The 65746-nt window shown below is 40.4% G+C and overlaps 1 protein-coding gene across 1 annotated transcript; it reads right to left on the reverse strand.

Moving 5' to 3' along the window:
* Positions 1 to 34336: 34336 nt before the first annotated feature.
* Positions 34337 to 47992, reverse strand: ABRACL (ABRA C-terminal like). The gene is made up of 4 exons (XM_082475045.1): positions 47614 to 47992; positions 43000 to 43132; positions 42590 to 42656; positions 34337 to 34928 (listed from the first exon to the last, which is right to left on the reverse strand). Exons 2-4 carry the CDS (start codon positions 43000 to 43002, stop codon positions 34744 to 34746), a joined length of 255 nt encoding a protein of 84 aa, XP_082331171.1. The 5' UTR covers positions 43003 to 43132; positions 47614 to 47992; the 3' UTR covers positions 34337 to 34743.
* Positions 47993 to 65746: the final 17754 nt, after the last annotated feature.

The raw sequence follows: 65746 nt of genomic DNA on the forward strand, positions 1-65746 counted from the left end.
GTTTTATCTTGTTCTTTCATCTGGTACATAGCCTTCTGCCTTTTCATTTTGTCTATCTTTCTGTGAATGTGGTTTTCGTTCCACAAGCTGCAGGACTGTAGTTTTTCTTGCTGCTGCTGTCTGCCCTGTGGTGGATGAGGCTATCTAAGAGGTTTGTGCAAGCTTCCTGATGTGGAGGACTGGTGGTGGGTAGAGCTGGGTGTTGCTCTGGTGAGCAGAGCTCAGTAAAACTTTAATCATCTTGTCTACTGATGGGTGGGGCTGGGTTCCCTCCCTGTTGGTTTTTTGGCCTGAAGCAAACTAACACCAGAGCCTACAGGGTCTCTGGTGGGGCTAATGGCCAACTCCAGGAGGGCTCATGCCAAGGAGTACTTCCCAGAACTTCTGCTGCCAGTGTCCTTGTCCCTGTCGTGAGCCACCCCCTGCCTCTGCAGGAGACCCTCCAACACTAGCAGGTATGTCCGGTTCAGTCTCCCATGGGGTCACCACTCCCTCCCCTGTGTCCTGATGCGCACACTACTTTGTTCGTTCCCTGCAAGAGTGGAGTCTCCACTTCCTGCAGTCCTGTTGAAATCTCATAATCAAATTCTGCCAGACTTCAAAGTCTGATTCTCCAGGAATTCCTCCTCCTGTTGCCAGACCTCAAGGTTGGGAAGCCTGACATGGGGCTCAGAACCTTCACTCCAGTGGGTGGACCCCTGTGGTATAAGTGTTCTCCAGTTTGCGAGTCACCAACCCAGCGACCATGGGATTTGATTTTATTGTGATTGCACCCCTCCTACCATCTCATTGTGGCTTCTCCTCTGTCCTTGAACGTCGGGCATCTTTTTTGGTGAGTTCCAGTGTCCTCCTTTCGATGATTGTTCAGCAGTTAGTTGTGATTCTGGTGCTCTCGCAAGAAGGAGTGAGAGCACGTCCTTCTACACTGCCATGTTGATCAATCATGAAATTTCTGACCTTAAATTTTTTTAATTCCAAAAACATATTAGAAAACAGAAGAATGAAAATCATATGGCGTCAGATTTATCAGCTGCTAGACAGGGTGTTAAGTAATAAACCACTTTCCACAAACTTTTAAGGATAACAGATTTTATGGCTATACCATAGCTTTATATTCAAACTATATGATTCAAAGGGGAAAATGATACACATCCATATAATCAAAAAGCTTGCCTTCCACATACAAGTTTTGAAAAAAAATTCTTAAAGATTTTTATCCAGAGAAAATTTAAAATAAATAATAATAGAAGGGTGTTATTACTTAAATCTATTTTGTTTACAAGTAACAGGAATCTATGAGAACTAGCTTAGGCAAAAGGGGAAGTTATTATAAGAATGCAAAACTATTTTTCAAAATCTATCTTAGACTGAGTCCCCTAGAAACCAAAGCCTGATGCAAAAGCTTATGCGCTTCTATTTAATTAGAGCATGCAAGCCTGGGAGGAGTGAAGGGAAAGGAAGCCATAAGGGAAGGAAGGAGAGCCAAACGAGGGTACGTTACTAAGCTGGTCGTCTCTTGGTGTCTAAAGAGTGATCTAGCAGGAGTATCTATTTTCCAGGAGGCTATGTGGATGATTGAATATCAGAACAGTCTATTCAACAGCTCCTGACTCCATTGGACGATGGTTTGCCCCGCAAGGAGGTGACTTCTCTGCACTTCCGGGTGGTACCGTCATAAATGGGCACGACACAGATCCTGAAATTTCCCATGCTGCAGGTCCAAAAGGGAAGCCCCGGGAAGGAGGTAAGAGGAAGAAAGTGAGAGTCAAGCAGTGCAGACATGCAGCAGGCCCTGTCTGGTTGTGCCTAAGTGAAGTTAGAGCTCACCCAGAGCTACTTGCTTATTGGTATAAACAATTGTTCAAAGACTCCAGAGACAGGCGGGGCTGAAAGGATCTGAAGTGCACTTTAGAGGTTGTCTGATACAGAGTCCAGCAGTAGGGATGTAGTTGGACCTCTGCAACAGACTAGAAACAGTGCCTGGGACCCGGGAGGAGCATCACTGCCCCTGTTACCATCTCTCTTTTTCTTCTCTCTGTAGGTCAGCTTTATTCTCTTTGGCTACAAATGGACTTTCTCAGAAATCAAGGGCAATTGAAAATACATGAGAGAATAGCCTTGAACAAACCAAAGATGATGAGAAGTATGTTTAAGTCAACTCTCTGAACCTAAGTTTCCAAAAAATGAAACAAGCAAATAAATAACTAAAAGGGACACATCTTATAACTAGGTAGGAAGGCACTTATTATAAAGTATCAATAATTCTAAATTAATGTATAAAATTTATTGCCATCCCAATCTCCATGGTAATGGAATTTGGAGTAGAATCTTAAAATGATTCTGATTTTTAGCTAGAGAAAGAGTTTAACTTTTAAAAATGAAAATCAATGGTAATATGAAGAAATTAGACTTTCCAGCTATTAAAATATGTCTAATTATACTTGCTTCATCACAAGAATAAATAGACCATGAGAGGTCAATGTACAAAATAATTTATCAAGAATGTCTCTGGTCATTAAGCAGATATTAAAATCCAAGTTATTAAGCTGATACTGAATCTGATAATACCTCAGTCTGGGGCTGTCATAGTTTTACCTTGTGCTTTTACTAATCTAAGTCTTTGGCATTTAGGAATTTCTCATTCTTCCTTGTAAACACAAGAAAGCATTAAAAATGTTATTTATCTGAATCCATTCTACATGGTGAGAAGTGAATTTATAACCTCTTCACTCAAGAGGGAAGACAACAGCCAAACTGAGTCTTGAACCTCCTAATTCAACTCTAACTTTCTCAGGGAATGGAGCTTATATCTCAATTTGGGTCAGAGGTCCACCAGAGGTCCACAATCAACTATAGCTTGAGTGACAAAGTCATGTATAAGAATATGGCTGCTCCCACTGTGACCTTGTGGATTGAGCAAGTAAAGAGGAGATATCCCCAGAAAAGCAAGAAGTAAAACTGGGTGCAGAGAAATTTGTAAAACTTAGAGTTAAGTTGAAATGATTGTCGACAATGTGACTTCAAAGTTCAAAGCAATTACTAAGAAAGAATTTCTAAGATAATAGAAGCATAATAATGATCATCAGGAAACAGAAGTCCAGGTGTTTGCAATAAGAGATGGTTTATTTGTTTGGGAGGGAAGCTATGTATATTAATTACTTCTTAATAGAAAATTATGAGCTAAATCCCCTGTATTTCATGCATACTTTATAGTAAGCAATCATTACATTTGCAATTTTTAAAAAATAATGAGGATAAAAATGTTCATATTCTATGATCCAGTTACTTTACTGGTAGGAATCTATCGTGAGAAATAATTTGAAATGCAAACAGACATGCACAGGATGTTATTATAGTGTTATTTATTTGTAAGCATAAAAATTGAAAATAACTTAAATGTCCAAATTATGGAGAAATTATTTTAAATAACTATTGATATATTCATAGAACATATGCTACTAAATCATTACAATGATGTTCCCAAGAGTTGTTAATAATGAAAAAAGTTTTTAGACTAAGCTAAAAAAAACTAAATATGAAATTGTATAAACTCAAATAAGTGGGGAAAAAATGAATTTTGTGATGCCAGAAAACATACCAAAATCCTAGTTGGAGAGTCAGGACAACAAATGATGTCAGCAGTTCTTGGGGCTTATGGGAGTCTTTCTCTAGAGGAAGAAATGAGAGAGAAGTTATCCCTTACCAAATGACAGATCCATGCACAAAACAGATAGCCAAGGATATCTTTGGCCTTATGTAGACTTTAAAATTCACATTCCTAAGCCAATACTGAATCTGAGGTCCACCAGCTGGATGCATGAAGATCACACCTTCAGAACTGGAACACTCATTTTCCTAGTGGCTTGGAATATTGGCAGCTGGTGGCTCTCAGATGAGTTGCTCTCCATGAGTTGCCATCAGCCAGACAGAGCCACCTGACCCAATGACTGAATAATGGGTCAAACGAAAGAACCGTGAAGGGTTTTCCAGTTCCAGAGCTCCCCACAGAATCAGCTGTCTCCCTCTGCCCAAGCCTACTTTCTTCACTTTCCTCACACATGATACCAAGAGCACTCCCCAATAAACTTTCTGCATACAAGTATTTATCTCCAATGCATGACACTAACACAGAGGAAAGCATATAGGATCCTAGTATAGGATTATAGGATCCTGATTATCATGTTCAAGGCCATGGATCCAACCCTTGGACTTCTTGGTTATAAGAGCTAATAAATTTCCTGTTTACTTAAGCTCTTTGGTGTGGGGTTCCTGTCACTTTCACCAAAAGAGACTTGACTAATTATGGCACCTTGGATACAAGTCTCAGAAATAATCTAGTGTGATCAGCAGAGGAATGCTTATACATTCATTCAGCAAATATTATGGAGCCTCTCTCATCTACTTCTTGCCAGGTTCAGTTCTAGGCACTGGGAATACAGAAGTGTGTAATTCAATGTCCCTGTTCTCAGAAGGCTTACATTTAAGTGGGGAGAAGAGAAAATAAGCAAATAAGAAAATAAACATAGCGCAGAACTTTGAGAAAAGGCTACCCATCCACAGTTGGCCCTAAGGGATTAGAGTGCCACAGAGATTGGCTCTATTAAGTTGGCCATTCCCAGGTTCTGTACCTATGCCAACATGTCTCCCTGGAGAGCTACTGTGGCCTATTGAGAATCATCTACAGGAACTAGTAGTGGCCTTGCAATCAACATGCTACCCTCCAGTGCTCCTTTGACCAAGGCTTAACCAGGCAACTCTGGAGACTGCTACATCAGATCTTGACATTCTGGAAAATCTGTCTCTACGGACTTCACCTCAGTCTGCCTTTCTTAGATCATTCCAAGTGCCTTATGTGAATTATTTCATTTAGCACTCAAAACAACCCTGTGAGGTATGACCATCTTAATTGACATGTAAGAAATATAAGTCACAGAGAGAATAAGCAATTCCTCCACATTCATACCACTACTGAGTGGTTCTGGGCCCAGTCAGTCTGACTCCAGAGACCTTAGGGCCCCTTTGGAAGCCTGCACAACTTGGTAAATCTTGGCCCAGGGATCAACTTTCAGGGTGACTGTCAGAACTGTATCTGGGTCTGTGTTTCTTGGCAAGGTTAAAATCATGAGAAAAGGGATTAACATTTGCTGGGCACCTACCTTGTTCCAAATACTTTCCATGTGTAAGGTCATTTAATCTTATAAAACAAACCACCCTGCAAGGTTACCATCAGAGTCCCTATTTTTCTCATGAGGAATTAATGCCAGCACAGGTTAAAAATATGTCCACAGCTCTAAGTAGTGCTAGAGATGGGTTTCAGACCTGGATCTGGCTGACTCCAAAATATACGCTCTTATTATGATTACAATTGCACCATGGTACTTTCCAAGTCAACAGTCATCTGGATCCACTGAAGTTTAGTTGTTTACTTTGATTCAGCTTCCTCTGAATGCAACTGATGTTACTGAAACATCAGATGTTATTGAAACATCTGAACAGGATTCTTTATCTTGAGAATTGAGAACATACAGAGATTAATTGAGAGGAATCCAGGCTACACTATAGATGTGCCAAGTTTTTAACGTGGACATATATTTGTGTTCTGTTACCAATAAGGAGTAATACACAGGCATGGTTTCCATGTGATCACCACATACTTTCTCATCAAAGGACTGGTGAGTGTGTCCAGATACAGATAGATATGGACACAGCCTCAGTCCTAGTCAAGGTCCTCAGCCTTGCCCTCTCCTGTATTCTAGGCTTGACCTGGCCAGATTATTCTGTCTTTGGCAGTAGTCAGGACTTTGCAGGATTTTCCTCAAATATCCTTAGGCCTTTTGCCTTTTCTCAGGTGACCACGGTTACTTCAATGTTCTTATCTTGTACCTGCTATCACTGTGGAATTCATGTCCATTCACAACAATACCAAACCCATCCCTGAGAGCCAGACTCTCGGTGAGGTCCCAAAGCTAGGACTCCTGGTTTGATCTGTGATTCTTTATCCTTCGCTCTGCCTTCTCAAAACTGTGATTTCTCTCTGCTCACAAGCCCCCAAAGACAATCTCCCAAGAGGACATGTCTTGGCTGCAAGACCTCAAGATCAATAACCTCTTTCTGGCCCTCCTCACCCTCTGGTCCACTCTTCCCACCAGCCTCAGTAAGCCTTTGCTCTTTCCCTGGGTGCTGCTATGGCTCACTCGACTTCTCAGCTCCAAATGCTCCTGTGTCTTCCAGAATCTTGGGTCCCTGCTCACACCTTCCTGGGAAGAGCGACTTCTACCATCCCTGTCATTTCTGGTGGGGAGGATTAAGTTCCTTAGGAATAGATGACTCCTTTCTCTATAGTTGCTTCCTGGATCTCCTTTGAAAAGATCTCTCTTCTTCCACAGCTTCAGTGCAAGAAACAAAAAGATCTTTACTTAATATGCAGACCTTGCAACCAGCCCTCCAACCACCATCCCTGCGGAGAGCCCTTTTCCATGCTTAAAAAATTCTTTTACTTTTTCATGCTCTACCCCCTTGCATATGGGTTATACATTTTTATCACAACATTATAAACGAATGTATCTTTTAATATATTTAACATCATTACAGTGGACTAAAGGAGCTGCTGCTACTTCTTAAGAATTAAGGTTAACTGCCAAATGTAGGCTTGAACTTCAGAGCTGATAGTAAACACCATTTTCTTGTTATTTTACCATGAGATATTTATAAGTGCTCTGATAATAACATATCGGTATATGCTTATTCTTAATGCTATTTCCTCCAAAAATGAACCTTATAAAAATTTAAACATAATTCCTGTCCATTACAATTTCACAGTGTGGTCTGTAATTGTTCTCTGAGAATAAAAGAAATAGCTTCTACTTAATGAGAAGTTACTGTGTGCCATGCTTTGCACTAAGCATCTCACAGACGTTACCTCATTTAGTCCCTCAACAACACTCAGAGGCTGGGATGATCGTAATGATTCCCAATGAGTTAACTGAAGGTCAGACGAGTTAACTAGCTCTAGCAGAGTCCCAGAACTAGGCCACAGCGGAGCTTGACTGCAAAGTCCAAACTTAGCTATCGAGTGGCATTGTCTCCCAAAACCAGGTAAAGATAAAAAAGTGTGTTTCATGTGTCTGGATGTGAGAGAGAGACAGAGACAGAAATAGAGAACCAGGGGGCGGGGGGTAGGGGGGTTGAAGGGAGGTGGTAGGGAGAAATAGAGAAATATGTAGAGGAAGAAGTCCTTCTTCATCTCAGACCCTCCTACCCCATCACATTCCCCTACATAGATCCTCCACTGTGAACAATAATGGGACTACCGCTAAGACTTAGAACATTCCATTTAGTTATCATGATAACAGAAGGGACACCTTTCTTTTTTCTGACCACTGGAAGGAACTTGTCTTTTGTTCTCTCATGAAGCAATCTCCTCAAAACTTCCTCTACTCATAACCTGCATTTTCAAATCACAAATGTACTCAGATTCAAATCTACAGGTGGACCTCAATATATGAAAAGTAAGCATGATTTGTGCAATTTTGTTTGCTGGGACATCACAGGCTTAAAAACAAGCTGGCCTTTTTGTTATCTATAGCCTATCATTTATGTAGTTTTATCAGGTTACAAGAAAAATCCTTAAGATACAGTACTAATAATCAGATCTGTCTTGATTATTTAAATGTGGTCCATGAGAAACAAAAGAGCAAATGAGCCAGATAATCCTTTTCTTTTTTTCAGGTAATCCTTTAAATCCAAATCACATGTTCATGGTAAGGTACCCACAAAGTTGAATTCAGTTTTTCCACCTTGCAGCCTACAAAATTACCATTTGGTGTATTGCCACTTTAGAGTGACAATCAGGCAGCCACTTTGCCCAGATTTCATTGTAGAGAGGGTTGTAGTGTTAATAATAGCATCAATAGTGAGTCATCCTAGCGGCGGCAGCAGCAATAGCAATCTTGATATTATATTTGTTGCATGGAGATGCTATTATTAAGGCTATGAAACCAGAACATGGCACATCTATCTTGTCATCCTGCCATTTATCTGGGAAGAAGCAAATGACTCCTGTTCCATGCCAGAGTAGGTCCAAGGAGCCCTAATTTGTCCTTAGTCCAATGGTAAAATGATGGGAGCTCTTTAACCCCTCTCGCATTTCACGGATCCGGTGCTGGCCCTTGAGAACTGTGCGGGCTCAGTCTGTATGGCCTTATCTTGTCGGAGGTCTTGGGAGCACCTTCCACTGCACGCTGACATTCACAAAAATTCCTTTCCAGTGCATAAAAAGACTCTGGAATTTTCCAACACACACACACACCCCAAGTTATAGGGCTTAAGGACTTCTAACTGTGCAATGAGATCTCCTAAATTAACATCAGTGAGAGTCATAGTGAACTCCCTAATCTAAGTAAATGCACTCTGTTATAACCCTTGTGATGGATACTGTGGGTTGGTTAACTCAACATGCAACCCATCTCATTCTGGATGGAACGATCAGAAATCTAAGAATGATCTTTCCAAAACTCCCTTGCAGCTGGGGTTCTGGATATGAGTTGTATTCTGTCAAGTGCATACAATCTTGTGAGAAATAGGAGGCAGAAATGAGGCAGAGGCCATATTCCTGCCATGTTCTGGTCATTTTTTTACGCAGTAACGTTCAAGGGCCTGTTCTCAGCTTCCTAAGTGTCATGAACAGTTGGAGCAGCAAAGATGATGCCTTGATTCCAGTTTCCTGGCCACTGGAACACAGCGGAAAAGCTGCGGTCTTGAATTCATGACTCTAGTGGCAGTCTCAGGAAGAATACCTCCCCCGGGCGTCAGATCCATTATCATTCTTGGACCCTTAAAGCAACCCAGGCCTTCAATCCTGTACCCACAGATACAACTGTAAAAGCTGTCTGCCCCAGGGAAGGCACACTCTCCAGTGCCCCCCCTCAGATGCAGTCAGAGGGCTTAATGGACCAAGAGAGGAAAGCCAGAGACCATGAGGGGTGATGGACAGAGGTGCTCCTCAAAGAGAAGATCCAGGGTCTAATCAAGGACCTTACTTCATCACCCAAGTTTTCACAGCTCCCACCTAGCAAGAAGAATTTATAACTCCCGTTGACCAATGACCTCACCACGTGCTTCCTGTCCTCTTTTCCAAATGGTATTATTTATTGAAGTTACCTTGTTTCTACTTCTCCATTGTATTTTGAGCATAGGTGGAGGGAAGAACACTTTCTATATATTTATGGGCCAACAAACCAAATGCTCCATTGCCAGCCCAACTAAAGTACACGGCACATCACCCAGAGCTCTTGGACTTGGAGCTGGTTGTAATATCTGGAAGAGAGTTTGAATTGCCTACTTTAGGGGAGTGAAGGTGTTCAGTGTATGGGAAGAAGAATATGCATATGTGGAAGGCAACAGAGGAGAACCATGGCACAGACCTAATGTCCACCAAATCCATTTTTCCCTTTAATGCTAGAACTCCTAAGTTCTAGGGGCCATATGACTGCCAAGGCATCCAATATATCTCTCAGCAGCCCTTACAGTTTGGTGTCCTCATATTACTAAATTCTGGCCAATGGGAGGTGGATAAAAGTGATTTATGTCTCTTCAGAGCGGTGTCCCCCAAAAGCAAGGCATGTGTGCTCTCCTGCTCTGTCCCCCTTTCTGCTGTGTGGTAAATGAGGAGCTTTGGGAAGGAGAAGACGCTTACTGAGGATGACAGAGCCTCCCACTGACCTTGACCTGATTAATTCTGGACTGTTACGTGACAGATTTATACTGTTGTCTTATTCGAGCCACTGCTTTGTTATAAGAGCCCATCTTGTATCCTAATATTTGCAGTTTACTAGACTAATGCAGAAACAAATGCAAAACTTAATGACTAGTTGAACATGGCAAAATCTAGCCAGACTAGAAATTAGAACCACATATAATAATTACCAGTTGTTGGGACTTCCCTGGTGGTCCAGTGGTTAAGACTCCACACTTCCACTGCAGGGGGAACGGGTTTGATCCCTGGTCAGGGAACTAAGATCCCGCATGCCTGTGGCATGGCCCAAAAAAAAAAAAAAAAAAAAAAAATTACCAGTTGTTACCATTACTCCTGGGACCTTGCTTTTCTGTGACATCTGTGGTGATCCCTAAGGCATCTTTTTTTTTTTTTTTAACATCTTTATTGGAGTATAATTGCTTTACAATGTTGTGTTAGTTTCTGCTTTATAACAAAGTGAATCAGCTATATATATATATATATATATATATATCTCCCCATATCTCCTCCCTCATGCGTCTCCCTCCCACCTTCCCTATCCCACTCCTCTAGGTGGACACAAAGCACCGAGCTGATCTCCCTGTGCTATGCAGCTGCTTCCCACTAGCTATCTATTTTGCATTTGGTAGTGTATATATGTCCATGCCACTCTCTCACTTCGTCCCAGCTTACCCTTCCCCCTCCCCGTGTCCTCAAGTCCATTCCCTATGTCTGCGTCTTTATTCCTGTCCTGCCCCTAGGTTCTTCAGAACCTTTTTTTTTTTTTTTTTAGATTCCATATATATCTGTTAGCATATGGTATTTGTTTTTCTCTTTCTGACTTACTTCACTCTGTATGAAAGACTCTAGGTCCATCCACCTCACTACAAATAACTCAATTTCATTTCTTTTTATGGCTGAGTAGTATTCCATTGTATATATGTACCACATCTTCTTTATCCATTCATCTCTTGATGGACACTTAGGTTGCTTCCATGTCCTGGCTATTGTAAATAGAGCTGCAATGAACATGACTCTTTTTGAACTATGGTTTTCTCAGGGTATATGCCCAGTAGTGGGATTGCTGGGTAGTATGGTAGTTCTATTTCCTAAGGCATCTCCTCCTCTCCCTTTTCAGGTTCCGATGTCCTTGTGATCTCTCCACTGACCCTTTCTCTGAACCCATTAGTATGAAATAAGTAGGGAATAGACGACAACTCACATATATTGAGCACTTTCTCTATGCCTGACACTATACATGGTGTGAAGAAGACGGTATTATCCTCCTTACCTCTCAGATGAGAAAAGTGTGGTTCAGAGATATTTATTAACTTCTCCTAAAGTCACTTATCTATTGACTGGTGAGATCTGGCTGAAAATCTGTCCCTCTCACTTTAAAATATAAAGGTGTACAGTTATACCCAGCTCTTTAGTGTAGTTTCAGGTGTCTTTGAGTTGGGCAGAAGAGTGGATTTCCTATTTGTGTTCTCTGTGGAGCCATTGAATGAACCATGGCACAGAAATATCCACACACTTCTGGAAGCAAACTAAACTTTCAACTCCTTTGGGGACTTTTAATTAATGTAATAATGATACCATTATAATGCAAGTGACCATGGTGGCTTTCTTTCTTGCATTAATTATTAAACACTCCAGACATTTTCCAATATGTCAAGCACTCTCCTTTAGGAGTATCTAGTTCAGTGCTTGCCATCCTGTAGATTTACTGAAAAGAGCATGGCATCCTAATGAAATCAACATAATCATAGCCAACATTTAAACAAACTATAATAAGAGTATACAAAAAAATATCAGAGTGCATTGAAAATAATATAGGTGAGCATTATTTTGTGAAAACATAGATGGATAGATCAATAGATAGATAAATAGAGTTTCCTAGTGTAACAAAACACCACAAACCGGGTGGTATTGGCACAGCTATGTTCCCTCTGAAGCTTCCAGGGGAGAATTCCTCCTTGCCTCTTCCTAACTTCTGCTGGTTGCTGGCAATCCTTGGTCTTCCTCGACTTGTAGCTGTATATCTTCCAATCTCTGTCCCCACCTTCACATGGCCTTCTTCCTGTGTATGGGTCTCTGTGTCTTTTCTCTTCCTACAAGGACACCAGTCATATCACATTAAGGGCCCAGCCTAATGCAGTATGACCTCATCTTAACTTATTACATCTGCAACAATCCTATTTCCAAATCAGGTCACATTCTGAAATTCCAGGTGAACATGAATTTAGGGGGACACTATTCAACCCAGTAGGATACGTATGTATATATTTGTGTACTAATGTGTATGTGTGTGTGTACTGGGGTCAGTAAAAAATGTATTTCATATGGGTCATGACCACAAATACTAAATTCTCTGATTCTAGTTGAAGGGGGCATAACATTCCCTTGTGAAACCTGGCAAAATAGCACAACACATAGTGAACACACCAGTCCTAGGAGGGTGCAAAGTAGAGATGAGAACTGGGTTATATGTAGCTCAGAACAAACACTCAACATAACACCCACTCTCACTCTTAATTTGACAATAAAAATATCATTGTCTGGATTGGCGAGTGGAGCTTATCATAAAATTTTGGAATCAGACAATATTTTAAATTACTTTGATGATGGTTTTTACAGTGTCAGTGAACATCATGAATAGTAATTGTTCTGCAGCCACTCTAGTGATCTGAAGCTGGATTTGAACTAGTAACCTAGAAAGGAGTTTCTTGAGCACACTCATATTACTTCAAGGACTTCAAGGATCACCTAGTTATAGTGAGAAAACAGAAGAGTTCAATTAGATATTATTATGAATCCCACACAATCAAGGACTAGAAATTTACTGTAAAAAATGTTTCAAGGATACAAGGAGCAACCCACGTATTTCTTATTTAAAATCTATTTCACATCAAAGTATCAAGTTTTCCTAAGCTAAAAAACTCACACTATATTGCTGATAGAGTTAGAATTAATTGGGAAAAAGCTGAAGCAAATATAATAAAGTGGTAACATTTACTTTTGGTAAGTTGAATGTGGACTCTTCTCATAATATTCTTCATGTCTTCTTTTTTTTTTCTTCATATCTTCTTATACATTAAAAGCATTCCTTTCTCGACAAATACCATATGATATCACTTATATGTGGAGTCTAAAATACGACACAAATGAACTTATCTACAAAACAGAAACAGACACAGACATAGAGAACAGATTTGTGGTTGTCAAGGAGGTGGGGTGGTTGGGATGGATTGGGAGTCTGGGATTAGCAGATGCAAACTATGTATGTAGAATGGATAAACAAGTTCCTACTGTATAGCACAGGGAACTATACTCAATAACCTGTGATAAACCATAATGGAAAAGAATATGAAAAAGAATGAATATACATGTATAACTAAATCACTTTGCTGTACAGCAGAAATTAACACAACATTGTAAATCAACTATACTTCAATAAAATAAATTTTAGAATAAATACTGAAAAACCCATTTCTTTCTCTTTTTAAGAAATCAGTTATGCCAAACAGTGTTATTGTGCTTATTCAGACCTCAAAGACTCAAGAGGTGGCTGCCAGGGTCCATTCTCAGAGCCCCTGACTTCCTTCCGTGGCCACCTGTACATGCTCTTCCTTACCCGTTCTCTTGCTCTTGAACGTAACACGGACTTCAATTTCACCAGAAGACTTAGACCTCTAGACCTCATTTAGGTGTGGTGTCCAGGTCTATCCTGGCTTCTCTTCTTTGACCACTCTTTAGCCTCAGATTGCCTCCCAGGATCAGCTTTCAAGGAGCCCCAAAAGAGCTCATCACAATAATATCTCATCCTAGAAAAACTGGGCTCTGGAGGAGGGGTGGGGCACAGAAAACAGATGTGTGTTGTGCATGGCCAGCCTACACGGGGCCTGGAACCCAGGAGAATCTGAAGGACCAGCTTTCCATGAATGACAATAGGATATATTAGTGATCTTCAAATTGCAGTTTGCTCCACAACCTAAAAAGCTTATGTGTTGCATAAAGACTTTGCAAAACTGTGTACTTCTTCACATATTCTAAAACCTGATTCCATGAGTACTGGTTATCATAAGGTTTAATGGTTGCAAAGAATATCATTTCCAGTGTGCATTAAATATTGATGTATTATTACAACTGTTACCTCAGTCTTTTAAAAGTAGCCAATGGAATCTAAATATCCTAGCGATTTGATACCCACACATGTCTGTTTTTAAAAGAGCTGAACAAGAAATTCCATTTAGCAGTCAGAAATTTTACTTTGTTCCTTGCTAAGTCCATTCAACCTCTTCCACATAAATTTATCCAAATGTAATATTATTCTATGTTCAAGTCTTTTCTAGATCATCATATTATCTGCAAGGCAAATGTGTATATAAACTGAAATTTTTTTGCTTTATGTGCCCATGATGCTTTAAATGTTAAAATTTTCTATCATTACAATTACACAGTTGATCAAAAAAATCAATACACTGACACTTTAAGTAGATAATTATTAAACCTAAAAAATTTTTTGTTGGAACTGCATCTCTTAATGAGATGAATGAGGGTGTGTTTCTAAAGTTAGTTCATATATCCATCCATGAATATTATTATTACTAATATGATAAAGACTTGGCATTGTTTTTATCCTATTTTTGATTTTTATAAATGTAGGGACTAAGAAATCTTGTTGAGATAAATAAATATACTGGGAATAAAAAAGATTTTGCTGAAACACAGTCATTCAGTTCTTTGAACTCATTCTATGTCAAAAGCACCTAGTGATTTGTTATAAAATTCTTTTTTGTGTTCTATCAATGACAACTTGATTAGGTTTGCCTTCAATTTTTGTTAGAAGAAAAGAATTGGAAACCACCTGGCTTGTAACAGAATTTTTATCCAGTTATTAGGTCTTTCATCAGGAAAGCTTTGCCAAGACTTATCAAATGACTATTAATTATACATGCTACTTTTGACTTAGAGGTACTTTCTATCATAAGATATATTCAAAAGGAGTTGATAAAATAAAAATTCTTTAATATAACTTTGCACAGTCATAGTTTTTAATAAAATTATTTTTATCTCATCACATGTTTTAACTATATTTTTTTTGTCAAAACTTTGATGAGCTAAAACAACAGATTTAGGTCACTGAATTTGTGGAAAATGTTCACCATTTAACTGACTTTGTACAAACTGTCATATCAGAATTACTCTCTTCAGAATAATTCTGTCTTCAATTTTCAATTCAATCTATTAATACATATTTTAAGAAATATTATGAAAACTATTGAGAAATAAATTATGAAGCACATCTTATAAAACAGATTGCTAAGAGCAGTAAAGTCAAGATTTAAATTATGCAGAGGTAATAGAATTAACTTTTTTCATTTTTAACAATAAATCATGAAACAAGAAAATAATGGTATTTCTTATAATAAATCTGCAATTACGTGACGTAATATGAAATTCCAGCTGAGTGGAAGCATGTTTTTCCCTTCCAGGGGGGAAGAGGACTTCTGGGAAAGGGGATATCAGAATGAAGAACCTTCATAAACATGGCAGCCAGTTCTCAGGCTGATCAATTTCAAATAAGAGTATGTACGGGTATTGAGAACCTAGAAGTTGATTCCCTTAAAACCACGTATGCTCAGATGCCCCTTGGAAAGTCTTCTATGCCCAGGAGTACCCAGTTTGAAGACTACTGCTATTAGGAAACAAATAAACAATCTGCTTTGACACCTAAAGGAACCAGACATATAATTAGTAACAATTATTATTATGCTGAGAAAGGTCAGTTGCCATTTATAGGCTAAGGATTCCCAAAACTATCATCACGTGTGCTTTTTCATGATTTTCAGCTGCCAGGTGAATATCACACCTGATGACTCACAGTCCCTCAAGCACAGCACATCCATAACTGAACTCATTGTCTTTCCCCTCAGGCCTGCTACTCATCCTATATTTCCTGCCTCAGAGCATGAAACCAACGTCTACCTGATCACCTGTAGAAAATGCTTCTGTTGTTCACCCAAAATCCATTCTTCACTAACAGAACAACTATTTAGTTCAGAGAGGCAATATACACAGTTTAAAAACTTTCTTGCAACTAAGGGTGGCTATACAAACTAGGTCTGGCTAATGCATATTATAATGACAGGGATGGGACATCCAGGAAAACTCTTTTAAATGGGGCAGACTCAGCCTTTTCTCCTTGGGCAGTCTTCTCCATCCAGCCTGGACCACAGATGTGATAGCATATGCTTCTCACAATAGCAAGATGACAACACAAGGATAAAGGCCCACACTAAAGAAAGCTGAGCAGAAAGCTAGGAGGAGCCTATGACCCTGCCCACATCACAGTCTGCAGAACAGCAGTAGACTGCATTGCCAGCTTTCCTAGCCAAGCACAATCCTGGCACCTTAACCAACCCAGAAACTTGGATCATTCTCCAAGGTTCCTTTTCTCTCACTCCCCATGTCCACATGGTGCCGAAGCCCTAATTATTTTATCTCCCTAACATCTCTGTCATTTCCATTTTCTTCACCCCTACAATGACTGCCTTAGTTTGAGCCCTTGCCTTTTGGTTTGTCCATTTCTCTGTTAGCAATGTTTTCTTATTAGAGTCTCACCTTGCCACTGAAGCTTTAAATGGCCTTTGTTGGCTGTAGAATGAAGCACCAACATCTTCAAATGAAACATTAAGTCCTAGAATATGATCTGACACTTGCCTTGCTAGATTCATTTCTGACCATGCTTCTCCCATCCTGCACTCCAGACAAACTGAGCTACACTAAGTTGTCTGTTGTTTTTAGACCTTTTCTCTCTCTCATCTTTCCCCTAAAAAAACCTCCATCCCTCATGTCATCATAGCAGACATCTACTCTTCTTTTAACACTCAACTTGTATCCATCTTGAAGGCTTTCCTGATTCCACCCCTCCCTTACTGAAATACATAAAGAAAGAGCATTAGGGGATTCATGAAACTTGATTTAACATTTATTTTATCCTTTTCTGAGAAATGGAAATTTAAAATGCTACAATCTCTATGAGAATGTAGAAAATGCTTGGATATATATGTATTTTTATACAAATATAGGTAAAAATCCAATCCTGTTATAGCTGACGTAGCTTTAATGTAGTTAATATTTCCACAGAAACTAGTGGTAAAATGGAATGAGCCCAGTCATTTCTGAAAATGCCATGCCTATCAGACTAAGGTCATTATTTTATGTGTTGTCTTAGTATTATTGTTTACTTTGAATAGCCTGGGTGGTTACCTGTCTGATTAATTTGTTTTATGTAGAGTCTAATCACGGCTCCATCAATATGTCAGCATTTAATAAACATTTGGGGCTGCTAACTGAATACTAACAATGTGGATTGTCCATTTAATCACCATAATACAGGCGCCATCACGCAGCATGTGTTGATTACGTACTCACAGTTGAGAAGAGATAATGGTGCCCAGATTTATTTTGATTATATTAAAATAAACCCTGTGTTTGAAACATCTGGCCAGTCTTTGTTTCCCTGTAATATGCAGCGATTAGTAACTATTTTTAAAGGCCCTTTCTACAATGCTGGAAACCCTGGCACGATATGCACAGAAAGAAAGAAGATTGGACTTGAGAAACTCTTTCCTTAGCTTTGTTGAGCATTTATTTTTAATGATCATATAATCTACTTAATTGAAACACACCTGCACCGGGTGACAGGGCACAATGCTCCAGGAATGTGGGGTAAATACATAAAGTAAAGGCCTCTCCCTTTACCCCTCAGTGCACAGTGGGAAACTGAGTCTGGCGAAGTTGCTTCAGAAAGAGCTCTCCCTTCCAGGGTTACACAGAACGTCCCTTTCCGCCCTCTTCCTTCCAGATATGCCACAGCTCAGTGTGTGCCCTGGGCTGCTATTCATTCTCCACACCAAGCACAGCCCCCTGCTTTGAATCCGGACCAGGTGCCTGCCGGGGGCAGATGCTCAGGGCTGTTTGGAGCGGGAAGTAGACAGGAATGGCTAGATCAGGAGGAGAGGTCAGGAAGGAGTCAAAAGAGAGAAACTTCTCTGGCTAAAGCCTCCTTCCCAGTCACCTTTGAGAAGAGAAGTGGCTCCCAAAGAGAAGGGCTGGAAAAGGAGGGGAAAATGGTCCTGGCTCACCTCTTCCACCCACGGCCATCAGCCTGTAGCACCGGGGCCCCTGCTCTTAACTCAGACCCACAGCCCTGGCCCCAGCCTTGCTCTACCTAAACGGTGGCAACCCTGTCCCCACCCCGGTCCCAAGCATGAGACCCTCCCCAGCAGATGCAGGCAGGGAGGACCTGCGCTCATGGAGTTGTTGGGGAGAAAACTTGCTGCTAGGATGACAGTAAGGAGAGAGAGAGAGAAGGAGAGAGAGAGATTGAGAGAAAGAGAGAAAGGAGGGAAGGAGGGAGGACAAAGCAAAGGGGGAGAAGAAAGGCAGAAGGAAGAAATGGAGACAAGAGATAAAAGCAGGCAGATGGGTAAGGAAGGGAAGGAAGGCTAGAGAGCCTCCCCCTCTCAACTCTACCCACCCACCCAGCCCCCCCCCACCCCCCCAGGGTTTAAGGATTTAAGCCTCTTCCTCCAGATGTGGAGAAGCATTTGGGCAGCAGGTGTCCCACGGGACAGGGCTCCTAGCGCGGTGTATCTACTTGGCAGACAGGAGGTGAGAAATAGAGGTCATAAAGCCCAACTGACAGATGCTGGATCTGTGACAGAGCCCCCAGCAAGGGGTCACAGAGTGTCTCTAGGACAGAGGTCACAACTCAGATGCCTACAGGGCGGTGCTGGTTTCTTAGCAGTGAAGTCAGCCGGGGAGGACTCTGGTGACTGGTGAGCAGACGTCAGGGGCCACTGTTACTTTGTTCCCACCAATGTTTGCTGTGTCATAATCTTGACCTAGTATTATCAGATCTCCTGTTTTGTTTTATCTTTCAAGAGAATCCAGGAGTCTGGTTTTTTGAGAAATCTCCTGATTTTTAAATGTCAATAACTGCTTCTAATTGTTTTTAAACATATGGATCAAAATGAAATACTTCTGTGGGGCAGATGTAACCCCAAGGCCCATTTGTCAGTTAAACATTTTTTTCTGTTTGTTGAACTTCTCCGTGGACCTTTCTGGCAGGAGCACCTGATCACTCATTTCTGACACTTTCAGGAGGTCTGAGAAAGGTGAACTGGAAATTAATTGTGAAGCTAATTACCTAAAGGAATTGTTAAAATTACACAAATGGAGATACTATCTATCTAGGTTTTTCTGGGAGCCAGGGAGCATAATAGCCACCATTTATAACATTATTTTGGGGAAGAACATGTTTCAAGTTCCAACGACAACAGCAAAAAAGCAATAAGCTTTTGGAACTCCACCCCTTCATTGGTTGAAGGATGCCATTATATCCAGTATTTTAGTGAGAGAGGGTTTTCTATGATATGATCTGACAAGATTTTGGAGAATTCCTGAAGACTTAGCTAGCTATCTGATGTTCTTGCTGTAACATAGATATCTAATCTCCTATATAACTCAGATATCTCAGCCAAGATTAGCATCATTGCCTGTGGCCCGTGCAACATTAAACAACAAGATCATATATCACTTGGAATGGATATAAATATCTACAAGAAGATTAATGTGCTCTGACTAAATATTTAGTCAGGGACATTTAAGCAGAGTACATAACTGACTTTTAATTTTAAACAGGATTTATAGATGCTGTGATGGTTAATTTTATGTGTCACCTGGCTGGGCTATGGTACACAAACACTAGTGTAGATGTTGCTGTGGAGGTATTTTTTAGATGTGATAAACATTTCTAATCAGTTTCCTTTAAGTAAAGGAGATTATCCTCCATGATGTGGGTGGGCCTCATCCAGTCAGTTGAAGGCCTTAAAAGCAAAGACTGATTATCCAGAGAAGGAATTCTGTTTCAAGACTGCAACACAGAAAACCTGCCTGAGTTTCCAGACTGCTGGCCTGCCCTACAAATTTCAGACTTACCAGTCCCCACAATCACATAAGCCAATTCATTGAAATAAATCTCTCTATATGTGCATGGATATATATCATATTGATTCTGTTTTTCTAGAGCACGCTGACTGATAAGATACCCATCTATGAGTCTGGAAAGTACACTCCTTCCAGTCAGTCCCTCTCACCTGTTCATCAGTTCTACCCTAAAGCTTTTTTGTTTTTTTAGTAAAATGTAAATATGATAAAGTTAATACTTTGTAATGTGGATGTTTTCATGTTGCATCATAAGTTCTAATTCTTCCTTTAGCTGCACCTCTTAGTCTATGGGGAAATAAGAGCAAAAGAACTAATATTTACTGAGCAGACACTTTTAATACATCATTCAACAAACTTCTGAAGTAGGCATTATTTTTATTATAATCCTCATTTTTACAGAGAGGGAAAGTATCTGTAGAGTACATGTCATATATGTAGCCTGATGAATTTTCACAATCTGAGCACACCTGTGTAGCCAGCACCTAGATCAAGAAACAGAACTTGACCAGCACCCCAAAAGCACCCCAAGTATTATGTTGTATATGTATATATAAATATGTTTGCATGTATATGAATGTATATGTGCATGGGGGAGGGGTTGTAATCACTATCCAGATCAAGATATAAAACTTTTCTAGCACCCCAGAAGGCTCCCTTTGAGCCCTCTTCCAATCATTACTTCCTTTCAAAGGTAACCGCTATCCTGACTTCCAATGGCAAAGATACATTTTGCTTATTTTTATACTCTATAAAAATGGAATCATACAAATGTATACTCTTTGGGCTCCAGCTTCATTTCCTCAGCGTCTATCTCTGTAAGATTCATCCATGCCATTAATATATAGTTACAGTTTATTAATATGAGACTCAGAGATTGTAAACTATCACTTAAATCATATAAATTATTTGACCAAGAGCACACAGCTATAGAAAGCAGCAGAGCCGGGAGTCCAGCCCAGGAGTGTCTCATTCCAAAGCCCACGGCTTTTTTTCTGCTTTATCAGTGTTTTCCAAAATAACATATGTGAAATAATTTTAAGTGGCACATGGGTAAACAGTAATAATTATGTTATTAATATTTTATTGTATTATTAATATTAATATAAATATTTACTGTGCATTTGGAAAAAATAACTAGCTCTTCAAGCCCATAATAGAAGTTCCTTTTTATAAATATAGTTCAAAAGCTAGATAGATGCCTATTCTACGATCCAGTACTTTTATGTATATACCCACCAAAAGGTAAGTACAAGTTTTATTCTTAATAGTCAAAATGTAAACAGCCTAAATTTCTATCAACATTAAAATGGATAAATAAGTTGTGGAATATTCATATAATGGAATGTTACACACTGATAAAAAAAGAACAAACTACTACTACATGCAGTAACATGGATGAATCTGTCAGACGCCATGATGAGCAAAGATGGCCAACACGCAAAAAAACGCGTGCTAAACAATTCCATGTGTATGAGTTCAAAAATAGGCAAAACTGATCTATGGGGATAGACGTCAAAACAGTGGTTACCTGAGGGAGCAATATTCACTGGGAAGGGGCAAGAGGGACACTTCTAGGGTTGGAAAAGTTTTATATCTTAATATGGGTGGTAGTTATCTGTGTGTCTGTGTGTGCGTATATGTGTGCGTGTAAAAATTCATGGAGCTATACACATAATATTTGTGTACTTTATCATTTATTCTAGAAAAAAAGCAATAAAATATACAACAAATTAATGTATTTCCATTTTTTAAAAGTGAATCTACTTAGTCAAATTTCCTGAATTAAGAGTAGTTCCAGCGTTCCATGGATATTGTAAGAACCAGGAAGGCGGGATTCACTTCATAAAAGGTACTTGAGAAATACTGCCCTGCACCACAAGGCCCTCTAGCAACAGCAGTGCCTGGGGAGGGGAGACAGACCCCCCCCCCCCATTTCTCAAAGCATAGTCTGTGGCCAGCAGTATTGGTATCACCTGGGAGCTTATCAGATCTTCAGTCTCTTGTGCCTCACTCCAGACCTACTGAAACGCTGTCTGCATTTTACCAGTCTCCAGGTGATTCATATGCCCTGAATGGAACACAGAAGCACTGATAGAGACAACTATTAGACTATTTCACGTGCATTTATTTTATCTTCCTAACTAGATTGTGAACTTCTTGAGGACAGTGTAGAACAGTGGACAGAGAGCTCCGACTCCCAGTTATGTTACTTCCTGGCTGAGTGACCCTAGGAAGCTACTAGATTCCCTTAGCATCAGAATATAAAGTGAGAATAATAATAATATTGTTATTAATACCTATTTCATGGGTGTTGTAAAGATTAAACAAAATAATGTATGTGAGGTGCTTAGTACATTGTTAAATACAGAGTAAAACTGTAATAAATGGTAGCTATTACTACCACCTTCATCATTTCACTTTCAGCTGAGGGCTGAACGCCATGTAGGGTATACTTGAACATTTATCATTTGATTTGATGGTGAATAAAAAGAAGAAAAACCCATTCACGGTTCTTTGCCTTTTGGTGTTCTTCAGTTTTTGTCTTATTGTACTTAATATAAACCCGTAATTTAACCCAAAATGGAGAGTCCTCTTGGACTCTGGCAGACCCTAAAAGAGACATGAGTAAATTGCTTTGAGGAGCCTTTTTCTATTCTTTCCCTTTCTCGCCCTCTTCTGTCCGCTTCATGAGCCACCGCCTGAAAGGCCACTGACAACACCTGAACCTGTTCAGAGAATCACTGTGGGCCTCAGACCTTCATTCTCAGTCTACTTGTCCCTCCTTTCTCATGTCCCATTTAGATTTGGGTTAAGTTGAGCCTTGAAGACATTCTAACAGAACAGAGAGTAGGCAGGCCTGAAATATAACTACAGTTGACCCTTGAACAACAGGGGTTTGAACTGCACAGGTCCACTTACATGCAGATGTTTTTAATAGAAACACTACAGTATTACACAGTCCACGATAGGTTGAATTGGCCCATGTGGAAGCTCAGATACAGAGGAACAGTGGATATAGAGGGCTGACATGGATAAATTACACTTGGATTTTCGACTGCGTGGAGTGTTGGCACCCCAATCCCCTCATTGTTAAAGGATCAACTGTAATTAAGAGGCACCTATGTTTCTGCCTAGTTGAAGATCTAGGATTCTGGACTAGAATTCTGGATTCAAGAACTCCCAGTATCAGCATCTCGGAGTTTTAGAGATTGGTACCTTCAACCTAATTGGGTCAACTTGGAGTTTCGCACATACTCAGCTACAGGGACCATGTCTTAGAAACCCGGAGCTACCGAAGTATATGCTTCCTTAGCCTCAGGCTTACCAGCTCCCTGCTTGCTTCTTTTTCCTTCTACTTGACACTGGTCTATCAACATGCTTTGCAATCAAATCTTGCTGAATCCTGACACATAGACTTACAAGTATTTGATAATAAAGTGAGGTTAAGACTTTTGTTACAGAACTAGATTCATTGGCCTGACATCCAACAAGCCAAATGTTGAGACGCTGAGGTTTGCGGCAGAGAAGCAGTTTATTCACAAGGCAGCCAAACGAGGAGACAGGAGAACAAACCTCAGATCCACCTGCCTGAAGGTGAGGGCCTTGGGATATTTATGGTGAAGAGTATAATGTGCAGGGGAAGGTGATTAGAGGCTGGAAAAAGGTGAGGTAACCAATGCTCTGTGCAGGGGTATCTGAGTTACATGCTTCTCCATGGGATGCATGTTCAGAAAATGGCAGCATTGGCATGAACTGAGGGTGGAGTTTTTGTCCCTTTGATGTCAAAAGGTCATCCATCGGACACTCACACAAGCCCAACTGAATGGTTGGTGGCCTCAGCCAGTTTGAACTGGGCAAGATTAGCTCCATGTTTCTTAATAACAACTTAAGCAACCATTAGTATAGTGACCCATAGGTCAGAGGTATTATCTATAGGAGGTGGTTAAAGGAGTCTTGTGATATATTGTCTAAACTACATGAAGCTTGGAGGGTATGTAATTTGCAAGAACAATTAAAGCAAGCCTGGTCAGCAAGCTTGGCAGTTTACAGGATATTATTTATTAAGCAAGTTATAGTTTGAGGGATCTAACTGATGACTGCCCTCGGTTTCTCTTTTACCATAACCAAATAATTTTCATGGAAAGTTTATTTTCCCCAATGTCACCAGCGTACAATAAGTAGCTGACCTTTGTGAAAAGTTTTATCAAGCTATCTGTCTGAACACTGTATCTCAAACTTTGGGGATCATAGTCCAATTAAGTAAGAAAAATGAGCCCAAGTGTCACCAAATAGTCTCCTTTTCCAGTAGGAGAAAGAACTGATAAAAATTAACTATTGCTCTATAAGCACAGATTGTAGGTTTTATGTATTACCCTAGCAATTGAGTATGGGTTATTTATATCTCAAAGTCTAGTTTTAGGGAAAATTATAGGCCAAAATGCCATTGCCTCAAACATGTGTTACCACATGCAAATGCTCTAATCAAACAACGAACAAATTTATAATAATAGCGCTAAATTCATAGTCATAAAGTTGCCAGAATGGTAGCAATTGAAAATCACGATTAACTCAATAAAACACTGATGATAAACATTAAACAAAACACCCTCTTCAAAAAAGTATGGGAATTCTAACCATCATCATATGCATATGCAATACAAGTTTTACAACATGGGTACTACTGAGTTCCAACCAGACTTGTCAGTAGGCTACTGAGTTAGGTGGTTTTTCAACTCTACTAGGATATTAATTTTAGTTTACAAATAGCTAAGTTTAGCAACCCTCAGCTTTCTTCGTAGGTTACTCACTAGTAAGCATCTCTTAGCCCTATGTAAAGTGAAAGTCACTTGCCCCTAAGCACCAAAGAAATACCTGGCATGTTTAAATCAGTTTGGGGCTCCCAAGTGGACCCTGCAATGAACCCCATTTTGAAAATCATGGTGCTAACCTAGAATATGCAAACAACTGCTTCTTTAGACCATTTGCTGCCCTCTTCCTCCTCTATTGGTGTCTCTGCCCCATCTCTGCTACAGAAGCTCCTCTTTCTTATTCTACTATATACTCTGAACTTTGTTCATTCCCTCTCTCTCAACCCAGAGCTTGAGGCCTCTCCAAACCTTCAAACCTTTTGTCATTCAAAAGTAAAGGCTCGCCAAGCCTTTATCCGAATCTACCATTTCCTACTCCTGTTCTTTGATTATCTTTGGAATGTTACAGGCAACAGCAGCCTCACCAGCCAGGCCTGTTTATAGTGGAAGCTTCTATCGGGCACAGGTCTCTGGGAGAACAGCTGCCATCCTCTCTGCCCCTGCATCACAAGCTCTTGTGTACATAAGACTCTAGTTCCCAAATAGGCACAAACCTAAGACTGGATTGTTCTGGATCCATCCCCAAACTTTTCAATTTTGGCACAATCTGGTGAAGGCTCATTTTAATTTCTCTAATTATGAAACATAGTCTAAAAATCTGGCAGTGAAATGAAGGGTTTGTAATTTCATAAAACACAGGAGCCATGTGTTACCTTTCTGTAAGAAAGTACTCATTCATCATCCAAACACTGTATAATAAAAGCTTCCAGAATACTGACTTAAAAAAGCTATAGCACACCGCCAAATAAAAGAACCGTAACTGCCAACCCATATTCTTTCTTATTATTTCAAGCTGTAAGTGACCATGATACATGAGCATACTTCTGATGCTCAGAACAGCAGCCAAGCTCTTCTGCTAAATTTATTCATCCATCCATCCATCCATCATTCTTTCACTCATCCATTCATTTAACAACTATTTATTAGGCACGTGTTATGAGCTAGCAATGTTCTAGTACTAGAGATTCACCAGTGAACAAAAAGACAAAGTCTCCATAGGATGGATGACAGTATGGTGAGCGATGAGAGGTGGAGATTTGGCTTTCAAACAAAAATCCACCAAAGAAAAACCGTCATTTGTAAATTTGTCTCTGGATTTAGTCCTATGCCTTTCAGTAAGCCTCGTTTCCTCCCCTTGATTTCTGATGCAGTGAAACCTTGACCACGACCACTTCCTGTTTGCCAGAGTCACACTTGATGCTCAAGTGATTTTCAACACTGCATAAAACAAATGATGACAACAATTACAGCGCTAACAACAAAGTCCCTACCAAGACAATAATAGCAACAACTAACATTTAATGAGCAATTACGAACGGTCCCTGACTTATGATGGTTTAATTTTCAGTTATTTGACTTTACAATGTCGTGAAAGCGATACACATTCAGTGCAAACCATACTTTCAATTTTGATCTTTTCCCAGGCTAGCGGTAAGTGGTATGACCCTGTCTCGTGACGCTGGGCTTCGGCAATGAGCTGCAGCTCCCAGCCAGCCACACGATCATGAAGGTCAACAACCGAAACAGTTACAACCGTCTGTATCCACACAACCATTCCATTTTTCATTTTCAGTAGTCAATAAGTTACATGAGATATTCAGTATTTTATTACAAAATAGGCTTTGTTTTAGATGATTTTGCCCGACTGTAGGCTAACGTAAATATTCTGAGCACATAAGCTATGGTGTTCAGTCAGTTAGGTGTATTAAATGTATTTTCAACTTAGGATATTTTCAATCTATGATGGGTTTATCAGAGGTAACCCTATAAGTGGAGGAAGATTTGTACTGTTTAGATAGACATTATTATTATTCCTCCCATTTTACAGAGGAGGAGAGACCAAGACTTGAAGGTTATTATGTTTTCCCACCAGCCCAAGCCAAGGATCCAGGTCTTTGATTTGCTGAACCCCTCTTGGTTGCAGTGGTAGAGTCCTGAACTCAGGGGTAGATCCCAGCTCCAAAAACACCTCACCATTATCACGGGCTCTAGGTGCTAATACCCTTTGCCTCTCCCTGCAGCCAGTTGTCAGCAAGCTCCTTCTCTGCTGATTGCAACATCAACACACAGTAAATATTGAATATATGTATAGACTGTTTACTATTCTAATCAAATAGTGCACTCTACAAAGTTAATTTGGCACCTATTTAATCAGACACATAATTGTTATTGAATTGTACAGCAATTAGATAAAGTTGTTCCAGTAAATTTTGTAATCTGCCCCCAAATAATCTCATTCTACTCCCATTTTGTAATTTTGCAGGATCTACCATTTCCTGATATGATGTGCTAGTTCTTCTCCCACTTCCTCTTCTTCTATTTCTTCAGAACACACTCACATGAAATAAAATATGATGAGTCTAGATTGTATTCCCCAATGGCCTAAATCCTACATTCCCCAGGGATAAGATCTTTCTGGGCTTCTTCCTGGTGCACCACACTGACTTTCCTGATCCTCTGTCTGGATGACCTGGAGGCTAAAGGAGTCAAAGAAAGGAAGAATCTGGCAAAGCTTGTTTTGACAGGGCTACAGATGTAGCATAGGCTGGGGAATCAACACAACAGTGACCTCCAACACAGATGATGCAAAGTAGAGCTAAAAATGAACTCTCAATTTCTTACATTTGCGATCTGGGAGTCTTAGAGCAAAAATATTAGAGAAAAGTTTAGGAATAAAAGAAAGGGAGAGATTTACCACCTAAACAATGGTGAATCAATCACCTTTTTAATATTCTTTTACTCCTGAATCTGTTCTTAACTGCAGCAAATAAAGTCACAAATTCACAAGGATAAAGAGAATGTGAGAGGAGACAAAACTGATGGGCAACGTGAGTAATCTTCTGGAGTTTGGAAAGCAGATGGAGGAATGATAATAGACTTGAGAAAGGTGCTACCTAAGCATCTACGATAGGGACTGAGCCATCCCCCCCGCACAGGGCCCCAGAGAGGCTCAGAACATGGCACTTCCAGGGGACCCTTAAGGCAGGAATGAGATCCGTGACTGGAATTAGGGGGACTGGCTGACCATCTGTACACTGAGCTGGTAGACGTTCCCCAGGTCCCATCTCCCCTCCCATAAATCCAGACAACTCCCCCTACTCCCCACTACACAGAGACACATGGGAAAATGGAGAGGAAGTAGTTCCATACCAGAGAACCCCAGTTATGGTGGAGAGAAAGGGTGATGGGCAGAGCTGAAAACAGGAGTAAAGTTTGCTTATTAAAGAGTAGGACCTGCCAGTCTCTTCTCCTACTCTGCTTCCAAGTGCCAGCAGCCATGAGATAATACACCCAGGCAAAAAATAGCTGAATTCTTCTCAGGAGACTGAATGGCTTCAGAAGGAATTAAACAACCTACAGTGTTGATGTTTGGGATTTTCACAATGAGAATCTTGCTTTCCATCTGATTACCACACAGCAAATCTCACTAGTACAAGTTGGCAAAATCTACCCCCAATCCAGAGCCTATCAATTTTTTAGTGACTCACTATTAAATATTAATGGAAAGCCAAAGATCTCTAGGTATTTGAGGAAATACTCCAGCAAAAACACACAAAAATAGAGATACAAACAAATTGAAAACAGGACCTCAGTTGAAAGAGACAGTGCAGGAAGTAGAAGAAAACGTCAGTGAAACCATAATTAATATCCTCAGAGAGATGAGATACGAGATATTGTATCAACAAATGGAAACAGAATGCTACCTTTAATAAAAGTATTGGAAATTAAAATATGAAAATAGAATTTTAACTATTAATTTTAAACAATAAACCAAAGTAAATCCCTTAGAAAAATGAAAAGAGACAAAAGATGGAAGGGAAAACTTTTTTAATTAGAATGTCAATTCAGAAGTACTAACATCTAACTAACAAGAGTTCACAGAGGCAGGGGAGACACACACACCCACGCACAAAATGGAAGTAAAGAAATTATCAAAGAAAAAATGCAAGGAAATTTCCCCAAATTAAAGAACATAAGTTTCCAGATTGAAAGAATCAGTACAATGCCCAAATTAAAAGGTTAAAAAATTATCCATACTAAGGTGCAATATGGCAAAACTTAAAGATCCTAAAAGTTTTCACAATAAAAAAAGTCACATAAAAAGATAAGAAATTAGAATCTCATCTGACTTCTCCACAGCAGAACTAGAAGCTAGTTGACAACCTACTGATGCTACTTTTCTACCATGGAGCTCCTCTCTTTCTTACTCTCTCAGATACCTCTCTCTCTCTCTTTCTCCATCTCTGTCTCCCTCTGTCTCTCTCTCTCTCCAAGGAGCCATGTCACCCCAGAAGTTGCTGGCAGCTATTTTTTGACCAGGAAGAAAGTCATACTTAGAATGAAATCTATGAAACTGACATCACAGAAGGTAGAGTGGAAAAACAGAAAAAAAACAGGATCTTGGTGACATCACTGAGTTACTTGATCAAGCTATCCCTGAAGCCCTGCCTCCCTCTCAACATTTCTTTACTCTTGACAGGTAGCTGCTCTATGGTCATTCAGACCTAGCCTCAGAAACCACTAGCATCATTTCCACAGCATTCTATTTGCTGAAGCAGTCATAAGCCTGCCTAGATTCCAGGGGAGGAAAAGCAGAACTACCCCTGGCTCTAAGAACTGAAGTTAGTGAGTAGTAAACCCTGAGGCTCAAATGCAGCCTTTCCTGATGTAGGACCTGTGCTTAGTGTACCACAAACTCATTCATAACCTGTGGACAGAACACCCCTTAGGAGCCACAGAGTTATTTCAAGGAGCCCAGGAAACCATATGCGCACCAAGCATTTTCTGTGGATGAATGATGTGTCTTATATACATAAATAACCGTATTATTATCTTTAAAGTGTAAGTACTGTTCTTAAAAGTAATAAAATGCAAATTCATTTAAAAATCTTTGCTGAAATTGTAGCTTTTTGTATTTTATATCTTTTGTATTACGCATTTTGTATTATGTATTTTCTTAATCATGAATACTAAAAGTACAACTAACCTGTGGAGGAAACATTTTTTATGCTTAAAAGGGGTGGTCATATCTTCCAAATTGAAAGTTACTGCTTTCGTATTCTACTATAAATCACAGAGAATCTCTGAGGAAATGGTTAGAATGTAGACACACTGCCTACCTGATCCACAGGCACATCTAAGGCAGCTCAGCTCACAGACCCTGTCGCAGCAGCTCCAGGCAATGTGCCTTCCCTGCCTGCATTTGCAGCACAGCTGATTGGACCAGGGGTGGGCAGCTGACCCAATCAATCCTTAAACTGGCCAATGACCTATGGGGTGGTCTGGCACCATAAGGACAAACTGTGCTACTCTTTTTTATTAAGCATTTTCATTTAGACATACAGACACTCAGCATATGAGACGGCCAGCAGCAAGAATTGACACTAGTAGATCAAGGTAATGAGGGAGCAAACTAACCCTTAAGTAGAAGCTACCAATAGAGAAAAGATAGAGGATGAGGAAGCTAATTGCAAGCAGGAGGAGAATCAAATAGAACGAAGTGGATCCAGGAACACAGCTGAGTGGTGTTGACAGAGAAGCTCTTAGGCAGCCAGGAGTGATTCTTTCCCACAGCTGTGCATTAGAATCGGACTGGGAGATGCTACTTCGTGGAAATGCTTGGGGCCCCACCCCGATTTATTCACTCAGAATCTCCGGAATATTTAGATATTGAAAAAGCTACAAAAGCCATTCTGATGCCCTCTGGTTAGGAGTCCCTCACCCCCCAGAAGCCCTGCTGGGGTGCATTTTCCAGTCTCCTATTTCGGTGCGTTACTTTATCTTCCTAATTGCCCCGTATGCATGCTCACGGTTAATCCCCGTTACCCAGCGAAGAGCCTCCATTCCTTCCAGCCAAAAGTGTCTCACTACAACAGTCACTAAAAGGAGAACTACAGGGGTAAAAAAATTTAAGAACCCTTTTGTTGAGGCTGCTAGAGATACACAAAAGCTACAAGAGAGGACTTTTCATACAAAATCATCTTCCGTAAAAAATGTGGTCTTTTCTGATTTCTTATCATAAAAGGCTCCTGAGGAGTGAGTTTTCTTTGAAGAGTTATTTATATCTTTTGTTAAGGAAAAGGAAACTCCAAGATTATCCGACGACAAATAAATTAAAGGTACATGCCTTACTCTTGACTTTTTCTAGATATACGAGGCTATAAATTAATGAGGTCAACCCCGCGTGCCACACAGAAAAGCAGGCTTGTTCCTTTGCCATCACATATGTTCGTATTTTGTCTGTCAGTCCATAGGCCTTTTTTTCCCTTATTGTCTGGAACCGTAGGAAGCAGCTCAGAAACCAGGGAAATCTGGGATGTGAGTGTTCATTAAGACAAATTCCTCAAATCAACATTTCTGTAACTTATTTTTAAATTGTGCCTCCAGCACACGAAGGAGTGCTTGGAATTTCTATGACGGGAACTTAAGGAAATTTGAGTTTGCACAAGTGGTAACATTAATCAATTTTTCAATTAACAGTCATTCACTCTGAAGACAAGCTATAATTATAGATTGTTTTGTATAATCTCAGTATACAAAATAGCACTGTTACGGATCTTACAAATTAAAGTTACTTCATAATGAGTGGCACTTATCAAATTATTTCATATAAGTTTTTTTTTTTTACAGTTCTTTGTAATTCACTATTATTAAGACATACACTTAGAATTGTTTCTTCTGTCTTAAGGGTTCAAACTAATGTCCCAATCCTTTCCAGTTACTTCATAATGAGTGGTACTTATCAAATTATTTCATATAAGTTTTTTTTTACAGTTCTTTGTAATTCACTATTATTAAGACATACACTTAGAATTATTTCTTCTGTCTTAAGGGTTCAAACTAATGTCCCAATCCTTTCCAGCCTCAGCTCCCAATACTCCCCTTTCCTTCCTTACCTTAAGTTACCTGCCTTTCTCTACATTTGCAGGCAGAAACAACTCCACCAGTAAAGTCCTTCGGATCATTCTCCTGCTTTAAGGCAAACTTCACTTCACCCCAGTCCACCCTGTAACAATTCATCATTTTTGCACCTGTATCCCTCTATCATTTACCCAAAGCTTCTTCTATATTTAATATATATTGTGCAAATTATTTGCTTCTCTTTGAGAATAATAATAACCCCTAATGCCTAGCACAGTGACTTGAACAAAGTAGATCCTGTACATTTTTGTTGCAAGAATGAAGAAATGTTTGTGTATAATTGTTTATAATTTCTAATTCCCATCACCTATAGCCAATGACACTCATTAGTCAGATGATTAAGTGGAATGCAGTTTATGGCCAAGAAAAAGTATTTGCACTGTGATTCTGGATCAAAAGAAATCAAATTTATGATTATGAATTTTAAGACCATGATCCAAATAAGAACTCTCCATATATTAAATTGTTACAAAGGAATGGACCATCTTGAATCTAAAGGAAAATACATAAAACTATATTATGGATGTCAGTAGTAGATAGGAATGCTGTTCTATTAATTTTCTCAAAATAACTAAATAACCCCATGGATATATTTTTTCTGGAATATATTTCTCAAATTCTAAATCATTATGGGTTTGAAACTTCGAAACTTCATTGGATACTCACCAAGGAGATACTTAACAAAGTGACAAACTAAGTAACTATTTCAACTTCTGAAGATTTTTTAAGGAAGTCTTTGACTATGAGGTCAACCTGCTCTCAAAAAAATGCCATCACACTTGTGAGTTTCCCAGATTGCTTTCCTTTAAAAATTGCTTCAGTTTCTCAGCCCAGCCTTTTACAAAGCCTGTAGATTGTATGTCTTTTGTGTTTTCTAAATGCCTAATAATTAAAATTTCAACTTAAAGATAATAATAGGGGCAGAATTATGATTATCTATACATTTCAAAATTGAGATGGAAATCAATCCTGAACCATAATTCTCAGGTCTCTATCGATATTCCTGAACCTTCACCTGAGTTCCAGAACCAAATCCTCACTTGCTTACTACACATTTCTGGCCCAAACACTCCAAGTTCACCATGTCCAAATGTAACTCTCCCTAAAAACAGCCCTCCTGCTCCACTCAATTTCCCTATCTCTGCTAACACGTTATTCTCTCAGTTACTAAGGCCACACAAGTAGGAGCTTTTGACCATTTCTTCTCATTTATCTTTGTTTTCTGCCACATATATATTTTATGGATTCATCCTCAAAAGATCTCTTGTATCTGTATTCAACCTGTGTTGTTCCCATGTTACTTAGCATCCTTCCCTTCGGGGAACTCTCCTATTTGAGGTGAGGCTGTGAAGCACAGTCTCCTACCTAATCCTCACTCAGAAACAAGCATATGACCCAGGTCATTCAAGATATCTCATCCCTCTGGCAAATGTTATTGATCAGAGGGGTAGATTTATGCTGCAAGTGGAGCCAGTCAGAGTTCCTTTCTTTGAATTCATAATTAATATATAATTCTCTCTCTGCTAGAGTTGCTAATCTAGGAGTAGACGAATTTGCAACTACCTGCAGGCATCTATATGCAGGAAACATATTTAGAGTAGAAAGAGAATGAGAATAAACCAAAGAAGTCATCAGAGCCAATATGGAAAGTCAGAGTGTTTAAACAACGGTGTTTGAGTCCCTGGAGCCAGCCATGCCTGAAGTCCATCCCATCCCTGGACTTGCCAGTTAGATGAGTCAAACTTCAAAATCCTGACTTGCCCACTTTCTGGCTAGGTAAACTTGGAGAAGCTCTTAACTCTTCCGTATCTCTCTTACCTCATCTATAATACCTACCTCACAGGGTTATATGAGGATTAGCATAATAAATGCCTGATAAATGTTAGCAGTGACTATGAAGTACCAGTGAATTCTGTTGTTCTTTAGTCTAGTTTGAATTAGGGTCCTGTCACAAAAGAAAAGGTACTGGTGACAAAGTTTCAATTTCCTTTAAAATGTGCTTGGACTCCATCCTTCCTCTGCCTTCCCATTATCACCACCGCCATGAGATTCTTGAGCAATGTTTTTGCTGGCTTGTCTGACTACCTCCGCACTCTCCACAGTCCACCCTAGTTACCAGTGGCAGAGCTACCTTCACTAAACATCACTTTCATCATGGAACTTCCCTGCTCCAATTTTTCCCCAGACTCCTCTCCCTGGCTTCCCAGGTTCCACCTTAATTAGCCAAACTGAATCACCTCTCTTCCTAACATTCCAGTCAACCTGACATCCTACCTTTCACCAGATCAAGCCTTGCTAATTCACGTCCCTCTGCCTAACCTTGAGTCATCACCCTCATCCATCCCATCTTTTTCCCTCTGGATATAATCAGCTCCAATCCTGCAAATTCCACCTCCTCTATACCTCTTCCAACCATCATGCCTTTCACTGATCTTATCCTCCTTGAGATTCTGTATCATTTTCAGTTCTGTACTACAAGCTGCAACATGCAATCACGGATAATCCTGTATTATTTCAGGTTGGTCTAACTAATCCAATTAGAAAGTGAAGTTTTTAGGTTACATTTTTGGGGGCATGTCCCCTAACCCAGTGGCAAGCACAATATAGGCATCAAAATTAATATTTTTTATAGGGCCAAATCATAACACTAACCATCCCTACTTTTTAAATTCTGTAGTTTTAAGAGAATTTTTCTTCAAATTAAGATAACTTTTACTGCAGTTACCTAATCTTGATGCAAAAACTTGATTCTGAGAGATACATAAATCTCAAATGACAAAATAAGGCAATAAGGCAATTTTAAGAGAGTTACATGCTTTTATTACATAAACATTACATTCATTGTGGGAGCTGGTCTTCAAGTTTGCATCTTGATTTCATAGAATGTCAAATGTCTGTAGAAATTATCTAAGAATGATTTATGAAACAAACACTCTTGCATCCCCACCAAAAAAGCCTCATTGCCTACATTTTCCAGCCAGATTCCTGAGAAAAATAATAGGTTTTGTTTATTTTACAGTGTAATACATAAATTTGCTTTCAAGATATAAAAAAGGACAGGCTTCTAAAATGAGTCTCCTTTTGTTTATAAAGTTCTATAAAAATACATTAAGTATGCTAATATGTTTGTCCTTTGATGTACTATTCCAGTTTACCAGAAACAAACAAACAAAAAACACAATAAACAAAGCTATGCAAGCCACATTAATCTTGCAGCAATATAATGTCAACATCATCATGAACACCTTGCAAAAGTAGCTCTCCTGGGTACGTAATCATCTTCCTTCTTTTTGCAGCTTTGAGAGTTCCTACCAGTGCTTCAAAGAGATTGGCACATTTGTCATCTCGGAAGAGGACCCCAAATTTCACACTTAATTTTCCATCAGCATCTAGTTTGAGAAAACACAAGGTTAGCCGGTGCAAAGTCTGTTTCTTGCCACCATGTGTGGCAGATACACATAATCTTTCATAAACATCTAACTGAAGGTTAACCAAGATTACAGTTTAACAGTCAACAGTCAAAAATTCAGTGAAACCTCTTGCCAGATTCAAAAAGTGATAGAATAAATGCAATGTATGCTACATCTCCTAGCTTCAGTATCATCTGGATAGAGAGTGGAAGAGAACTAAGAAACAGTAACAAAAAGTGAATGTGTGGGACTTCCCTGGAGGTCCAGTGGTTAAGATTCCGTGCTTCTACTGCAGGGGACACAGGTTCAATCCCTGGTCTCCCTAGCCGGGGAACTAAGATCCAGCATGCCACACGGTATGGCAAAAAAAAAAAAGTGAATGTGTTACAGCACTACAGTGGACAATTCCTCTCTGTCTAAATTTCGATTTTTTAATGTTAGTTGTTGAATCGATAAAAATAACAAGTACAAGAGAAACCCCGGCTCAGGAGGAGTGTTTCTCTAAGTGTGTTCTGAACATGTGCAGAAGCCCCAGGGAAGGAGTGGTGACCTTAAAAATGAAGAAATCTTTATTTACCAGAATCCCTAGATTATCTAGTTTGAAGGCCAGTTTTTAATATAGATGTTAAAAGTTAAGGTAAACACTAAAAAGAAATGAGCTATCAAGTCATGAAAAACATGGAGGAACCTTAAATATGTATTACTTAGTGAAAGAAAGCGATCTGAAAAAGCTACATGCTCTATGATTCCAACTATGGGATATCCTGGAAAAGGCAAAACTATGGAAAAAGAGAAAACTAAGTAAAAAGATCAGTGGTTTTCAGTGGTTAGGATACGGGAGAGATGAACAGGCAGAGCACAGAGAATTTTTAAAGCAGTGAAGATACTCTATGATACTATAATGATGGAGACACATCCTTAAGCATTAGTCAACCCACAGAATGTACAATACCAAGAGTGAAATGTGATGTAAACCATGGACTCTGGGTGATAATGATATGTCAATGTAGAGTCATCAACTGTAACAAAGGTACCCTTCTGGTGGGGGATGTTGATAATGGGGGACACTATGTATGTGCGGGGGTCAGAGGGTATATGGAAAATCTCTACACCTTCCTCTCAATTTTATTGCAAATCTAAAACTGTTCTAAAAAAAAGTTTTTTTTTAAATTAAGGTAAACAAAAGGTGGATCTTTGGCTAAAAGTCAATCAACTGAAGTCTCAAAGGGTAATCTAGGACACCTTCCAACTGTTGGCTGTATCCTTTGATCTACCTGGCTGAACCCTTGACCCAGTCCCATCCTACTGCACTGCTCCAAGTTCTTCCCTCCCAAAGCTGCGCCCCCTGTCAAGTAGATGGCCATCACAGTGAGAAGGGTTCTTGAGTTCCTGCGCTCCCCTGCTAGAGCTTATAGACTGCAGCTTAGTAAACTCCTACTGTGGGTGCAGCCCTGTGCTGGGCACTAGAGGCAGAGAGAAGGAAGTATAGAATCACTTTCTAGCTATCAAAGAAACGGTTTCCATTCCCACAAGGAAATAAACATACAGTAAAACAACAGCACAAATCAGTACGTGATTGGATGTCAAGAACAAGATGACTGGGCTAGAATGGGAAGGGAAGACTTCATGAAGGGCAGTACCTGTTCTGGACTTTAAAGGGAGTATAACACAGAGCTTTTTAAAAAATCTTGACAGTCCTCAGTTGAAATCCTGGCCATCTGCTAGTTGCTTGGCCTTGAGAACTTTTATGTAAGCTCCCTAAGCCTCAGTTTCCTCATCTGTATAATGGGGATCTTAATACCTCCCACACTGTGAGGTTGGGGACACAGTTCTAAAGCACAAAGCACAGTGCCCAGCACATGCTAAGCACCTGATCAAAGATCATTATTGGTTCAATTATTTTTTTTATGGATATAATACATTTTATTTATCCATTCATCAGTTAACATTGGTTCAATTACGAATGAGAGAAATGGGGTATGTGCCATTAGGCACAGGTGAAACAAGTAAGTGTCTAGGAGAACAGTAATTAGAGTGGCTAATTTACTCACTGCAAGTAAACCATCTAAGAGGAGAAGAAGGAGGAAATAAGTTTGTAAAGGAAAACAGAGAATGCTTGGCCTGGAAAGCAAAGATGCACCTGTTTGATTTCCCTATTTTTTTTTGGCCGCGCCTCGTGGCTTGTGGGATCTTAGTTCCCCGAACAGGGATTGAACCTGCGTCCTCGGCAGTGAAAGCTCAGAGTTCTAACCACTGGTCCGCAGGGAATTCCTGCACCTGTTTGATTTCTTAACTTCTAGCTGCACAACCCTCTGTTTGCAATGAGAATCTTTCACTGATTACGGGAATCAGTGCAGCTGCTGGTAACCTGGCAGGTCCTTCAAGCAATCAGAGTTGCAGTTATGAGGGTAAAAGTACCCCTCACAGGGTTATTGCAAAGATTAAAAGATGGAATATAGGTAAAGTCTTTTATAGAGTGCCAGCCTATGGTAAATTCTCAATTTAGGTTAAGTTTTTAAAGGTACCAAAGGCAGAAACCTGGCTGTAATCTCAGAGTTCTCCTGCCCACTCACCCCTCAATCTGGCAAATGTCCAGGTGATGCCACCTTCTTTGTATCTTATGTTGCTCTAGCCTCTCCTCTTCATTAATTCCTTGGTTCAGGCCCAAACTGATTCTCAAGTGGGTAACTGCAAGACTCCTTATCAGTTTTCCCTTCTCCATGTTTACCACAAATACACCCTCTACATTGATGCAGAATTAAAAATGTGGAAGAAACTTTGTATGATGCAAACTTAAATTGATATTCTTCTACTCTAATCTTTCAGTAGCTCCCTATCACCTTCAAACTGAAGTGAAGACCATGGCCTCACAATTAAGACTCTCCATCCTCTGGCCCTTGCACTCATCTCTCACCCGATTCCTGCCATAACGTTCCATGCACCTTGTGATACAGTCAAAATTAGCACCTTGGTGTTACCCAAGGTGACAGGAGTCACCTCCCCTGGTAACTTTGCCCATATTGAGCCATCTACCCAGCATCCTAGACCCTCTTTTTTAGCTAAATTCTTTTTTCTTCAAAAATGGACTCAAATGTCACCTTCTCTGAGAAGTCATCCATGATTCCTTCAGTCGAGCTATTAAAGCTCTTCTTATAAAATTGAGTATATATCAGTCAAAGCATTCACCATCAATTACAGTAATAATAGCTAACATTTATTGAGTAACATTGAATGCATTTATTGAACCGTTCAATGCATTTTACAATCATTAAAACTCACTTAACCATTTTGTCAAAGATAAGACACAATTGATTGCAAGACAGCACCATCACTTTATGTTCCAATTAAACTTCCAATTTAACAATAGCACACCATGTATCACAAAATAAGTCCTTATTTTGGAGATTTTAAAGTGTGAAAAACAAATGTCTTCAATACTCATTGAAAGAGTAGTAGTCAGAAAAGTTTAGAAATGTGCCCAAGGTCACACAGCAAGAATACGGAAGAGCTAGGATTCATTCCCAGAGTCTGACTCCAGAGCACACACTCCTTTTTTTAAATTTTATTTATTTATTTATTTATTTTTGGCTGCATTGGGTTTTTGTTGCTGCGCGCGGGCTTTTTCTAGTTGCAGCGAGCGAGGGCTACTCTTCGTTGTGGTGTGCGGGCTTCTCATTGTGGTGGCTTCTCTTGTTGCGGAGCACGGGCTCTAGGCACGCAGGCTTCAGTAGTTGTGGCTCGCGGGCTCTAGAGTGCAGGCTCAGTAGTTGTGGCGCACGGGCTTAGTTGCTCCGCGACGTGTGGGATCTTCCCGCATCAGGGCTTGAACCCGTGTCCCCTGCATTGGCAGGTGGATTCTTAACCACTGCACCAGCAGGGAAGTCCCCCAGAGCACACACTCTTAACCACTTCCCAATACACGTTTCCAGTTTATCTGTCTTCTTGACACCTAAAAAGGCCCACAAGGGCTGAGATGGAATTTTGTTTATTTTCCCATCTCCAGCACTTGAGCACAAAGGCAGCACTCAAGAAATATTTGTTAAACGAAGGAGTTTAAATCTCCAAATAATCTTTATCCACTTAATTCTTTTCTACAGGATGAAAAATGAGAGACTTTAAAGAACTTTATTTTAAAAGAAACAGGTAAAACTAAATTCATCAATCTCCAACTTCGGCTAATACATCATATTTAGATTAGTCTAAATATGATTAATCTAAATCATAGATTAGTCAAAATTATTCCAGACACAACATAAATAACCATAACCTGTCAGTAGATAACATATCTCCATAGATGCTTTCCAACTTAAAAGTCATCTATTACCAGGAACAGGTAAGTCAAGGAGGCCTAGTGAAGTTGCAATGTTCAAAATATTTTCATCCTTATAGAAGTTAGGATAATTACTTTGTAGTCATCTAGTTTGTAAAGCTGCTCATTTTGAACTGCAGGTTCAGTTTGCCTTAGCAAATAATAACACTGTGCTAGGGATATAGAGGTTAGACTTTTAAATGCAATTGAATCTGACCAATAAACACTAAGCTGACATGGAGAAAGATCTAATAAGAAAACCCAACAAATCTTTGGAAATACATCTTTAATATCTTTAACAATCCAAACAATAGTACTACTCCCAAGAGTGACAGAGCTCGTCACAGAGCTCAGGAAAAACTGAGAATGTAGAAATGAGGAACACAGGTAGGGGCATCACTATCGAAAATAAGACTCACTGAGGGACTTCCCTGGTGGCGCAGTGGTTAAGAATCCGCCTGCAAATTCAGGGGACATGGGTTCGATCCCTGGTCCAGAAAGATCCCACATGCCGTGGAGCAACTAAGCCCGTGGGCCACAACTACTGAGCCTGTGCTCTAGAGCCCACAAGCCACAACTACTGAGCCCACGTGCCACAACTACTGAAGCCTGAGCGCCTAGAGCCCGTGCTCTGCAACAAGAGAAGCCACTGCAATGAGAAGCTCGCTCACCACAGAGAAGAGTAGCCCCCTCTCAGCACAACTAGAGAAAGCCCGCGCCCAGCAATGAAGACCCAATGCAGCCAAAAATAAATAAACAAATAAATAAATAAATAAAAAGACTCACTGAACTTCCATCGAGTGAATATGGTGAAGTGGGTGGGAGAAGAATGGGATTAGGAAAGATTGTTCATGTGTTTGATTAGAGTGATGCAATGTGAGAACTTAGCAAGCTGAGGATGGAGAAAGGGAACCATGAGCCGAGGAAGGCAGACTGCCTCTGGAAGCTAGAAAAAAGGCTAGGAAACAGATTCTCTAGAGCTTCCAGAAAGGGATGCACCCTGCCAACACCTTGATTTTAGCCCAGGTGACCTTTATCAGACTCTGCTGTGGTCTGAATGGCTGTATTCTTCCAAAATTCATATGTGGAAATCCTAACCCCACAAGGTAATGATATTACTAGATGGGGCCTTTGGGAGGTGCCAAAGTCATGGGGGGGTGTCAGGGTGTAAAGTCATGAGTCATAAGGATTAATGTCTTATAAAAGAGGCTGCAAGATTTCATCAGCCATAGAAAAAAAGATGAAACCTTGCCATTTGTGACAACATGGATGCACCTTGAGGGTATTATGCTAAGTGAAGTAAGTCAGACAGAGAAAGACAAATGCCATATGATTTCACTCGTATGTGGAATATAAAAAACAAACAAAACCCCCAAAATAAATGAACAAACCAAACCAAACAGAAGAGCATGCTGTGTTGTATCACATGAAACTTACACAATCTTATAAACCAATGTTACCACAATGATAGATAGATGGATAGATAGATAGATAGATAAAAAGGCTGCAAAGAGATCCCTAGTTTCTTTCACCATGAGAAGATATAAGAAGTCTGAGACCTGGAAGAGGACTCCAAGCTGACCATGCCGGCACCCTGATCTCGGACCTCCAGCTTTCAGCACTATGAGCAATTAATTTCTGCTGTTTATAAGTCACCCAGTCCAGGGTATTTTGTTACAGCAGCCCAAACAGACTGAGACAGACTCCCAACCTACATGACCACTAAAATATTAAATGTGGACAAAACTATAATTCAAAAGGATACATGCACCTCTATGATCATAGCAGCACTATTCACAATAGCCAAGACATGGAAGCAACCAAAATGTCTATCGACAGGTGAATGGATAAAGAAGATGTGGAACATATATACAATGGAATACTACTCGGCCATAAAAAAAGAATGAGATAATGCCATTTGCAACAACATGGATGGACCTAGAGATTATCATACTAAGTGAAGTAAGTCAGAAAGAGAAAGACAAATACCATATGATATCACTTATATGTAGAATCTAAAATATGACACAAATGAACTTATTTACAAAACAGAAACAGACTCACAGACATAGAGAACAGACTTGTGGTTGCCAAGTGGGAGGGTATATGGGGGAGGAATGGATTGGGAGTTTGGGGTTAGCAGATGCAAACTATTGTGTATAGAATGGGTAAACAACAAGGTCGTACTGTATAGCACAGGGAACTATTTCAATATCCTGTGATAAACCATAATGGAAAAGAATATGAAAAAGAATATATATACATATATATAACTGCATCACTTTGCTGTATAGAAGAAATTAATACAATGTTGTAAATCAACTACACTTCAATAAAATATATTTTTTAAAAAAGATATTAAATGTGTTGCTTCATGTCACAAAGTTTATTGTACTGTTACATCAGCAACAGAAAAATACAGGGGACATTTGATACTAATGGCTTAATGGAATTTTCAAGGTACCTCTTGTTATTTCAAATGATTCGTGATTCATAAGTAGACAGAGCTATACGTAAGAAGAATCAAGCTATAATGACAAGCAACTCTTTCAAGGTACTTTTTAAAGTTGTTTTTCACTTATATGATGTAATTGGGTTTTGGGTTCCATTATCCCAGTTGTTGCTGAATGTATCTATTGCTCTTACAATTTTCGAAATGCTCCCCGAACTCTTGTATGTCTGGTCTGAGATGCACAAAATACTTACAGCTACAAGCATAACACTTGCTTTCATTACAACTTAGGAAAAGGACACTAATACTACCAATTTTACATGTCACAAATTTCACAATAGCTGTTTATATGCTGCTAGGGGGAAAGCTAACTTTAAAAGAAAACTACCTAAAGGATGGGTTCTTTTAGTTATATACACATAAACACCTGATTAGACAAAACTCAAAAACTTGGAGAAAATAAAGACAATTTATTAAAATTTCAATCTGAGTCCCTAGTCATTTGGCAATTTGCAAAATGGTGGCAGGGTAAAGCAGAAAAAAATGAATTTTAATAGTGTGACAAATAAAAAGTTGAACACGATTTAATTACAAGATTTCAATGCAGCTAGGTTACGGAAGCACAGCAATTTTCTTTCCATTCAAAGGATAATGAAATATCTCAACCATTCTTTGTATAAGAAACACAATACCCCAGTGGCTCTGTGTCTCCAGAAATCACTTCAGGGCGGAGAACAGTTATCACCTGAGGCTGACAGAAGAGTTGCCATAACTGTGTCCTGAATCCCTAGGTGATCCCTTCATATGCCTCTAAAAGTTAGTCCTACCTGCTGTAACACAAACTCAGAAGAAATACTGTATCCATGTTATAATACTTACTTTTTGAACCCAGACGATGAATTTCCTCCACTAAGAGGTTAACTTCGTGATCCACATTCATTGCTGCCTGAGGGAGAAAAAAATACATGTGTATTACTACAGTTTCTACATTCCATTAAACACACCTTGCAAAATTCAAGGGCCCTTTCTTTTTTTCATGTAGCATTTGTAGCTATTAATTTACTGTGGCCCTCTTCCTAAAAATACTTGTATGATGTACCCGGCCCTAGAGTACCTCCATTTCCCCAATTTTATAACTGCCCCGCTGGGCTGATCTCACTCTTCTTCTACACAGTCTACTGGGCAGAATGAAGCCATTCTCCTTGCACCCACTATGAACTCTAAGCCCAGGCTCTGGGCACCAAAAATACAAAGGTGAGTGACACAGGACCTGCCCTCAGGGAACTCACCATCCAGAAGCAGAGAGAGGCCTGGAATGAATAGCAAAGTGACAAGAAAGCACTCTTTTAGTGGTGGGTCCAAGGCATTAAGGGAACACAAAGGAGGAAGCCACAGAAGTTTTCGTCACTGGGGAGGAGTGGCCTGTAGACAGTTGGGAAAGAACGTTCTAGGCACAGGGACGAGTATATACAAAAGCACAGAAGCAAAAAACAAAACAAAACCGCAGCACACTTGGGGCAGGCCCTAAGCTAGAAGCTGGTGGTACCAGGATAAACCAACACAATCCATCCCCTCCGGGAGCCTGCGGTCCAGTAAGGAAGGCGGATCCAGGTGGATCTAAGGCAATTTTAATACCATGGGGTCAGCGCAATGATGACTTCTGGGTCCCTTCCTCCAGCAGTGCCCAGTGCAATCTGACAGTAATGGAGAGCCTGTGATGAAAACCATTCATCTTTGGATAAGGAGTTCAGGACTAACAGCGGCTGTGAGAATCCCCTTGGCTCATGAGGTCCTCCACGGGCTGGGCTCTGCCCACCATTCCACCATTCCAGCTGCCTCAAATCTACCCCCTTGAATCCAGGCTGCAGTTTCATGGGGCTTCTTTTTATTCCTCAAATGCCCCTCACTCTCACACCTCCAACCTTCACATATCCTGTTTCTTCTTCAACCCGGACTCTGGCTATTCCTCTTTCTTGGGGCTAACTTCCATACGTCCAGTCCCAGCTGAGATATAACTTCCTGCAGGAAGCCCTCCCTGAATCCCTGGGGTAGGAGAGCTCTCCCGTGTGTGTTCCCTCAGCATGTGTGCCCTCTTCATTTCACTTGATTGGAATGACCAGCTTCTCAGTTTTTATCACTAGACAGTGAGCTCCTCTATGCGGGGATCTGACTGTCATGCTCACTGCTGGACCACGTCTGGCACCAACAGCAGGAGTTCAATAAATAACTGGTTTGCAGACTGGAAAATGAGCAAAGACATGAGAAGGGATGGAACCACACCTGTGGGTGTTGTCACCATGGAGCTGCTGATTTATGTGAGGAACAGAGAGGAGCTCTGAGAGGGAGGAAGTGCACTCAGACAGAAACGGTAAAGGGGCGTGGCAAACACCTACAGAAAGTGGGAGGAGACAAACACAGCAAGAAATAGGAAGGTGCAGGTAGAGCTGGAGGAGAGAAACCCAACCTTGTTGGATCAAAGAAGTAAAGTATAGAAGTAAAGGAAGAAGAATGAGTTTCTATAGGAAGGCAGTAATTTACAGTGAAAACAGCAGCATGAGGGTTGGAAAGTATGAGCAGCTGGGCAAAAGAGGAATCAATTCAGTCTGTTTGCAAATCGTAAGTTTTCCAAATCAAATAAAAGAGTGGGATTGTGTGAATGGTTTACGCTGGGGTGATGATTTGGAAGAAACAACTTTATTCAGACAGATCGTAACTAATTCTTGGTAGCTTTGAAAAAACAAGAATGACATCTATGTTTAAATGATATTGATCGAGACCCCAGATTTTCTATCAGCTAATAATAAAAGCACCACTACACTGCTACACTGCTACACTTTCGTGTAAATCTTATAATTTAAGAAGCCTACACTGCAATAAAATGCAACATCTTAGGTTAATGCATCTACATAAAACTGAATATCAAAAATTATAGTGTCCAAATGTGGGAACTTTGTGTTGGTGAAATTATAACATTATATTCAATTCAAGATAGTTTAAGAGAGACACTAAAAAGCTAAAACATACCCAGAGGACACAACTGAAAGACATGCCATGAGAATAATGGTAAGAAAAAAACCTGTTAATGTCAGTGTGGTGGACAGCTGTTATATTTCCCTGCTCAGCACCCATTCCGCCTTCTGGCACCAGCAGTCTAATGTTAGTTTGGATAGAGCCTTTCCTTCCTTACTCTAAACCCAAGTATCTTGGGTAGAGCCTCACCCTGGACTCCAGGAGTGGTTCAAAGTCAGAATAATTGGTTTGGGACATAGGATAGGTCCCATCCTGAACAATGTGTTCAGCCCATGAATTTTGCCAGAACTACTAATAAAAAGACACTTTCCTACTGGGTTTTAAGGTATAAGTTCACATCCCTTATATAAATGGCTACCATGTGAAAAGAGCCTGCCAGGAATAAAGCTGACAGAAAGAAAAATCCAGCCACATAACAATGATTGAGTCTGTATATGACCTTGGACTTCCCAGTTACATGAACCAATCTTTCCCGGTTTGGCTTGTGCTGGTTTGCTTAAGTTTCTGTCACTTGCACTCTAAAGAATCTTGACTTTTAAAGTTAGCCTAGAGAAGGCCTGCTTCTATTTTTTAAAAATTAAAGCTCCTTTTATGTACTTATGTGAATAGTCTTATTTTGTGTTGCTCTATTGGGTAGGATGGATAGATGGAACAGAAAGGCAGATTTGAAAGCCATATGAGACAAAATTTCTCTAACAATCAAAACGGTCTAACAGTGAATAAAGTTTGCAGTAGTAGTATGGATCTGTGAGGGTTGATGAAGAAATCAGCCCACACTGGACAAAATAGAAAGGGAAATGTCCAAGGGGATTACAGTCCTTTCCAATTCTCAGATGCTTTGATTTCCTCCCACCCTGAATATTTATCTCTTTAACATCGTTTTCCACTCCTTCCACCCCCCACCAGCCACACACTTCAGACCTAATTCTCCTGAAATAATGAGACTCAAAGAGGAACTCCCACCCTTAAGTAGTGTGAATTCCTGGATCACATTAAGCAGATAGATGTATGTTCATCCAATTTTAAGACAGGAAGGCAACCAGAATTTCTTTGTAATTAACTACACCTGAGGCTCCTTATCTGCATTAATTCATGTAAACCTAAGAACCTTACGAAGTAATATTATTTATCCCCATTTTATGGATGATGAAACTGACTCCGAGGGGCTTTTCCCACAATTAAATGCCATTTCTACTGCATCATTCTGGCTCTTCTCCTTTATTTTTTATTTTTATTTTTTTGCTGGTTATTATGCCAACTGCACTAAATATAACAGTGGGTTGTATTTGTGTGAAATATTACATGCTGAGTACTTACTAAGGCAGACACTTACAAAGTAAGAAAGGTTCCCTGCACTGACCCTTCCGAGTAGGAAAATAACAGGCTTAGAAACTATTGCTCGCATACATAATTTGGCATGGTTAACGTCTTTATTTGATTATTTAATGAGGACAAAGGAGTAAAAAATACTCTGTTGCACAATCCTTGGAAGGCCCATGACATTTTATAAGGACAGAAGCCTGGGACTGGTGTTAAGCTGCAAGATCAAGAACAATGAGAGGCCATGGGCAGAGCAAGTCTAAGGGAAAGAAAGAGCCCCTCGGTGGGAGGCTCAGGGGAAGGCGATGGCAGATGCTAGTCGGGCCCTCTAATTGAGACAGAATCCAATTAGGCACTGTGCGTGGGAATCACAAAGAAAGCGGAATGTGGGAGCACTGGGCCATCTGGGCCATATGCTGAAATGCTCCACCATCAATATGCGCTTAAGAATATATTTAAGGACTCTCATAGCTTTTTTCTTTGGGCGGTTGGTTCCTTTTTTGTTTTGTTTTGTTGGGTTTTTTTTTTTTAAGTTTGGAGGCAATACCTAGACATTTTCTAATGTCAGGGAATAAGCCTACTGGGGTGGGGACATCTTGGAATCAGGAGCCACCTCTCCACACTGGGGCTGGCCACCGTTTCCCAGCCCTCCTTCTCAATCCCTGACGAGCAGCTGGTGCCGGTCAAAGAATGACTGGGTTCCTTCCTGCCCCTCGCAGGCGCGCACACACTCCATATTTGGTCATCCCTGCATCAAGTTTGGGAGATGGCCCGGAAGGGGTCCCAAAACCCTGTCCCCAGCGGGCCATCACACGGTCACCACCGGTACCAGTGCAGAGCTGGGGAGCGCGGGGTTCGGCCCCCTGCTCCGGGGCGCACGGCTGGCTCCCGGGCGACCTCCCCAGGAAGAACCGCATTCCGGAAGCCTTTGTCTCCGAGAGTCTCGCGCCAGCGCCGCCTGCCCGCGCTCCCCGGCTGTCGGTGCGCCCCCGGCGCGCCCCGAGAGCGAGCGCCCAAACCGAGAGACGCAAACGGACCCAGCCCGGGGCTCCCCGAGCCGCTGGTGTTCCCTCACTACCACCCACGCCGCACACAGAATCGGGAGCGTACAGGTCCGCACCCGCCGCCGGCGCCGCAGAGTCCACTGCCCTGAAGCCACCAGATTCCTCGGGGGCGCCTGTCCCCTCACTCCCAGCCCGTCCCCGCTCAGCTCTGCGGAACTGGCTCCCCGAGCGCAAAGCGGACACGTTGCTCCGCGGTAAAAATCTTTAAGCGCTGCGGGTCTCCCTGCCCTGTCCGCTCCCGGTCGGCAAAATGTCACGTGAGCCGAGGGCGGAAGTCCGCTGGAGAGTTGGGGGGCGCAGGGGCGCGCCCACCCGGTCCCCCGCACCCGCTCAGCCCAAGGTCAGTTATACCCTCCGGGCGTCTTAGCCCCCTCCCGGTCCCGGCTCTCCACCCGCAGCCCACCATCCCCCGGCTGCTTGGCCTCCACCGGCTACCCCCGTCCATCCTTCATACCTACCTGGCCACATCTTCCCAGGGCAATCACTCACCTCTCCGCCTCCTTTTCTTTTCCGAGAAAACTGGGGCTGCGTCGGCGCGGGCTGGTTATCTTCTTCAACACACTGGGGAGGAAGAAGCTGAGGAAGGAAGTGACTGAGGCAGAAAAGAAAGGCTGGTGTGCAGGAGGAGGAAGGCTAGCGGGGGGAGGCGGGTGAGAGTTTCGGTGCTCAGGAATGCGGCCGCCCACACTCCCAGGGACAAGCCTATGAGGAGGAAACTCAGGAGAGGAGATGCCCGAGACGGGGGCGGACTCCAGACAGGTGGCGGAGCGCTGGAGGCTTCTAGGAAAACGCGCCCACAGCTTCGATTACCGCCGCCTTTCCCCACGCGCCGCTCGGAGCCAGGGATCTTCAAACCCAGCATCTGATCCTGGACGTTGACTTCCTGCCAGGATCTCTCTCTTAACTTAGGAAACAAAGCGTCCCCAACGTGCTGAATGCTGAGGTCTCCTAGGAGGAACGTTAAGCCAGGAGCAGGAGCCTTCAGAAAGCTACAGACGTGACAACAGGATGGTCAGTTTTGCAAAAGAAAATTCATGTTTGAAAACCAATTTGTTCTACTGCGAAGAAACTTTACTTGGACAAAGCTAATTCTTGGTCCCGGTCAATATAGATTTCTTCCCCTCTTTATTATTTCCTACATGTAACCGCATAATTCAATCATGTTATTCATGCATCCTTTATTTTAGTAACTGTTGTTTTAATCAGTGTGTGTTTGTGTGTGTGTATGCGTGTGACATGTTTGCTGTACCTGGCATCCCTTCAAAAAGGAAACCGAGCCCCTGCTGAGAGAACTGACCCAAACTATTCCTAGGACAAAGGTTGCACAAATAACTGCCCCCAAATTTCTCCCCCCGCCCGCCCCGCCCCGCCGTAGCTGATTGGATTAAGAGTGGTCATGTGACCCAAGAGACACAGTCCGTAAACTGGCCATCACCCTAAGAGGTGACCTGGAACAAACAGTCCTCACCAAACCAGGACTCGGATCATTAGATAAGCCAATCAGATTCTCCCTTGGAAACGGAAAGGGGAGAATACAGAGAATGAGCTATCTGACAGGAAGGCTGAAGCTGAGAGGGCCTGAGGCAGAAGTAGAGAAAATGGGCTGCCACAAAGCAAACACTGGAGTAAGCAAAAACCAAAGATGAAGTAGAAGGTGGATGGGGGTGGAAGTGGTAGAAGTGCCTCTATGGGAAGCTGACACCCAGTGGTATATTAAGAACAACAAAGACCTGCTCCCCAGGAAGATATGAGTATCCAGGTCCCTAGGGCTGCACTGGATCCCGCCACTTCCCAAAGAGCGTTCTAGTTACCCTTTCACAATAAACACCTATGACTTTGGGTGTGACTTCGAATGAGTCTCTGTTCCCTACCACCAAAAGATTACTCTTCAACAAAGGTCTGATTCGTCAAGGTTTCTCATGTTACAGGAAGTTTAAGGTGATCCCACCATACGTTTGAGGACTAATTTTTTCTCACTAGAAGAAAGCTGAGAGGTAGTATTTTATATCTTTCAAAGTCTACATAATGCAAAAATTATAATTCAAGAAACGATCATATTTAGCGATTCTCTAAGCAGGACCTGGCTACTTTGGCTTGTGGCAGTGACCACAATTCTTCATTCGGAGAATATCCAGTGAAATGAATAATCAGTCTGTAGTTGTGCCACTTCTTTATAACTAGGTAGTGTTTCACAGTACTTCGCCAATGGGGAGAAAACAGAAGAGAGAGAGAGAGAGGGAGAAATCGATTACTTTTAGCAAGTAAAAGTCCCTGTTACTATAAAAATGGATTCACTCTTTTAAAATACTTTGTTTATACATGTTGCACTAAGCATAACATAAATTTCATGTAATCTACAAAGAATTACAATTCAAGAAAGTTGTTTTGAGTGAAAAAATATCAAAATCTTGCCAAGTAACATTTTTCATACCTAATTCCTACTCTTTCAGTTTCCATGCAGATTTTTGCCATTATCTTTTCTTGTTCTTTTACAAAAATTATCATCATGTAGCTAAGCAATGTGGAATTTTAACCTAAAAAACAGAAAATAAAGTTTAACAGTTAAGAAGTACTTATTAACTATCAAGCATGTACCGGCAACAATGTGCCAAAACTGGAGGGTACAAAGTAGCCTAAAGCATGATCTTTGTCAAAAAGAAGTTTCAGCGATGTACATATAAAATTTTAAGACAATCCTTATCCATTTATTTAATTACATAGTATAGACCAGCACTGTTTGATAGAAATATAATTGGGAGCCACTTCTGTAATTTAAAATTTTCTAGGAGCCACATTAAAAAAAGAAACATGTGAAATTAATTTTAATAATATACTTTTATATAATGTTTTCTTTAACCCAGTATATCTAAAATACTACCATTACAACTTGTAGTGAATATTTTTAAATTATTAATGAGATATTATAAACTTTGTTTTGTACTAAGCCTTCAAAGTTATTGTGTATTTTACTCTTAGAGTGCATGTCAGATGCTCAATAACTTTATATGGTTAATGATTACTGTATTGGTTGGTGTAGTTACAGATAATTCCAGAATAAAGCATGACATATAGGCTAATAAATTTACTTAAGAAATTACATGTTCCTGGAATGAGGAAAATAATAACACTATATTGAAAGGTTCATTTTTAAAAATATAATTGTCTCTCTTGTAATGAATAGAAAAAAATCTTTGTGAAGGACCTTCAGGACAACAATTCTATCCTGAGTATATACCAATAGAAAAGGTACCTAGATCCACCAAGAGACATGTACAAAATGTTCACTGAGTATTCATGGCAGCACTATTTATAATATTTCTAAACTAGAGCCGCCCAGATGCCCAGTAACATTAGAATGGATTAATAAATTATAGCATATTCAAAAAATGGAAATTATCCACCAAGGAGAAGGAACAACCAACAACTACATGGAAGGGTATGGTTGAATCTCACAAATACAGTGTGGAGTGAAAGAGCCTATTATTCATTTTACATAAAGGTTTAAAAGCAGGCAAAACTAATCAGTGGTGTTAGAAGTTAGGATAGTGGTTATCTTTGTTGGGTGGTGGGGGATAGTAATTGAGATGGGGCATGAGGGGGGCCTTATGGAGTGCTGACAATATTCTGCTTCTTGATCCGTCTACTGGTTACACGCGTGTTTTACTTTGACTCTTCAACAAGCTGGCCAGTTAAGGTAAATTTTTTCTTCCTGTGGCTATGTTCTTTTTAATAACATTTTCTTAAAAATAAAGAAGAGAGGATCTTGAGCAAACAAGGCTTATTCCAGGAATATAAGGATTATTCAACAATATTAGGAAATTTTATAATTCCCTATGGCCAATAGTCTCTGATTTTTATCTTATTCTTTAAATGAGGTTTTATCATGTGGATCTATCATTCTAGTTCAGACTGTCATCACCTTGTGCTCATGTTAATGTTGGTTATTATGGTAATCATAATGATTATTGCATATCTTGGGCACAAATTTTGGATCCAAGTATAGTACTGTTTGAGTGCTTTGGGTGATATAAAGAAGTAAAAGTAAAATCTGTGCCCTCAAGAAATAATGGAAAAAGAATTATATACCATGAGTAAGTGAGATTTATTTGAGGAATGCAAAGTTGGTTCAACAAATGGAAAGTAATCAATGTAGTACACTATATTAATAGAATAAAGGGAAAAATCCACATCATCATCTCAACAGATGCAGAAAAAGCATTTGACAAAATCCAATACCCTGTCATGATTAAAGACACTCAACAAACTAGGAATAGAAGGGATTTTCCCCAACGTAACAACGAGCACATACAAAAAACTCATAGCTAACACCACACTCAATGATGAAAGACTGAAAGCATTCCCCCTAAGATCAGGAACAGGACAAGGATGTCTGCTAAGGAATACACAAAAAAAGCTAACAGAATCAATAAGCCAGTTCAGTGAGGTTGCAGGATATAATATCAATATACAAAAATCAGTTATATTTCTATTTTTTCTATATACTAGCAATGAACAATCTGAAATTGAAACTAAGAAACCGATTCTACTTATAACAAGATCAAAAAAATAAAATACTTAGGAATAAGTTTAACTAAAGAGGTGCATACACTTGTACAAAATAGTATTGAAAGAAAAAAAAATTTAAACCCAAATAAATGGAAAGACATCCCACGTTCATAGATTGGAAGGCTTAATATTGTGTAGATGGCAATACTCCACCAAATCATCGACAGATTCAATGCAGTACCTATCAAATTTCTAGCATCGTTTTTGCAGAAATTGACAAACTGATCCTAAAATTCATATGGAAATGAAAGGGATTCAGAATAACCAAAATAATCTTGAAAAAGAGAATAAAGTTGGAGTATTCATATTCCCTGATTTCAAAGCTTACTACAAAGCTACAGTAAATGGTTCTAGCATAAGGATAGACATATAGAAAATGGAATAGAATTGACAGTCCAGTAATAAACCCACTCATCTATGGTCAATTGATTTTTGACAAGAGAACCAAGGCCATTCAATGGGCAGAGAATGGTTTTTTGTCTGTTTGTTTTTGTTTTTGCTTTTTGGCCACGCCGTGCAGCATGTGGGATCTTAGTTCCCTGACCAGGGATCAAACCCATGCTCCCTATAGTGGAAGCTTGGAGTCTCAACCACTGGACCACCAGGGAAGTCCCAAGAATGATATTTTTAACAAATGGTGCTGGGGCACTGGTTAACCACAGGAAAATAGCTAATTGGATCCCTATCTCACATCATACACAAAAACTTAAAATGGATCAAAGACCTAAATGTAAGAGCACAAACTATAAAACTCTTAGAAGAATACATAAGTGTAAATCTTTATCATCTTGGACTAAGTAACATTTTCTTAGATGTGACACCAAAAGCACAAGCAATCAAAGAAAAAATAAACTGGGTTTCACCAAAATTAAAATGTCAGTGCTTTAAAGGACACCATCCAGAAAGTGAAAAGTAACCCACAGAATGGAAGAAAATTTTTGCAAATCATGTCTGACAAAGATCTCATGTCCAGAAAATGTGAAGAACTCTTACAACTCAACTATGAAAAGACTAATAATCTAATTTAAAACTGGGCAAAGAATTTGAATAGATATTTCTCTAAAGGAGATATACAAATGACCAATAAGCACATGAAAAGATGCTCCACATCATTTGTCACCAGGGAAATGCAAATCAAAAATACAATAAAATACCACTTCACACCCAGTAGGATGGCTATAATTTTAAAAAAAGGAAAATAACAAGTGTTAGTGAGGATGCAGGGAAAACAACCCTCAGACAATGCTGGTGGGAGTGTAAAATGAATGGTGCATCCTTTGTGGAAAACAGTTTAGCAGTTCCTCAAAAAATTAAAAATACATTTTAAATTCTTTGACTCAGCATTCTACTCCTAGTTCCATAGCCAGGAGTTGTATGTCCAGAGCAGACAAATCCACAGTAAAAAGCAAATGGATTATTGGTGGCTAGATACTAGGGAGAGGAAGGAAAGAGGGCTAATGAGCATGGCGTTCCTTTTTTTTTTTTTTTTTAATAGCTACTTTTTATTTATATTTATTTATTTATTTATTTATTTATTTATTTATTTTTGGCTGTGCTGGGTCTTCGGTTCGTGCGAGGGCTTTCTCTAGTTGCGGCAAGTGGGGGCCACTCTTCATCGCGGTGCGGGGCCCGCTCTTCATCGCGGTGCGCGGGCCTTTCACTATCGCGGCCCCTCCCGTTGCGGGGCACAGGCTCCAGACGCGCAGGCTCAGTAGTTGTGGCTCACGGGCCCAGCTGCTCCGTGGCATGTGGGATCTTCCCAGACCAGGGCTCGAACCCGTGTCCCCTGCATTAGCAGGCAGATTCTCAACCACTGCGCCACCAGGGAAGCCCCGTTCCTTTTTAATGATGAAAAATACTCGAATTAGAGGGTGAAGAAGATCACACAATCATCTGAATACACTAAAAACCTCTGAATTGTACACTTTAAAATGGCAAATTTAATGGTATGTGAATTATATTTCAATTAAAACATTTTTTGAAAAAGAAACAATGGAAAGACAAGACTAATAAACAATTAATAATTTTAAAACAAACCAGGGAATTCCCTGGCGATCCAGTGGTTAGGACTCCATGCTTCCATTGCAGGGGGTACAGGTTCAATCCCTGGTCGGGGAACTAAGATCCTGCAAGCTGCAAAGCACAGCCAAAAAACAAAACAAAACAAAACAAAAAAGAGAACAAATGAAGATGCTTTGGCTGAAAAAAAACCTGTTGCACAAAAGGGTTGATAGACTGCCTTGGGAAGATGCTGCCTTTTCCCATTGCTCATTTATTCATTCATTCATTCATTCAACAAATATTTATTGAAAACCATTATGGGCTAAGATTTACATGTCTTTTTCTCAAAGAGCGGTCAAAGAGAACAAACTTCCCATGTGAAAGAGAACCATTCTTTGTCAACTGAAGAACAGGACTTTTCTAAACTGGTTTATTAGACAATATATATCACCATTATTTCCAGAACTTACATTAAGATATTTTTCTTATTTTATTTTTTTCTCTTTTTTTCCCCTTCCTCCATATCTTTCTTTCTTTCTTTTTCCTCTTCTCTTCTCTAACATGCAAATTAGAAACGATGGAGTTCAACAAAGCTCAGGTAGTATGTCCATCACTCATCTGAAGTGATTTATTCCCTCTTTTCCTCCCCTCCCCCACCTTCACTACAGAGTTTCTAGTCTCCACCCCAACATAACTTCAGGTTGCACAAGGCTTTGAGAGTCCAAGGCACAGGCTCTAGTGCCAACCCTACTTGCTCAGCTCACCACTACCAAATGGATGCAGGCTTTCAGTATGTCGATTCCAAATTCTTGAAAGAGAAAATCCAATTGGGCCAGTTTGGATCGATTATTATCCCAGAGTTAAATCTGCTGTGTCTAATACATAGGGTTGCCCTTTCTCTACAAAGGAGGTGTGGGAGATGAATCACCCCATAATATGTCTACCATAGACAATAGCAACTCTATAGTACAATAAAAATAAAGCCTTGTACAGTAAGTAACTACTAAACCCCTACAGATATTTTCATTTTCATTTAAATTAATTGAAATGAAATAGCATTAAAACTTCATCCTTAGTCAAGGTAGGCTCAATTCAAATGCTCAGTTGCTACAAGTGGTTAATGGCTACTGTATTGGACAACACAGAATATTTCTATTTCCTCAGAAAGTTCTTTTGGACAGAGCTGTTAGAGGTGGTTAAAAAAAATCAACAAAATCTGGAAAATTATTAAGAACCTTAATAAGATAACTAGTATTTAGTTTTTGCATTTCTTCCCCCACTCCCAACCCACCAACCAAAAAAATTTACAAATCACCTCCGTTCTAGGCCCCCTACTTTTCTGGCAAGTAATCTAAATTCTTACCCGAACGAGGGGCTAAATGCTACACGCAAAGAGCAGCTAGGCAGGCAGCTGTGATGATCACGGGGGAGACAGGTATCAAAGTGGGCACTGAGAAATACAATTTCTAGTCCAAATATCCAAGCTGTTGTCCGGGGGTGACAGAAGGCCTGGAGTGGAAGGGGTTAATGCCACAGGGCATGACAGTTCGAGTTAATCAGGCTACACATTAGAATCACCTGCTAACCTCTAAGACACAGTGCCCAGGACCCACCAAAACCAATTAAATCATAATCTCTGGGACATCTGTGTTTTAAGGTCCCAAAGTAATTCTAATGTTCAGTCGAGGTTAAGAACCACTGGTTCGGGCAAGCTTTGAAGCCAGCTGCCAGGGAAAGCTTGGGGCAGCACTTGCTCCAAGGAATTCCAAGGGACTTCGGCTGCTTATCAGCTACAATAGTTCATTGATGTCTTCTTAGTCCATCCCGCAGCATATAAAGGGTCTGCTCTGGTCTCTGCCCAGGCTCCCTCACTCAGGGTGTCTCTGGTAGGGACACTTTCCCAGGATGAGCAGAGGACAATCTGATCCCTAGGGCAAGGTAGGGACCCAGCAACATTATCAGATTTGAGGAGTGCTTAGGAAAGTCTATTTTCCCCCAAATAGCTCCTCTACCATCATAATTTATGCCTGAAATTTCAATCCGTATAGATTGCTTTAAAACAGACATTGCAAATTCAAATGCTTTTAGAGACAGGCAAATAATAAATGACAGCTGTAGGAATGTTTACCCAATGTTGCTAACTCTTACCATTTTTCAAGAGATGACAGAAACCTGGATTTGTAAATATATATATATCTATCTATCTCCCATTTTTTAAAAAATGAAGCAATTCATTGAAATGCTTTTAACACACTGTCCAGGCAAAATGAAACTTGTCTGCAGGATGGAAAAGTCCCTTTCCAAAATACAAATGTCCCTAGAAGTAGCCAACAGAGGATTTCCTTTTTCTCAGGTCTCTGTAGGAGCATTTGTCTCTTTCTACAATCCTGATACATCCTCTGCTTTATTCACAATTCTTTCCCTCAATCCTGCTGCTTGCTGAGCTTCTGTTTTCTCTTTTTCTCAACATATTTCTTCAAAGAACACTTTAAATGTGCTGCTTCTGGCCCTCACCACCCGCTATGTATTTCACGACTTATAATATGGCTTTTGCCTTCACCTTTTTGCTAAAAGTATCCTCTCTAGTCTAAGGTCACTAATGACTCACGATTGGCAGACACATTTACCTGTCCCCAGTTCTCGCTGTCCTGCAGCTCTCCATAGCACTTGGCATTGTCACCCATCCCCTTAGTCATGATCATTACACAGTAAGGGAGAGTAAGTGGCTCTAGGCTGCTGGAGATCCGAAAGAAGTGGGATCCTCAGAGTGGATTTGAGGGTGCAAACAGGAGGCAGGGGAATGCAGGCAATAGGGTCAACTACAGTCTCTTGGGAGAAAAGTGATATTCTAAGGCTGAGTTCAAAAGAAGCACGTCTAAAGCAGTTCAGAGTTGGAGTTCTGATGTGGAAGTTTCAGGTCCAAGAGAGAAGATATAAGGCTGTATGCCTAGCACAGAAAACACTAAATAACCGTTTACAGAACAGGAGTGATCTTCACCACATCCCCTCACTATACTCTGGACCCAATGCAGAAACAGAAGTAGATCTTGCCACTGGGTCCAAGACTGGGGATGGAGGGGAGGAATTACAGCCAGAAGCCAGGGCTCAGGCAGAGGAAATCAGGGGTCACACCCCCCAACGTGCATACCCTAAAGCTCTCGGCAGAATGTTGGTGAATACTGCCATGCTGATGGGCACCTTCCCCTGCAGAGGGGACTCTGGAAGAAGCTGGAGTCAGACAGCCTCAAGTTCCTTTAATCAGCTGTGGGAGAGGAGTGGGACGACAAGAAAACACTCGCATGTGTGCACAGAAATGTTGGGAAGGGACAGTGCAGTTCACCAACTCAGACCTTTTCCTGTATCAAGGATGGATAAAGAGCTACCTCGAGGCTTCTCCCGTTGCCATTTCTTCCTTCTCTAGATCCTTTTCCTCTCCTGAGACTCTAAACAAAGGAAGAGTTCCCAGCTTGAAACTTGCCACTTTCCCTCTGGTCCATCCTGCCAATGCTTCTCTATACAGAGTTCTCAGATCCCTGAACCCACCCTAGCCTCCCTGGGTCCGAATCTTTAAGGCAGAGAGCTTGTTAAAAATGCAGAATCACAGACTCGCTGAAACAGAGTTGGCATTACATTCAAGTCTGAGATGCACTGCTCTGGGCTATCCTTCACCTTACTGTCAGGTTAATTTTCTGAGTACAGCTTTAATCATGTCACACCTGTTAAAAAAGAAACAACAGGCCCCAAATGGAGTCACCTGTGCTAAGCCCCACATCGGCAAACCAAGGCTTAATACTTAACCTAATTGCAGTTACAACCTCTCCCAGGAATGTAGTCTTAACTGGTCAGTATGGAATTTTCTGGTCAGCTCCAATGAGGTAATCTGCCTCCTTTCATCCCCCATAGGCAGGTTACCTAAGCCTGAAACAATCCACGCTTTTCCCCCTTCTGCCTATAAAAGCCTTCCATTTTATACAACTCCGTGGAGCTCCTTTCTACTTGCTAGATGGGATGATACCTGATTCATGAATCATTCAATAAATCATTCAGTGAAACCAATTAGATCTTTAAAATTTACTCAGTTGAATTTTGTTTTTTTTCACACACCCTTACTCAAAATCTTCAGGGTTTCCTCATGGTCCATTAAATAAAGTATATACTTTTTACCATGCCTTTTAAAACCGTCTACAACACCTACTACCTTCCAGATTCCTGACCCCCCAAAACCATCTGTAAAAACCATGAGTCAGTCAAATTGAACTCCATCTTCTTCCTTCACCTGGTCCAGAGTATGGGGAAGAGGTGGAGATCAGCTTTGTTCTGTAAAAGTTTAGTTAGCACTTTCTGTGTGCTCAGCATACAACCTGTACCTTCTTTCTCCTGGGCCTGAAATCACAAAATCCCCACTTTCTTTTTTTTTTTTTTTTAAATTTTATTTAATTTACTTTTTATACAGCAGGTTTTTATTAGTTATCTATTTTATACATATTAATGTATATATGTCAATCCCAATCTCCCAATTCATCCCACCACCACCCGACCCCCTGCCAATTTCCTCCCTTAGTGTCCATACTTTTGTTCTCTACATCTGTGTCTCTATTTCTGCCCTGCAAACTGGTTCATCTGTACCAACCAAATCCCCACTTTCTTGCCTTTGCCTTTTTTTCCTCTGCCTGGTGAGTCCTTCTTTCCCGCCACATCTTTGCCTACTGAAATCCAAGGCCAAAGCCGACTGCCGGCTCTTTCACCAAGCCCCACGTGTTACCTATAAGGCAGAGGTTACCCAGGCACCCAGTGTGGCTCCAGTCCTGTCTGTGTATGTCCTTAGGAAAGGTATTAACCTCTACAAGTCTCAGTTTTCTAATCTAAAAATTAGTGATCCTAAAACCTACTGGCAGGGTTGTTGTAATGAGTAAATAAAATCGGGTCTCTCTTTTTTTTTTTTAACACATTTATTTTATTTATTTATTTTTGGCTGCATTGGGTCTTCATTGCTGCGCGCGGGCTCTCTCTAAGTGCGGCGAGTGGGGGCTATTCTTCCTTGCAGTGCACGGGCTTCTCATTGCAGTGGCTTCTCTTGCTGCGGAGCACGGGCTCTAGGCATGCGGGCTTCAGTAGTTGTAGCACGCGGACTCAGTAGTTGTGGCTCGAGGGCTCTAGAGCGCAGGCTCAGTAGTTGTGGCGTACGGGCTTAGTTGCTCCGTGGCATGTGGGATCTTCCCGGACCATGGCTCGAACCCGTGTTCCCTGCATTGGCAGGCAGATTCTTAACCACTGCGCCACCAGCAAAGCCCAAAATTGGGCTCCTTCCTCTTTGCAAAAAAACTTGGGAAATGAATTAATATAGCAACGTGCCCAGCCCTGTGTCTTCTCCTTCACTCCATTCCCCTCTGTCCCCAATGTGTCATATGCCTCTCTTGGGAGTCCTCCAGCACTTTGGACATCTCCTAGGACAGTTATATCATGTCACCTTATGAAATGCAAATATCACCATCATCTTTGAAATTTAATAAAATTAATTCAAGTTTACTACTTTAATCCTCTAGGAAGTCCAATGCTCTTCTATTTTTGCAATTCTCAGGTTGTATGTTCTGCTTTCCACTGGTTCTGAATTCTCTAATCCTAATTACATCTCACACTTCGTGAATGTTTAGTCATTCTATCCGAAACAGACATGGAAAATCTTCATTTCTTTATTCACCCTTCACACTAACTCCTTCCCCCCTCTTCCCCAAAACTAACCTTTGGCATTTGTGATGAACGTCGGGCTTTACCAAAGGTTTAAGGATGAAGGCAAGGTACATTAAAGCGAAGCAAGCAGTTTATAATGGAATACAAAAGTCTCGTTTACAAGTCCCCTCACTGCCCTGCCTCTGGAATTGCTTGCTGGCCCCCTCCCCATTGCTCCAGCCTCCCCATTTGCTGCTGGGGTTGTCCTCACATCTCCCAGCTGCTTCCTTAGGCCCTTCTCCGGCCCCAGAACCTCTAGTTTGCTTCCTATTGTGCAGAGCAGTTTAGCTTTCCGGTCCAAACTCCAAAGTCTCACTAATGTGCTCTGCTGAAAAAAAACCTTCCTCTCTGACCCTTGAACAGCTTGGAAGACCTGGCAGAAGCTTTAGAATTTGCCTTTTTTTTTCTTCTGTTTTCTTTTTTTTTTTTTTTGTCTCTCTCTACCACTTACTAATCCCTATGAGTGAAAGTAAGTCTACAGCCATTTGTTTTCTCAGTGATGTGAGTAACAACAACTCTCTTAGGGAGGCAAAAGTTGCTATGGTATATTGTTCTGAATAATACATTTATGTAAATTTGTATGGAACTTGTGCCATAGTCATTTCCTCTTAGTAGACGCTAAAGCTCTTGAGGGTGGACAGTGTCTTATTCATTTTGTATCCTTTGCAAAGCTTGGCACCATGCCTGGCAGGGAGTGGGCTCTCAACAATTGTTTAGTTGAATGGACTTAAAGGTTGACTTTCTAACCTCTTGACTCCTCTCAGGGCTATTAAAATGAAAGATTAGATGTGTACACCAAATACCTTAGTCATTGTAGACTGAATATCTTTTTCACCTTCACCAAAATTTAAACAAGTTTCTAGGGAAGAGGTAATATAAAAAAAAAAAAATTAGTATGTAGTGAATACATATAATTACCAGCATTTATGTTCTATTTCCGTTGCCTTTTTAATGTGAGATTAATGTACCTCTGCCCTCAGTATCAACGCCTCTGGACCATATTCAATTGAAATAAGCCACTAAAGCATGCAAAAGTTAATTGAATGCATTTTTAATGGGATAGAGTGGCAAGCAATCACGACAATGAAAGTTTCATTGATATTATCATTTCCAATGTGATGTGAATTTTTAAAATTATTTATTTATTTTCATTGAAGTATAGTTGATTTACAACATTATATTAGTTTCAGGTGTACAACATAGTGATTCAATATTTTATAGATTATACTCCATTTAAAGTTATTACAAAATGATGGGCTACATTTCCCTGTGCTGCACAGTATATCCTTGTTGCTTATTTATACATATACATTTTATTTTATACATAGTAGTTTGTACCCTTTAACCCCCTACCCCTCTTGCCCCTCCCCCCTTCCCTCTCCCCACTGGTAACCACTAGTTTGTTCTCTATATCCATCTGTTTCTGTTTTTTTACATATATTAGTTTGTTTTATTTTTTAGATTCCACATACGAGTGATAACGTAGAGTATTTGTCTTTCTCTGTTTGACTTATTTCACTGAGCGTAATACCCTCTAGGTCCATCCGCATTGTTGCAGATGGCTGAATTTCATTCTTTTTTCTTTTTTTTTTTGGCTGCCTTGGGACTTTATTGCTGCGCATGGGCTTTCTCTAGTTGTGGCGAGCAAGGACTACTCTTTGTTGTGGTGCGTGGGCTTCTCATTATGGTGGCTTCTCTTGTTGCAGAGCACAGGCTCTAAGCATGCAGGCTTCAGTAGTTGCAGCACGTGGCCACAGTAGTTGCGGCACATGGGCCCTCGAGCACATGGGCTTCAGTAGTTGTGGCGCATGGGTTCAGTAGTTGTGGCACATGGGCTTAGTTGCTCCACGGCATGTGGGATCCTCCTGGACCAGGGCTCGAACCCGTGTCCCCTGCATTGGCAGGTGGATTCTTAACCACTGCGCCACCAGGGAAGTCCCTCATTCTTTTTTTTGACTGAGCAATATTCCATTGTATATCTATACTACATCTTCTTTATCCATTCATGTGTTGATGGACACTTAGGTTGCTCCCGTATCTTGGCTAACATGATGTGAATTTTAAATATTATTAATTGCATGTAAAATTCTTTATAAAAGCTACCTGTTAACTATCAGTTATCAGTATGTATTCACAGTACATATTTTTAACTCCTCAGAGAAAGAGAGGAGAAACATAGTTTGATGTTTTGTCAACATAAGTTGAAAAGGTCTATCTACAAGAGTAAATCTTTAAGTCTTTTTGGCAGTTGTTCTATATGTTTAATTAAGGAATAAAACAACAAAAATTTGCTGGGAAGGCACATATACCACATTTTCTTCTTTCTTGGTCTTAACAGTTGGGAGAATTCCCTGGGGTCCAGTGGTTAGGGCTCTGCGCTTCCATTACAGGGGACACGGTTTTGATCCCTGGTCAGAGAACTAAGATCCCACAAGCAGCGCGCTGCAGCCGAAAAAAAACTATTTGGTATGTACTAAATAAGCCATAAGAATTCTCTGATAAATGGAGATTTTTTCTTCTAGAATTAATTCCAATCTTTTCACTGATTTCTTAGGATCTCAGAACATGGTTTTTATTGCCACAGATTTCCTTAAAATAGCTAATTAGTTCCATGGGCTTACAAAGTTTGATTGAGTTTGATAGGTTATATCACTCAAACATTTAGATTTTAATTTAAAAATTCAAAATCCAGATGTGTCTACATGGGTTTCTCTTCTGAATAGGTAGGTGGCTTCAGGGTGCACCTCCAGCTATGACACATAGCAGGAAGAATGGCTAATAGTAACCAAGTGTGTAGAAGATTGTCTTTGAAACATCAGTATTATTACACAGTAAGAACTGTCACTGTACAAAAAGTTAGATTAGTTATCCACCGAGGGGCATGCACAATTTACAAATGGATTGCTGTATTTGCAAAATCAGATCGGTTTTCACAAAGTAGCTTTAATAATCACAGAAATAAAGACAAAACAATGGGGATTATCCTAGAGGTTATCTAATTCCTGGCACGTTGATAGGAATTCAAAGCTTATGAGAGAAAAGAAAGATGAGTGGTAATGTTATAGTCATGCAAGACTTTAATACTAATATTTTGTCACTTCAGTTATTTTTGTCATTGGTAATTATAACCATTAAACAAACATTTATTAAATATTTATTTAAAAAAATATATATGTATATATTTTTTTTAAAAAGTGTTTATCTAGTACCGACTATGAATTGATAGGTTTCTCTTTCCCCTAACAGGGTTTTTTGGTCTGATATCTAGAACCATTTCCTCTGTTGGGGAAATATCTACAAGATTAATTCCTGAGCTGAGATTGTGTAAGTCCCTTATCAAATGCTCTCTTTCGGTACTTTGCAATGATCTTCAGAAGCTTCTGTTTGTAGCTGTTTTTCTGTCCCCCCATGAGTAGAGAGGCTCTAATAGCTTGCTAAATGTAGCTTTTATTTTCAACTATTATTTTCAAACCAATTAAAGGTAGAGAGGCCTTATGTACACACGGGGTAGGCAGCCATCACCGTGGTAAAATTTGAGATTAGAAAGAATAATGGTCGCCATACTATGTTTCAAAGCACCTACTTGTATTTCCACAGGCGAAGCACTAGAATTTGGACATATTAGGAAGGCCACTTTCTTAACAGTGAGGCATCAGTGTTACCTTGTGATGATTCTTGTTTTCAGTTACTGTTAGTCTGCTTTTTAATTATCATAAGTGTATAATTAAGTATGTTTATGATTCATTATAAATGACTTAATTAAGTACATCATTGTTAATTTAGTGTGTATCATTATATCTTTGCATCAGTTTTATTTCAGGCTCGTAATTTTCTAATAAGCCACTGCCAAATGACATGTACTTCTGAAAACACACCAGATTTGCTGTGCAGTAACATTTAATTCATTATATGCACCCAGTGAATCTACACTATTTAAATAACTTTCACAACACTAAGTTAAGTATAATAATTTACTCTGTTATTTTATAATTTATATATTATTGTCTTAGGATATATGTTATATATCTGTCTTTATGCCTCATAAAGTAAGCTAAATGTTTCAAGCTAGATGTTTATTGTAGCTTTTTTATTCTCTCCAATTTTTTATTATCAAACAGTTCTGGGACTTCCCTGATGGTCCAGTGGTATAGAATCCACCTTCTAAGGCAGGGGATGCGGGTTTGATCCCTGGTTGGGGAACTAAGGTCCCACATGCCGTGGGGCAACTAAGCCCCCGTGCCACGACTACTGAGCTCGCGCGCCTGAACAAGAAAGCCCGCATGCCACAAACTACAGAGTCCATGAGCCCTGGAGCCTGAGCACCACAACCTCAGAAGAGAAAACCCACACGCCACAACTAGAGAGAAGCCCATGCTCTGAAACTAAGACCCGACGCAGCCAAATAAGGAAATAAATAATAAAAAAATTTTTTAAATAAAAGTTCTTTTTTCACTGGGAAAAAATTGGTCCAGTGAAGCTGTGCACTCATCCAACAGTGGTGAAAACATTAAAGCACAGACTTTGGGGCCCAACATGCTGTGGATGGGATCCTACCGCTATCACTTCATGTGTGTGGACTCCATCTCTCTAAGACTTAGATCCTTCATACATAAAATAGGAATAATTCTTTGTAGAATAATTGTAAGGCTTACCTAGCCCAAAGCAATCATTCAATGAATAGTAATTATTATTATTATGTATGTAGAATGGGATTAAATGATGGAGTTTGTCTTTCCAGGCCTTGGGAGGCAGATGTGGTCAGAGAATTAAAATCCTGCGAGCAGCGCAGTGGGATAAAGCCAGGCAGACTCTTCTGGAATTGATGGGCAGGATCTGTGTGTTACAGCTTAGTTTCAAGATAAGAAAGTGGGTACCATGTCCCTTTTGCGGACTTGCATTTTGTAGGGACCCAGGAAGCTGAAAGAAATTGCCATGATATCCCAGCAGGAACTTCTGATCTTGCACAGATATGGTAACTCAATTTTCTATTTAGCTTTAAACAAGTTAATCTGTAATTTAACCTTGTGTGGGTGATGGAAACCCCCTTCCCATCGGTTGGATGAGACATTTCAGGATATGCAAAGTGTTCCTTTCAAGCTATATCAGGTGCTCAAAGGGAGAGGTAAGGTGTGTCTTATGCCCACAAATCTGAGCTCTCATAGTTACCTGATGCAACGGCTTACCCAGGGCCTGGTTTTAGAGCAGAATACAAGTTTTTTAGAGCAGAGTACAAGTTCTTTCCACCTTTAGAACAGAATAGAAGTTCTTTTTCTGAAATTGCCAGAAAGCTACTATGGTTCAGGAAACACATTTATGTGGTACCTCAAAGGAACCTAATAGGAGGACCTTACAGGTAAGCTTAACTGGAAACAGGGCCGTGGTAACAATAACCTGGACTTTGTCCTAAGGCTCAGGAACAGGGTCTGAATCTCTCCCTTCCATTTAGTGAGGGGAGAACATAGCCTGGTTAGGGCAATGGTCAAGGGGCAGAAGTTGACCAGGGCTCCATGTAGGGCAGGAGACACGGAGGCTGTAGGAGCAGGAAAATTGAGCTCTCCTTGAAGGAAATTCAAAATCATGCACGATAGCCAAATTCCAAAGAACCAAAAGTATTAGGAGCACCAAATCTGGGGTCTAGTATGAAGGTCAAGTTCAGAAAAAAGGAAGACTATAAGCAAGGTGGAATCAAATGTAGTAGAGGGCTGGATAAAGGGAAAGAAATAAATGTTTTTTCCTGAATTTTTTTCTAGAATATTCATTGACATTGGTAGTTTTCACAGAATGGCTTGCCATAAGGACTGAAAAGGTGTCAGTGGCAAATGAGTGTGTGGGTACTCACAGCTTAGACGGCCTGGGGGAAAGCAGACAGGTACTGGTGAGATCAGTTATTATCTGAGCCCAGGCTGATTTTTAACTTCTTTGGTTCCACCTTTAACCAAGTATGGGGGAACCTGCCCTTTCCCCCCATGCCAACTAAGAGTAGAGCTTTTGCCCTTCTCTCTCGGATGTATAGATATTCGGTGTCTTCACAAGAGCGGAGGGCGGTCCCCTTGGGTAAGCCTGAGAGGGCTCCACTCGCTGGGCAGTACAGAGGGCAGACAGAGACAGTGGCTGGTTTGGTCCCTGTTCCTAGACAAGGGGCTTTTCCAGTGAAGTCAGGGGTTCTGAGTTTTACGACTACTGGGCCTTCAGACAGCACCCCTCTTGGTAGTCCTTCCCGCTCACCCTGCTTCTCTTGAGCAATGGCCTAAAGCCTTTTAGACTGCTTCTCCAGGATCAACCCACAGGCTCCCAAGGGGCCCTCTGTAAGCCCCTCTCGTTGGAAAAT

This window comes from Balaenoptera physalus (assembly GCF_965194825.1).
Source record: "Balaenoptera physalus genome assembly, chromosome: 9".
In the NCBI taxonomy this organism is placed as follows: domain Eukaryota; kingdom Metazoa; phylum Chordata; class Mammalia; order Artiodactyla; family Balaenopteridae; genus Balaenoptera; species Balaenoptera physalus.

Excerpts from the sequence above, each read along its gene's own strand:
- ABRACL (XM_082475045.1), bottom strand. Across the intron at positions 34,929-42,589 it reads TCATCGTCTGGGTTCAAAAA|ATGCTGATGGAAAATTAAGT; the intron begins GTAAGTATTATA and ends TTCTCAAACTAG.